We start from the raw sequence: 72,089 nt of genomic DNA, 5'->3' as shown, positions 1-72,089 counted from the left end.
AGTATATATTGATCATTCATTGCGCTACAATTACCATATTGACTCAGTTTGTAAATCTTTGACGTATAAATTATATACCTTACGCAGAATTAAAAAATTTCTCCCATTACACACAAGAAAACTATTCTATAATGCCTACATTCTGCCTTCTTTAAATTATTGTCTAACTATTTGGGGTAATGCGCCAGGTGCTGGCATAGATAGAGTTTTTAAATTGCAAAAAAGGGCAGCCCGGATTATATTAGATGTGGCTTATGATGCCCCTTCACTACCATTATTTGAAAAACTTGGATGGCTTACCATATATGAGTTGATTGATTTTCATAAATATGTATTACTGTACAAAACACTTCATGGTATGGCACCTGATTATTTAAGAGACTCTTTTGAATTTATTTCTTCTAATAATTATGTTTTACGATCTGAAACCAACTATGACCTTCGTCTACCGAAATATCGAACAAATCAATTTAAAAATTCTTTTCATTATTCCGGTGTTCATTTATGGAACAAATTACCTTTGTATATACGTTTTTCACCAACTGTAAACACATTTCGTAAAAATGTGGAAAAATTTATCATAACTTGCCGCAACACTGTTTAAGTAACGTAATTCCATGTCCTAAACTTTAAATTGTACTTGTATTTTTCCATCATGTTGTATTATTTAATTAGTGTACAATGTTTTCATACATGTAATTGTATTATTATTAATATGTTTAGAGGGCCCCGAGGAAGACTAGTGCATTGCACTAATCGGGTTACCCTCTTTAAATAAAGTATTATTATTATTATTATTATTATTATTATTATTATTATTATATGAAAAAATATTTGTTCAAGGCCTTCAATTATAGCAAGTATTTAATCAATAAATCTGTGTTTTAAGGCACAATTTTATCAGTAAATATTGAATTGTTTAATTTTGACTACTTTGTTAAATCAAGGTAACACAGGTAAAATCTACCTGGACCCCTTAGAGGGCCTCTTAATTGAGTGTGATAATTAAGTAGTTGTTTTAATGAGTAGACGTTCAGGGAATAAACCTTCTTGTGTTGTATACCGATACCAGGCGCGTAGCTGCCTATACGCAAATACGCAAGTGCGTACACATCATTTTCAGAAAAAAAAGAAAAAAAGGAACGAAAGAAGAGAGAATTATTCGGAGAAAAAAATCTCAGTACTATCCAGCAAATGTTCGTGTTTCAAATTATTCTGTGTCATACTGTGTGGATTTAAATTTTACATTATCATGACTGTATGATAAAATTTGAAATCTTTTATTTAATAACTGCCAAATCCAAATAAATCATTCATTATTTTGTCATTGTTCTATCATACATTGAAATTTTTTTTTAAAGATATTTGAAAAATTAAATTTTAGCCACATCGTTGAATGCTATGATCTACTAGTGTTCATAATTAAAATTTTGTATACGTGTTTTAAACGTTAAGAAAGATTATATGATACCAATTAATATATCGGTTAAATTTTTAGCCTCAATTATATGTACAATAAGTTTCCATGGAATATTAATTTTCGTTAAAACAATAAATATTACTATGTCTTTTATTTCCTAAACAAAAACTAAATGGCATAATATTTATATTTCAAGAAAATGAATGAAATATTTGGTAAAACTCCGGAGCTTCTGGGCTTTCACCAGCAGGCACGTAGTATCAGGGGAGCCTCCCCCCTCCAACTTATCCCCAAAACCTAACCTTTTACTATTGCAAATGTACTTTGAAAGGGTGAGCCCCCACTGTTTGTTGTACCATTGTTAAATCATGGTAATTTGGTAATGTATTAATAAAAATTTGGTTTGTGAAAGTTGGACACCCCCTTTCAAGAAACACACACACGCAAGAAATAGAACTTCGAAATTTGACAATATTCCTTTTTCGTCCTTGCTTGTCAAAATTATTAAAGTTGAGAATTTTTTTTCCTGGCTGGCAAAAACTATATTACGTGCCTGACCAGAGCCTTTAAACACAGGGGGGGGGGGGGGGCTCAAGACCCCCTACCCAAACCATGTCGTTCTCTGCGTACACATCATTTCAATTCTGGCTACGCGCCTGGATACACAGTATTTTTATCTGAATTAGCGTCAGCGATAAGGTCGCATAAATATTTCTGTTACATGTTTGAATTTATAGTTAATATATATATTTTAATGATTTAAGATTAAAAAAGAAACAACATTGATAAATATAGCTACATTAATTAGAAATTTATGGAAACCAACTCTATATTTTTAAGAATCGCTGTTTGAAAACCGTTCTGGGTGCAATGGTGCTATAGTGAACTGTTTGGATCTCTTAGACTAACCTCATGGCTCATAAAATGCGTAATAGATCAGTATATTATGTAATAGTATCCTCGTAACACTTTCTAGGGCACGATCTAAAATTTTCGTGAGTTTACAATAGCAAAAGCGTATCTCGCTTTGATCTTTAAATGACGTGGCAAAAGTTGAGCGAAGGGGAAAAGGTGTGATTCACTTCGTTTTAAATCTGAACTACTTTGACAGCCTACACAGACCGCATCACTAATCCTTTTACATTAGCCGACTGCCTACAGTGTATTGGTTTCTGCACCAACTACTTCCATTTCCCGCTAGGAGACCTTAGGTCCATTAAGACTGTTATTGAATATGATGCCAAGGGTTTAAATCAGTGTGATTTCAGTGAATTTTAAGAGAATACCATGATAATCATTAAATAATCACGAACAGAGAGAAAACATTTGCACTGTTGGTGTAATTGAGACTCATGTACAGATGATCCATGTGTGGAGGAAAAGGACAATGTCGACAATAGCGAGGAAAGGTACTCATCAGGCATATAAACGACATCATAACTCAACCAAGGGCAATAACCCAAGTTTTTGTTTCAGTAATGGTTTTTCATAATTGTCCATAACGGTTTCTTTTGATTTCCTGGAATTAAGCCTACGTCAGTGCTTTCCTCAATTGTCTCCATATCAGTTGTATTTGTTAGTTGCTATTGATTAAACTTGTTCACAGAAATTTATGTATGGGATTTAATTACACAACATTACATAAAATATGATCATTTTCTTTACTCAGAGGATGGTTTCATTGTAACTGAAAGCTGTCTGACAATACACCACTAGAAGAATTTTGGGTTACTTTAAAACTTTTTTTTAAAATACAAAATGTCTTTTAAAAGTTTTAAGATTTTCTCTTCTGCAACACTGTACGATGTGAACACTAGGTCATTTGGAAGTCAGACTGTCTTTTTATTTTGGCCGAAGTGAGTTTCATGGAAAACATGGTATTGCTCTTTGTATGTTAAATGAATTTATTCTGGATGTATATTTTAACTTCAGTGTTGTTAGTGAAGATCTCATTTCATAGAGCAGGGTCCGATACCAAGAATTCTTTTTTCATTTCAGTTTATTTATTGTTAAAGACGTGAAAAGATATCAACTTAACAATAAAAAATTATTGTCCAGAATCTACTAATGATCTCTATCGTCATCTTTAAAATGATATTCTTTCCCTTTTATAAAAAACAAAACAAATAAGAAACCAATCCAAGATTTTGCATTACTGTTTTTGGTTAAATATCGACAATACATGACATGTTGTTCTATTCCAATAATCCCAATAATTCTGTATTTTCATACAAGTATTATAGAAGAAATAATTAATTGAAACGGAAGTTCATGTGTGTAACATATTAAAATACAAGTACAGTACTAATATGTGATCCTGTTTGACGTGAGCATTTCTGCTTTACTTTCAGGTTTAGCAATTGCAAGATTTGCAGGGTTTTTTTTATATTCATCAATACGAAATTGTCTTATGACTGGAGCTGTCCATAGTCTCTCCCCTAAATTTTTCCAATGGCCATCTCAACCAACAGTTTTATAAATAACCAATAATTTGGTTATGAAATCACTCAGGGTTTTAACCATTGACATTGAAACCAATGGTTTCTATTGAACGATTTTAAAAAGAACTGTGAGTAAAGATAATGGCACTTCAAATTTTAAATTTGAATATTTAAATCTTCGTTAACTTATAGACTTTTCCATATCTTCATAATCAAAAGAACAAACATGTCAGATTAAAAAAAATGATTAAACTGAAATCAACTGAATTCCAAATATCATTAATATTTTAGAGTAAGGAACTTTTGTTTGAAAGGAATAATACACTAAATATGTGGTCCAAATGTTAGGTACACTCTGGTGCCTTACATTGAGAAAGTTAGGAATGGCATTAGACAAAGGTACTTGATTGGAAATTTGTACTATATTCAAATAAGCCATCTTAGTCATAAAGACGTATAGTTTTTATGAATTTTGGCCCAGCTGTACAACCAACTATAGCTGTCTACTTACTAAAAGAAAGAAAAGAAAAAATACTGTATACATTATGAATACATGTACATTAAAGGTGTCAATGCAGATTTTTAGAATTTTTTTTTTGAAAATATTTTATTGAAATATTAGGATCGGAAACAAGATCTAACAAATTACGATTCCTCTTCTTACACATAATACATAGTTGTCATGCAAAATGATTTCAAAAACATATAAAAATGAACTAGATTTTAATATACAGCTATTTAAACCTACAGGATTTCACAATAAATCTGTGAACGGCGGTAAAAACGCATTGTTCAGCTCTAGAGATAGGTTTTTGTTGCCCCAAAGTAGAAGGTGTACATCTATGATATCTAGATTAAATCTATCAAGATACTTGAAAAGAACATTTCTAACCAAGTAACAATAGGTAAAGAGTATTCAAAAGTTGCATGTATATTTATTTAAAAATATGAAAAGTATTTATGATTTACAGAATATAAATATTCGTTTATTTTGTGAAAGAAATCAAATATCAAATAACCACTTTGCATGTTATTTAAAGATCTGCTTTTTTTGTCCAAAAGACAATAGTAAATATTCCCTTAAATTTTTCTTTTGCGAGGAAAATGGAAATAAACTGAATTTATATATTCAATGTGTATCAAAATTTCTCGATAAAAGTCTAGTTCTGATGTCACATAGAATAAGTAATCTTTAAAAAATCTGAGGTTATTATTGCATCAAATATTTAGAGTTTTTGCAATGTACAATATCAGTATTTTTATAAACTTCTTGATTTTCTGGATTAAGGGTGTCATTACAAGTGCTTCGTTTCATTGTGAAATTATTTTTTAAATTGATGGTTATATAAAAATATTCCAAAGTAGTAGCACACTCTGACCCATCAAACGTTTCTACAGCAAAATGATACAACAAAATGCCATAGGCATCACACATAGTTTGATTATCAATGGTTGAGATTAATCAAATAATGTTTATGTACTTGTTACCTTCTGAACTTGGTATTCATGATATGAGCCTGACATGTCTTAAGATGTTTTCCTTTTCCTCAATTATCTCTCTTTCATTCAGCAGTGAGAACACGTAAAAGTTGAATTGTTTATGACGTAATGAAACAATCAACCCATCCAGAAAAGATGCATTCTTTCGTGATGAACGAAAATAAGCAAAAAAGGAGAGTAATTACAATTTATAGGTGAAGGAGTTTTGATACGATTAACTGTAAAACAATTTGCTTTTGCTGAACATTTTGTCGATGGTCTTTTATCTCGATAACTTTGATTTATGCTGAATGGGGTCATACTACATGTTAAGCAACAATGGTATTCTATTTCAGACTATCATTAAATTATTCGTGAAAAAATTTCAATTTTGAAATTGATGTACATGTGTACAAGTTGACATTTTATTAAAATCAATGCTAGTAATACAATTGCACCTATCCAAAAAAAAATATCGAATATTTTAAATCAATAGAATGTAGATTGGGCAAGATTTTTTTTTTCATGAATGCTTAAGACTTGCACAATACCATACTAATTTATCTTGAAAAATGAATTCAACTAAATAATAAAATGCGTTTTCTTACGACATTGCAGAAAACAGACTTAAGACAGGGTTAAGTTTTTCCCTGCAATGTTTGCAACTATTCATCTCCGTAAAATTTTATAGTTTTATTTATATATGTACAAATTAGGGAGGCAATCGAATACAGAATTGCTAATCGGATAACCGCAAGACGTTCTGACCGATTAACCGGTAAATTGTATAAAAATACTTTTTTTCTTAACATACATTTTTTTCAATTAAGCTCTGTTCATATTAGAGACACATGAAGTCTTAAAGTCTAAAATAGATAAAAGTAAAACGCTGGTTATGATTCATCAATACACTGTGTATATTTCATTTTGATTTCAATAGTCAAAAAAAAAAGCGATGAGACGTATAGAATAACAGAGACATTTATAATTTTTCAGCCAGATGTCACACCAATTCATTCTGCATGGTCAATAAAATCAGACCTAAGTATGATCTATATTGATTAATTTACAATTTTGTAATAATATATATAATTTGATAAGTTATGCAAAGTATGGACAGGGTAAGTTACACAATATAATCAGTTCACAGTACTAAACGGTAATTTAATAAATACAGGACAGTATAACTATATGTACATGTACATTGTGTTTAAACAGTAATTAACACAAACAGACCAATTCTTCCTATCGTCTCAATCACTGTAGTCTTAATAACCTGAAAATCAACTTAAGAACAAGTAATACAATCAAAACATATCTATCTATCTATCTATCTATCTATCTATCTATCTATCTATCTATCTATCTATCTATCTATCTATCTATCTATCTATCTATCTATCTATCTATCTATCTATCTATCTATCTATCTATCTATCTATCTATCTATCTATCTATCTATCTATCTATCTATCTATCTATCTATCTATCTATCTATCTATCTATCTATCTATCTATCTATCTATCTATCTATCTATCTATCTATCTATCTATCTATCTATCTATCTATCTATCTATCTATCTATCTATCTATCTATCTATCTATCTATCTATCTATCTATCTATCTATCTATCTATCTATCTATCTATCTATCTATCTATCTATCTATCTATCTATCTATCTATCTATCTATCTATCTATCTATCTATCTATCTATCTATCTATCTATCTATCTATCTATCTATCTATCTATCTATCTATCTATCTATCTATCTATCTATCTATCTATCTATCTATCTATCTATCTATCTATCTATCTATCTATCTATCTATCTATCTATCTATCTATCTATCTATCTATCTATCTATCTATCTATCTATCTATCTATCTATCTATCTATCTATCTATCTATCTATCTATCTATCTATCTATCTATCTATCTATCTATCTATCTATCTATCTATCTATCTATCTATCTATCTATCTATCTATCTACGTCTGGTGTGTTACAAGGAGAAATTTTATCACCATTGTTATTTTCTATGTATTTGAATGACTTTGAACGTCACTCTATTACAAATAATTGTCCATCAATCTAATTGCAGATGATAAATATATTTTTACTGATGTATGCAGATGATACTGTTTTAATATCTGACTCTGCTGATGGCTTACAAAGAATGTTGGATGCATTACATACATACACCACGGAGTGGAATTTAACTGTAAATGTTGAAAAAAAACAAAAATATTAATTTTTCGCAATAATCGTAAAATCCTTGAAAATGAACGTTGGATACACAACGGTTGCATTGTTGAAGTTGTTAATCAATTTAATTATCTAGGAATGTTGTTCAATTATAATGGCAAATTTGCTGAAACACAGAAACATTTTTCATGTCAGGGTAAAAAAGCTATGTATGGTGTAAATAGTAAAACCAGGGATTTGCATTTTAACATAGAAACACAATTAGCAGTATTCGATACCTATATTATATTGAGTTATGGAGCTGAAGTATGGGGATTTCACACGGGTCAAGACATAGAAAATGTTCACCTAACTTATTGTAAAAGAGTTTTAAAAGTCAGACAAAGCACCAGTAATGATGCAGTTTATTGTGAATTAGGTAGATTTACACTTATACTAGAAAGGAAAAACAAAAATTTTGAAATACTGGGTGAAATTAAGAAACAGTGATAATTGTATTTTACAATCATGTTATCAAGATATGGTGGAAAATAATGATGAATGGATTGTAAACATTAAGAAGGAATTTCAAAGGCTTGGTTTAATTGACATGTATAATAGCAATTGTATTGATAATAATTCTTTGAACATCGTATTTCAAAGAATATATGACGGTTATAAACAAGATATTATGGCAAGAATTTGTAATTCTCCTAAATATTTTTTATATCAACATTTAGTGGATAATGTTGTACTACAGACGTATTCAAGAAAACCATTACATTCAAAGTATAGAATACCTATTAGTCGTGTAAGACTATCAGCGCATGACTTAAAGATAGAGAGGGGAAGAAAGAAAAGATAGAAAATGTGAAATATGTATATCAGATGAGGTAGAGGACGAATTTCACTATGTATTAAAATGTCCTCAATACGAAGAACTAAGAATTAAATATATCAAGAGTTATTATTTTAAAAAACCATCAGTATTTAAATTAGTACAGTTACTGAGTTCCACAAATACTAAAGAACTATGTAACCTAGGTAAATTTCTGTATTTCTCTTATCAATTAAGAAATGATGTTTTAAATAATGTACAATAAGAAATGATAATACATTAAATGCTATTGTTTATGTAATTGCCACATGTAATGTATATTGTATAGCATATACTACACTTATCCTGTGCAAAGCTTATGTATAAATATTTATGTACATATTTTGTATACCTATGAGATGTAATGTCTCTGGTTCAAATCTATCTATCTATCTATCTAAAAGAAAACCTCTGCAAAAACATTGATAATTTAGCGTTTTGCGTATCTATTTATTAAGCTGATTTGGAGATAATTAAAGCTCGCCAGATTTGACTGCAGGGTAATTGGTCAATTTGTAAAGTGTTGATTACTGTTTAAACACCATATCGTTACCACGACTGTCCCGTTATCCTTTAATTATATTAATTAAACCACCGTTGAGCGTGTCGGTATAGTCTATCATTTGCAGTTATCTATTAAGTTATATTTAAACAAACATTGTACATTAAGTAATAGTTCAGGCTTAGTTTTAATTATGACGACAAAGCAGAGTGAATTTTTGTGACATCTGCTCTGGGAATTATTAATGTCTGGTTTCTCAGGCATGTTTGTTTTTTAATTTCTTTCTTGTGTATTGAAATAAAATAAAAATTATATATACATATAATACAGTTTTTTATGATTTACATGTCACTACAATTTTTTAAAAAAATTCTTGTGTATTTGAATAGATCAACATGAACAAAAAAAGCATGTCAAGAAAATATGCATTATGATAATTATGATTAACTAGTTAATCAGGCAGAACATCTTGCGGGTAACCGATTAGCACTTCTGTATACCTTTCCATTGATTGCTGTTCTTAAAAAAATGTGTCATTTTTGGGGTTAAATTGAGACTTTGTGCCATTTTGTTTTTTATATTTGCACACAAATTTTACTCTGGATAACATTATTCAGGCTAACTATATGAATATAAATCTATTAGAGTTACATGCATTGCTGATTCTGGGGGAAAAAGTCTGTTTGTGAAATGTGAAGATAACGGGCAGTGATCATTTTCAAAAGACCATATAAACAATAAAAATTATGAACAGAGCCAACACGGACCTCTGAAATCAGAGGTGAGATCAGGTGCCATGGAGGACTAAGCATCCCCTGGCGCACGGTTACACCCGTTCTGTGCTCTTTGTCATGATTGGGTAAACGGAAAAATTGTACGCAATTCAATGTGAAAATAATGGTCTAACAATTTGTATGAAAATTATCAGTCAACAATCGAGCTAACGACAGATTGCACTTCCAAACAGGGTCATTGTATCGACCATGGAATTTGCTTTAATTAACTTTAAATGGGATCGTTAATATCTTTGTATCATCAATATATTTGTCAATAGCCTGTTTTTTAAAGCAATTGTTCTTAAGTAGAACAGGATCTTGCGTATGGAATGAACTGGGAGATATAATCTTCATTTGCATGTGAAAATGGTATATTGCTACTAAAGGGAAGTTGACGATAGAAAAGTTAAGTCATCACGTTATCATTAAGTTTAGTTGCCAGTTTGCCATCGATATCTTTTTTCAAGTAGAACATCCAAATACGAAACAGTTGTATCAGACTTGTAGTCTTTTATTTCGACTTCAATGGGATATATCGAATCAACGTAGGAATGGAAACAAATGTTGTTATTTGTTAAAACGTTGTCACAAGAGACTTCTCACGTAAAAGTTTTGAATAAATTTTGTTTCATATGAATACAAAACCAGATCTACTAATAAGTACATAGTACCCATGGAAATTCCAACGGATTGTTGAAAGACCTCGTCTCAGAAAAACACATTTTCAATGAAAAAATCAAGCATCTTTTATTATCAACCTTGGGGTACTTGTGTGTAGAATAAGATTTTTTAAAACAAAATAAGTATGCATATGACAAATGACAAGGTATGCAAATTTATGAGTTCCATTTTTATTGAGGAAGCAGTTGTCTATGATGTCAAAGGAACTAATCTTTAATTTATTGTCAGGAATGTTCGTATAATGTGTTAAAAAGTCGTGCGTCTTGATGCTATTAATTTGGTAAAATTTGTGCATTCAAATTTTCTAAAATTTCCTTGGAGCTTTTATGTTTCAACATCTAATTAAGGTCTGACGACACGTTCCTCAAATATCTGATTTGTTTCTCTTCGTAAGGTATAAAAAATATTCATAATATTAACATTATCTTGTGATTTATAAACTGTTTTCAAAATGTTCTAGAAAATAAATGCATAAAAATTTTTCATATTGACAATTCAAGTGATTTTGAATAGGATTATAGAATACACCACCCTCTTGTTTCTTGCGCAAATGCCTGGTCTGTACCTAAATTTTTTGGGAGGAAACTTGTTAAAGTAGCAATACTTCAATGACAGATTCTTGGGAAAAAATATATATTATTGTAGAATGTGTCGTCTGACCTTAAAAAAACTTCTTGAATATGTTGTTTACAGTATTCCTGATGTTTCTCCTTCACTGCTGTTATTTTCGTGAGGAGTAAAGAGGCTTGGTAGAACATTTACTAGAATCCGCTATGTATCTCTTTTTGTAAAGATTTTTATGAAGTTTAGGAATTCAGTATCGGTATTGTATCTCAAATTCAATTTGGTTGTTGGAAAATTTAAAAAAAAAAATTAAAACTTACATATAATTTTGAATTTTTTTTCCTTAGAAAGGGAACTATGAGTATAAGTTGGATTACCACTTGTAGAAATAAATCTAAGTTCCTCTGAAATGCAACTGTTATAATAAACTTAACAAACAAAGACTATGTTGTTACCTGCTTTGTCAGCTGGGACCAGTACATATTGACCGTGTAACCTAATTCTTTTTTCACTTCTGAATTATTGAAGACAGAAGGATATACAATTTTCATATACCATGCTCCTTAATCGTTTACCACAATGATTTCAACGTCCATCTTACACTTTTAAGTCATTCTGACTAAAAGTCATGGTCTTCTTTTTCAAATTTGACCAATCATCGGACATAATTTTTGACAGAATTCATAATATTTATGAAATTCCTACATCAGTTAAATGATCGAAGCCCCCTAAATTTTGGCCCTTTTAAAAAAGTGATTTAAGGTCCTCATTATTAACTATATTTACGTCACCAGTAATGACGTGTCCAGCAGGACTATAGTTGTTGGGAGAAGAACATGAAAATGTAGAAGGATTATGTTACAGATGTTTGATAACTAGGCACTGTAGAGCTTTTCATAATTAAAAAGTTTGGAAGTAATGGTTGATGAATATTTTTAGAAATAGTTGAACGTCAACTAGAAATATGACGAAATATAAGACTGGGCCGAATTGTGATTGAGAATATTCTGATATGAACTATAAAAATAGTTTCCTAATCCAATATTCTTTTAGAAAATTGCGTTTAAATTTACACATACATGCATTTTACTTTTTTCCGACCGATTACAAATTGTCCCAACCGATTACCATTGTTCCGACAGAGTAACCAGATAACCGGTTACAAATTGCCATTCCGTATAAATTGTTCATAAAAAGTGGGTGAAGTATGTAAAATATTGTATTATCGATAAATATGTATAATTTCTTTATTTTCAAGCATACTACAGATATTTGGATAAAATATCGTTGGATATTCCTGCTGCAGCCACACCTATGGTGCCAGGGGCCCATTGGATTGGGTATATTTTATTTTATGATGCAGATATATCACGTACATGCATTCATACACAAGCATACACAGTATATAATATTACGAATTGAATAATAGCATACTATTTATATCAAAAATATACTTATGAAATATTCATTAATTATTTATTCGGGTGAATTTGTTCAAATACGTCTTTCTGCCAGTGGGGAACATAACTATACATAATTATATATACCAACTGTTTACGATATTATATTGATGGAAGAGACCTTGAAAGAGTTGACCTTTGACTCTTCTTAAAGAAAGATTCTAGTCAGGTTAAATAAAATATTGAAAGTATATTTGAATAAAAGTCTTTATGTTAAGGACAGGTGATAAGTTCCTCAATAATATATTAATTTTTTCCCAAGATTTTGAATTGAAGCACTCGTACTTTAACATGTTTACTCACAAATAATTGAGGTACCTTACCAGGCATTTGTGCAAGATACCAGAGGATGGTGTTTCCTATATAATCCTTTTGGAAATAACTTAATTTGCCGATATTAATTATTTTAGCGTGTTGATTTTTTAAAAAGACAATTAGAAACCAGTTTAGAAATCACAAGGTAATTATAATTTTGAATATTTTTCATCATTCACGAAGATATACAAAACAGATATTTGAGGACCGTATCGTTTGACCTTAAGATATCAGGAGTTTATAAGATGATATTTTTCTTTCTTTCTAACAATTATACATCTTGACATAGAAATGGCGAAGTTGAGTTTTAAATATATTTTTGGCCGAACAGTAGCGTAGGGGAGATATCACGTTTTGCTTTCAACTTTCTTACAGAATAATGAATTAATGTAACACTTTTACATTATCAAAGTCTTTAAAGGACTTATCGCATGTTTCTAAATTATTTGAAGTTAAAAGCGTAAAACGTTCCTTATGACCACAGTTTATAAATTTTGTGTTTTCATTGCGGATAAACCGCGGTAATAAACCAATTAATAACTCAAATAAAAACCCCTGAATTAAAAATCTAAGTTAATTAGATAGCGATCACGTGACCCTGTGACGTCAAAGGCGACAATGGCTGATCAGCTCTTCACGTAATCTTACTAAAATATACGCGATACAACCTGAATTTTCTGCGTTATGGACGACCAAATCACTGATTTTATCGATATGAAATTTAATATCCAACCTTATATTTTAGAATTGTCAGCAAGGAATAATCTGAAAAATCCGTTAACATTGTAAAAATAGCAGCGACGATAGCGAGGGAGACGCGGCGAAGACGAAGAAACTCGCCATCACAATACAATTTGATTTGTCATTTTATCACATGTATTAACTCATTTGATTCACAAATTTATCATTACACAACTTTGTTATTCTTCGTTTTAACATAATATTAATTTATGCAAGTATGCTTTCGTATGTTTTGTAAAGGATGGCGGTATTGAAAAAATAATTTTCCGATCACGAAACATTGCCGTAATCAGACCTACAGATTCTAAATGTTTGGAATAAAAAACGAAAATATCTCAAAATTCTTATACCTTAGAACTAGTTAATGTTTCTATTGTAATTGAAAATCACGTTAGGAATTAATTTTTTCAGCATTTTTCATAATTAAGCTGCATTTGTCGTTGATAACTTTGTAAATAGTGTGCAACTTCTCATCTCTCTATCACTGAATTGTCGCCTATGACGTCAGAGCAGTATTTCGCCGAAATCCGACTGAAATATGCATATTGCCGTATTTGAATTTCAACTCTCAATATCTCTTAAAATATGCTTTCAACAACGTTTATTGTATTCAGAATTTTAATAAACAAGGTTGTAGAAAATATTTTTCATAAAATTAAGATTTTTGAAAAATCATGCGATAAGTCCTTTAAGGATATTCTAAACTTAATGAACTTATATCTGAAGGTCTTACGTTTTATAATATATAAACTCATTAATCATGATTTTACGCACAAATTGTAAACTTGCTTTTGAAAGCAATCAATCTATAAACAAATTTTAGAGAAAAATCGGTAAGAACTGTTCTTTCTCTTCTTTCTTTCTGTTTTTGTTTTGTTTTGTTTTGTTTTTAACCTCTCAACGACATCTTCGCCATATGCGAAAATAAAAAAAATCAAAAATATGAAGCAGGTATGGAATTCCATATACGACAGCCAACTGCTTACTGCCAACTGCTCACTGCTTACTGCCAACTGCTAACTGCTTACTGCCAACTGCCACACATGTTTGAATAAAATTTCATATTTATATTGATATTTATGTGAATTTTCATTAAACCAGGCGCGGATCCAGGATTTTTTTACAGGAGGGGTCCACCCCAGTAAAAAAAAATCCAACCCAGAAATTTCTTGACAAAAAACAAAACAAAACAAAACAAAAACGTAAACTCCTTTCCTAAACGTAAAAAACCTATTTCGGCGGGGGGAGGGGAGGGGTTGACACCTTATGCTTCATATCTATGACTTTTCATATCAACTTAACACGGATCCAAGTTTTCTAGGAGGGGGGGGGGGGGTTCCAAGGTCACCAAGGCTTTTAGTTGGTTTAGTATATACATTAAATAACTCTACAAATTCCAGGGGGTGGTCTCCGGACACCCACCCACCCCCTCTAGATCCGTGTATGTAAAACATAACTTATTTGGAAAAACAAAGAGATATAGATCTGTAATTTGAGAAAATATTTCACTATAGAAATTAACGGAAAATGGAAATTCCCCCGCGAAACAACAGATCCTTTTTTTCAGTTTTTCTTCATTCCAAAGGTTTTGTTGTCTCACCTGGGGGGGGGGGGGGTGCACGTGTTTTTGAAGATTAAAAACAAGAAAATAGTCATTTTATTACCAATCTCAAATGAGATCACAAATTAGAAAAATGTACTTTATTCACTTTATCAATCTCATATGATAAATTTTACATAAGTTAAAACATACGGCGAGATTTAAGAGTCATTTATCCATTGTCATTTTCATGAGTATTTGAAAATGGTGATGTTTTCAGCCTGATTTCAAAAGATAAAATTTTCTACCCCCTTATGAAAGGAGTTGTAAATAAGAGGAATTAACTTTTTGTCACTAGTTTTTAAAATTAGTACTTAATACTAATGAACTTTTCTTTGCATTCAAAAGAGTTTTTATATCCAAATTGTCATTTATATTGAATTAAATGGATGGAAAATGTAGGCGGGAATCGAGAGTTACATGTAGTGTGCGTAGTTCTTACAATAATAACAAAATTTGGAGGATTTAGGAATTTTTAAACTGTAAAGACGAGGAAGGAGTAAATGGAAGAAGGAGTATTTCCTCTTAAAAACAAAACATTTAATTTCTGCATTTCATTGCAGGCAAATAATTTGATAGTTTTTTTTTGATGCGGGTAAGGGGGGGGGGGGGTGTCACATACGACAAAAGAACAAACTTTTAAAAGGGTCTTGAGTAACAGTTGTTGGTATATGTATTTATAATAGAAATTTTTTACTGAAAGTTATAATAACAAATAACTTTTGCCTGGTTTAAAATATCGAGTTATATCTTTCGGATTTTCTTTTTACCCTAGAAAAAGTACCTATGTATGGGAATTTTTATATGTGTCTTATGTAAATCGTTTTAATGGCTAATGTTCGATCTGTTAGATCTGTAAAAAAACATTGGTGGTGGTGGGGGGGGGGGGGGCGTAACCACTAAATTTCCAACATATACTATATACAGTAGTTCTCCCTTACGGAAGCGTATTAGTACCACGTAATGTTTTTTTAAGTTGGTAATTCCAACTTTAAAGTTGGAAATTCCAACTTTAAAGTTGAAAATTCCAACTTTAAAGTTGGCTTTTCCAACTTTAAAGTTGGTAATTCCAACTTTTATCTTGGCTTTTCCTACTTTAAAGTTGGCTTTTCCAACATTAAAGTTGGTAATTCCAACTTTAATCTTGGCTTTTTCAACTTTAAAGTTGGCTTTTCCAACTTAAAAAAAAAAAAAAAAAAAACATTACGTGGCACTAATACGCTTCCGTAAGGGAGAACTACTGTACATAGTATATGCTGGAAATTTAGTGGTTACCCCCCCCCCCCCCCCCAACCACCACCACGAATGTTTTTTACAGATCTAACAGATCTAACATTAGCCATTAAAACGATTTACATAAGACACATATAAAAATTCCCATACATAGGTACTTTTTCTAGGGTAAAAAGAAAATCCGAAAGATATTACTCGATATTTTAAACTAGGCAAAAGTAATTTGTTATTATAACTTTCAGTAATATTTCTATTATAAATACATATACCAACACTTGTTACTCAAGACCCTTTTAAAAGTTTGTTCTTTTGTCGTATGTGACACCCCCCCCCCCCTTACCCGCATCAAAAAAAAGCTATCAAATTATTTGCCTGCAACGAAATGCAGACATTAAATGTTTTGTTTTTAAGAGGAAACACCCCTTCTTCCGATTTACTCCTCCCTTGTCTTTACAGTTTAAAAATTCCTAAATCCGCCAAATTTTGTTATTATTGTAAGAACTACGCACACTAACTCTCGATTCCCGCCTACATTTTCCATCCATTTAATTCAATATAAATGACAATTTGGATATAAAAACTCTTTTGAATGCAAAGAAAAGTTCATTAGTATTAAGTACTAATTTTAAAAACTAGTGACAAAAAGTTAATTCCTCTTATTTACAACTCCTTTCATAAGGGGGTAGAAAATTTTATCTTTTGAAATCAGGCCTAGGCTGAAAACATCACCATTTTCAAATACTCATGAAAATGAAAATGGATAAATGACTCTTAAATCTCGCCGTTTGTTTTAACTTATGTAAAATTTAACATATGAGATTGATAAAGTGATAAAGTACATTTTTTTTATTTGTGATCTCATTTAAAATTGGTAATAAAATGACTATTTTCATGTTTTTAATCTTTAAACACGTACCCCGTCCCCCCCCCCCCCCCCCCAGGTGAGACAACAAAACCTTTGGAATGAATAAAAACTGAAAAAAGGATCTGTTGTTTCGCGGGGGAAGATTGATTGATTGATTGTATGTTGTTTAACGTCCATCTCGAGAATTTTTCACTCATATGGAGACGCCACCACTTGCCGGTGGAGAGCTGCAAATTTTGTCCTATACTCGGCACTTACGGCCATTGAGCAGTGAGGGGTCTTTTTCGTGCCAGCACCTACTGCGACACGGGGCATCGGTTTATACGGTCTCATCCGAAGGACCGGTCTCCACGTCCCATAGTGGGATTCGAACCCGCGACGTAAGGATCAACTCCTTACTTCGCGACTCTAGAGCAGACGCTCTAACCACTGCGCCACGCGGGCGACTGGCGGGGGAAGATGTTTTGAAAATAAATTTCCATTTTCCTTTAATTTCTATGGTGAAATATTTTTTCAAATTAAAGATTTATATCTCTTTATTTTCCCAAATAACTTATGTTTTACATACATGGATCTAGAGAGGGGGGGGGTCGTCGGGAGGGGGGTCCGGACCACCCCCTGGAATTTGTAGAGATATTTAATATATAGACCTATACTAAACCAACTGAAAGTGACCTTGGACCCCCCCCCCCCCTTAGAAAACGCGGATCCGTGTTAAGTTGATATGAAAAGTCATAGATATGAAGCATAAGATGTTAACCCCCCCCCCACACACACACACACCCACCCACCGAAATAGGTTTTTTTACGTTTAGGAAAGGAGTTTACGTTTTTGTTTTTGTTTGTTTGTTTGTTTGTTTGTTTGTTTGTTTTTTTTTTTTGGTCAAGAAATGTTTGGGTTGGATTTTTTTTTACTGGGGTGGGCCCCTCCTGTAAAAAAAATCCTGGATCCGCGCCTGGTTTTATGAAAATTCACATAAATATCAATATAAATATGAAAATTTATTCAAATACGTGTGGCAGTTGGCAGTAAGCAGTGAGCAGTTGGCAGTAAGCAGTGAGCAGTTGGCAGTAAGCAGTTGGCTGTCGTATATGGAATTCCATAAGCAGGGGAAATTTTTAGGGGAAAAAAATCATTAATTTTTTTTTTTTTTTTAGAAAATCAGAGCAAATTCGGATAAGCCAATATCTTCAAATGGTAGTATTGTCTGATATATCTTATGTTCTATCATCTTTTTACGCAAAAAAGCAAAGCATATTATATTTTATAATAGAAATAGTTATCATATAATTGGCTTCAATAATTCTAATTCCTAAAGGGAAATGAAAGTGACCTGATCTTGCTACTAGATTAAGACGGTCAAATCTTACTAATAACATCACTTAGGGATATTGTCTTCTTGAATGTGTGAAAATTTCATCAATTTTTAATTGCAATTAATATAAAAAGAGTTTATATCCATCCTTAAGAAATCTTTAATACATATGGCTTAAAAAAAAAGATCTAAAACTAGTTTAAGTATCAGTTTTGTTTAGAAACAAAAACCGATTTTCATAAGAAATAACTCCGCCGAAATATGGCTGAAATATAACTCGGCGCTCAGCATTAATCAATCAAACAATCATAAGAAATAACGAAGAAAATATTAAGGGGGGTGTCGAATTTACATTTTAAAACCCTAGAGGGGACAATTAACATAACGTATCCAGGTGCATATTGAAAAATAAAAGAGAAAGAATGGTTTCCTTTGCAACAAAACTAAACCAACATAAAAGCATGTACATTGGCATGTCCCAACTTATTGAGGACAATATTTTTAAAGTGTAATATTTGTTGAAATTTGAATACCCACATTAATTCAGTGTTATGTTTTTTTTTGTTTTTTTGTTTTTTTTTTTTTTGTGATAAAGCATTGAAAGAGGAAAAGTTGTTGATTCCTGTACACACTCCCCATTCATTGAAGATCATAATCTTTTTCCACGTCTGTTTGTCAAAATTGGGGACATATATCTAGTATGCAAGCCTCTCATTGACACGTTGGCCTGGACAATTTGCAGAAAACGATTTCGGAAAGAAAAGAGCTCAATGACTTTGAAGACAACTATCGTAGGACATCCCACCCGATTCCATAAATTAGACGTCAAAAGAGGAATGCACAGCAATGCGTGACGATGAACGGGAGAAATAAACATAAAAGCTCCAGACCGGAAGTTATAAATCTATTTCAACCGCTTATGACCACGATGAATTGTATCTCTTGCCTGGCTTAAAATAACCGTTAAACGAAATGGTATAAATTAACTCGGTATAACTTAAATCGAAAGCTACCAAAGTAATCACTTAAAGTTTAAAACCCAGAGGGAATAACACGATCACAACACAATGGGGTTTTCAGAGGTACGTTTCGCAGGCATGATGGGACATTTTTTTTTCACCCTTTAATCATTCAATCATTTATAATTCCAAAAATTTTCTTTGATTGTATGTGTTATTTAACACTTCTGGCAGAGGTTGAATTTTAGTATAATCTAGGGGTAAGGATTATGAGAGGATAATTTGGTTAATTACAAATGCAATTCAATATCCTAGTATTACTATTTAGGTTTTTAACTAAAGATCTTTATTTTTTCATCTAAGATATCTCAGCAAATGAGGGGAAATATTTGCAATTTATTTTTAATCAAATTTTATTTTTCATAAAAATTAACTTCTGTGACTATTGCCAAAATAAACTGTGTGAAGATATCTAAACCCTGCAATGTTTGATTTTTACATAAAATAATTTTATTCTAAGACTGCATTGTTGTGTGAAATAGAAGGTTATGAACAAAGAACTAAAAAAAAATTAGTGTTAATTGTTCAAGCTGTATCTTTTTGAACTATTTTTTTTAATCCAAAAAGTTCTTTTTTACACCAGTTTACATTTTTGACGGCAGTTTACATATTTGTCGTCTGTTTACATTACATTTTCAATTAGTCTTCGGAGTTACTCTCCTGTGAGCAATATTTACGAAAAAAGACAGTGACATAATATACACACAACAGGTTCGTTACAGACAATGCTAAATATCATTGAATTTATATCGTATCAATAATTATCTTTGATGAAACCAATTCTTTAAGCAGTTAAAATAAGAAGTCCCGAGACAATATTCTGTTCAAATTTGCTCTTTACTTCCAATATCGAATTTATTTTCTGATTGATTGTCTTGTCTTTTCTTTCTCTTTTATTTTCTTTTCAAGCGTCGTTTGGTTTAGTCACTGTTTTAGTCTAAGCATTAAGATTTAACATAATGGAACTCGTGTTTTCATATATATGTAGGATACTCATCCATTATAGAATTCGAAGATATGCATATCTATTCTTCTACCTAAGAGTTGCTTTGTAGAATCATGTACATGTAAGGCAAGCAAAGCCGGAAAGGGGGGGGGGGGGTATAGAGAAAATGAGTGCCTTCCTACAGTTTTGAACTTTAAGGGAATACTGCTTTATGATTATGAGGACTTGTAGATTATATTTTATATGTTCCTTGCCATTTTTTGCGAGCAAAAGTGGCATATGTTGCAATGAGTTATAGAAAAGGATTTGATTGAACTGTTAACAGGGCAGTTGATTTTTGAAAAAAATAAAATAAGAAATTGGAAATTGCGAAAAAGTAAATATCTTGCCAAAATAAAGTATTCTATTTATATTTGGTTTACCATAATAGTGTTTCTATTCAATATTTTCAACAACAAAAAATTCTTTAGTTAACAATAAGTGAATCTCCAAGTTTTTTTTCTGCTTTCTGTAGGAATATCCCTATATACTACTATAATACTTTATTCGTGGGCATTTTTCAGTGGATAATAGTTGTAGAAGTTTATACAGTGTACATACCTGACCTAAATAAAAAGTACTTTTTTCATATGCAATTTTCTGTACTCATCATTCAGTGAGCAAAGATGAGATATGGGTATCCGACAATCACCTGTATTTTTAAAATCAATAGTTTTTACACATACACTGCATTTATGCATTTTTTTTTTGTCTCATCGTCTGAGAAAGATATAGTATTGGGGCCTATAAGAGGCATTCTTTAATTCTTATTTGTCCGTTTTATTTTATTTTACTCATTACATTAACAAGTATTCCTAGTACTCACCCAAAATTTTAATGCTGGTTTTCAAATTATGTGTGTTACATAGTCCCCAATTTTTTTGTTTTGTAAATATGGCTTGTATCATGCTTTTGTTGACAGACAAATTGCTGAAAAGTAAATTATATATTTTTAAACAAAATGAACAGTGAAAACAAGACTAATTCTTATTAACTTGAAAAAAATATTGAAATGAAAGTTTTACCAGTATATAACCCATGTAAACAAATCAAAGAACGAGCCTTTAAAATTACAAAGCCTGTATCTCGCTCGACAAATGACATTGAAATTTTGGTTTTACGCTCAAAATTCCAAGACAAAGCACTGTAAGCATATTGACACTGGAAACGTAAGATTTGAAATTTCTAAGGTCAACTCGTGGCTATGCCTTCTTTAAAGTGTGTACAAATGTAATTATATCACGTGAACACGTATTCTTGGAATTAAGGTGTTTTACCTTATGAATATGTATAAGTAACGCAAATTGATAGGTATATAATTTCCAATATTTGATGTCCATTAGAGAGTTTTACCAACATTATCCGTTGAAGCGCACATCTTAGGATTAACTATCGATCGGATTCTAGAAAAGAACTTTTCGTTGGGGTAGGTATTTCTTGTAACATTTTATACTTTTGCTCTTCAAGGAAACAGGTAAAAAAAAAATTTAAAAAATCAAATACTTAAGACTTCTTTTTATCCCTATGTTTTGCCCTCCATTCATTTGTATTTTGTCTCATTCCTGTGGAAATTCGCATTAAGGGAGAATTTTCAAACTTTGAAAAAGTCCCGCAAAATTGGCTGATGATGTAATTGTCCATTAGTTCGAATAGTTTATTTATATAAAAATCTAATGTAACTGTCAAATTCATTACATCACAACTAGTTAGTTGAATTGTAAATTACACGCATATAGACTAAAATTTCTAATGTTGTTTCAGTCTTGATAAAGTGCACATTCACATTGTGTCAAATAATTTTTGGAATTCAAAATAACCATCTGTTCCTTGTGTTTGGAATAAAATAAATGTTATCACAGTTTATTGACATCTAGAATACTCAATGATTTGCCAATATTATTCATTCTTAAAGAGACACATTTTTCTATACAAATGCATTAATTGTTGCCAACAAGGATTGTTGAACTGATCTGTCTGATAATAGAAAGCAGGGAGTTTAAAATGAACACTAATGATCTTCTCTGGTGATATGTTTTAATGGATAGCTAGAAGAGCAAATGTCTGTTACATGCTAAATACAAGTATGTTATTGGTATTAATACCTCTTTTTAGTTCCAAGAATAACACTAATGCTTTTTTCTTTTCTTTTTGGATAGGAGTGCAGTGATATCAATTAGTATTTAAAAGCAGTTAGACAATTTGTGTTATATATTGCAACTTTACAGCATAATTTTTTAACCAAGATCTGGTTTGATTGGACCACTAAACTGGGTTTCTACTTATTGAGTTGTTGTTTAAATGTGAATTTCCATCTTTTTCTTTTGAAAATTTGGATATAATTCGTTATAACATACATTGTATTGCGTTTTAAATTGAAAAAATGAATTATATAAAGTGACAAGTCTCTTTTTCTTCATACATGTACATGTATAATATACGATGTACAACTCAACGAGTTCTGCATTTTATTTACTTTAAAGTTGTAAATTTTTCTTCATTGTCCAAAGAAAATGGACTAAAAATTTTTCCACATTATATAATTCATATTGTTGATTAATTGGTTTTTTTTAATTATTATGATAAATATCTCAGCTTTGCAAAAAATATTTTATGTCTTGCATTTTATACTTGTCATTGGAATACAAAATGTAGCTAAACATACATTTCCTTCCAGTTTTGAACTATGAACCACAAAGGACGAAGCAGTATTCAATAGAATATATTTGATTTAAAGTAGAGGGTGTCAAGCCATAGTTTGTCATAAAAACCTATTTTTCCTGATTAGAAAGATTAGCAATGATATCATTCTAGATATACATTTATTTTTCAAAGGCGGATCAAGGGTCGGCGCTTCGGGCGTGCCCCCCCCCCCCTTTTGATTTTTTTTTTTTGGAAATGTTGTTTGTATAACAAGCATTTACCTTCGGTTTAGTCCAGTTTAGTACATAAATTGATAAAATGATACTACTGCGCCCCCCGTTGTGAAATTCCTGGATCCTCCAGTTTTTTCTAACATTTTAGCGAATTGACGGATACAAACATCTAAACATTGCTTCTGCAAATAGTCTGTGTCTCGTTAAAATTGAAAAGCCAAGTACATGTGACTTTAAACATGTACAATGCAGTGTGTATTATATTTATCATACGTCCTGAAATAAGTTTCTTCGCAATAACAGTTTTAAAAATTAAGTATGTAGTATTTCAACAAATGCAGGGAGTAAAGAAAAGAAGTGGGTATGGCTTTGGTTTTATTGTGCCCTAAAAATGTATTCAAAAAGTTCTGAAATTTGCTAATTATGAATTGAGTATGTAAGTTTGACAAGGCATGAAAGAATTAGACATTAAGGATGACAGTTAAGGAAATATGACATCATCAATTTGGTGTATTTCCAAGTTTTAAACAGAAAAAGTCTCAAAATGACTCATTTGAGGGTTTATATTCCTTAAAAAAATAGTGTCACAGCCGTCGACCACTTCAATTTTCGGATATGTTGTGTAAAATTCTTTGAAAAATCACATTTCTCATAATCTTTGTGGGGAATGCATTTGGACTATATTATCTTAAAGAAAATTCCACTGAAAATTGATGTCTTCTACAACTTTTTTTAAAGAAAATATGGAAAATGCACAAGTTCATGACGTTACAATTAGCAGTTGGGATGTCAACTGAGAAAAACAAATCATATTATCTTAGTGAATGGAATTTCAACGATACAGAAAGCACAAGTTTGAATTTCTTACATCACTTTCATATTTTAGAAATAAAGGGTCAGATTTGTATTGAAACCGTACCTTGTTCTTTGTTACTGAACCTCTACTTCTTATGTTGTGGCTTAAAATTCCATCATATGTTTGCAAAAGAAATTTATAACATTTTGCAATAATTCAATTGACAAATTTTCCACCTATAATATTGTCCACAAGAGTTCTAGGGGATGGCTAAAACAATCTTAATGGAACTTCACAATAATAATAATCACCTTGTCTAGTTGTGCTTATATTATTTAAAATTTTCAAAATGGCATCATTGCTATGGAAACAGAGGAAATATGAAAATCTAAAATATTTTTTTCAGCAACAGTCATTTTTTTCGAAACATTAAAGGATTATTCCTAGCATCAAGTCAAACTGATTTCTATCCCCAAAAAATGGAATAGCATGGATAAACGTTTTTACTATTACCACGGGAACAAAAAGGAAGAGTCTTCTTTTCATTTTGAATTTTTCCTCCAAAAATATTTTAAACTGCATAATATTGATGTGTAAGTGTCTCTCAAGTTTCTGGGGTTTAAAATTTCAAAAATGCCTCCAATTTCCATGGAAGCAATTTTGGATGAATTTCTGAAATTTAGCAAAAAATTTTAAAAGTTATTGCTTAGTTTATTACAACTAAAATATTGCATCATTTGGAGTCTTTGGGGTGACAAATGCAATAGCAAAGTTTCTATTTTTTTCTTTGATGTCATGATATGAATTCATGTAATATAGGTATCTTCAAACATTTACATTTGCTAATGTTTTGACAACTTTAACATTACAGTAAAAACATTCATAAATGTATCGCATCTCATTTTAACTTTATCTTTGTGTCCTTATTTGGGAAAAGACGATAATATCAAGTTTAACCGAGACCTAGAAGTAGAGTTTAAGTAACTTAGGATAAATACATATATAACCGCTTTAGTGGTGCATGAGGATAATAACCGACCTGAAATATTTCCGATAATGTGTCGGCATTTGTGCTCCTAGTTGGTTAATACCATATTTACACCAACAATAAACAAGCATTGTAAATGAATGAAATTTAATTGATGTAAAGTATAAGTGCCAATATTATACTGTTTTAGCATGCAAAAATTAGTTAAAGAGCATTTGTAGTGTCGGGTAGATACGAGTTTTGAATCGACAGATGCTTGTCAAAAAATAAAGATGTACAATATGTCCACAAGCATATATATTTGCTAATGTCATTCAGACAAGCAATGGAACTATTCTATAAATAAAATTGTAAAATTTAATAGGAAAAAACGGACAAACAAACCTATACATCACATTGATTCTCTTGGTCTTTAAGTTCTGAAACGAGAAATGAGGTCAACTCAGTTAATGGTACATGACTTTTTGTATAATTCATCTTGCTTGTCGACCACGCTTTTGAGATCTGTTTTTAATCGTATTCATATCTAATGAATTTCTGTAATCAGTCTTGTCCTCATGCTTAGAATTATATTGCTTCCATATATGGTTTGGGTGTAAGATGTTGCCAAACTGACTTTCTTTCTTTCTTCCATGAGATGTGAAGTTAAATACATGTACATGTGTATACCAAGTATTTTTCTACATGACGAGTATATCAAAAGATTCTCTAAGTTCCTTTTCAAGCCTTCAAAACTAAAAGAATAATAATTCAAAGGAATAAGCACATCATTTTTTAATGATTATGTGGTTATGAGGTACTTACTGACCTGAGAGTACTTGAGTCATACAAAAATAATCACGTGATTCCAGCTACGTTATCATACAGATAAACATTAAAAAAAAATGATTTAATACATTTTTATATTCTCACTTAAGGATAAATAACACAAACAAACTTTTTTTCAGAAATCAGCAATATTTCTCATAGATTTATTTTCAAATAGGTAACCTGAATAATATTTGCCAGGTAAAATGGGAGAATTTTATAAGTTTTTGTCACCATGTAAAAAATGTGTGCAAAATTTTGTATAGAATTACATAGAACACGAAACAAAGTCGCATATCTAAGCACCGAAGGAAACTTACGATTTCTTTATATTTTAGGGATCTATTATTTATGAAATTTCTACTCAAAATCAGTCAAAAAATATATATCAATCCATGCATCAAATTTTTGTTTGTGTTATGTATCCTTAACAGGCAAAATGTCCTACCCGGTCGCTGTTGTCTAGTGGTAGGGTGCTCGCTTCGTGATCGGGAGATGATTCTCATTCTCGGCGCTGCGTCAAACCTAAAACGTAAACACAGATAGTGACAGTTCCTTCGCAAGGCGCCCGGTACAAGCAGGGAAAATCACGAGTCTTTCGGATGAGACTTTAAGGGTGTCGCGGTAGGCGTTGGCACGATAAAGAACCCTCACTGCTCAAAGGTCCTGAATGTCGAGTAAATTTAAAGCCCATCACCGGTATATAGTGACATTTCTTTATGAGTGAAAAATTCTCGGATGGGACGTAAAACATACAATTAGTCAATCAATCAATCAAAATGTCCTACCTGGACCAGACTTAATATATGAAGCTTTACATATGACGTCATAACTACAATTTATTTCATTACTTCAATTAAGGAGAGAAAGCGTTTAAGGGTAAGAACATTAGATTATACAATGTTGTTTAAGAGTTAACCGCAATTTTCCCTACACGATTTTTAGGGATTCATTTAATAATAGGATAGAGTGTTTATTTTGAACCCCTCTCCAAACTGCTGTAATAATAAAATATTATATGCAAATTTTGTTCACTCTTCACAAACTTTCACTTATGATTTTTCGAACACACGAAGTTGATTTTTTAAAATTCATATTTTACAAAGCTGTAAATTTCCAAACCCTTTACAATTTTCTTGTTGCGTGCGATCGATATCCAACAAATGTCTTCTCATGCATTATACAGATGTAATGCGCTGGCGAAGAACAGATCATGTATTCCCATGGCTAATGTCAGACAAACAAAAACATTTTATACCCCAAACCCTGAATTTTTTGTATTTTTAACCATATGAGAAAGAAAAGTTATTTGTAAAGACATTTTTATCCGTCGTAATTTTGCGCTTTGACAACATCTACGATTCCAAAAAGAGTACTATATTTCGCCGCGAAAATTTCAGTCTTACAACCGCTCACCTATGGTGACACAGTCTACTCCACTGCGTTACGAAGCGAAATCCAACTGGGAATAGGGAGAATAATAAACAGAAAATTCAATGTTTTGTATGAAACATAATAAGGAATTTATTTCACGAATGGGATATGATTTTTTTTTATAGTTTCATGAGAGTGAAATACGAGTTAAAGCATAAAAAAATCTTGTCCCACTCGTTATAAAATAAATATTTATTAAAAATTCCATATACAACTACAAAACATGGAGTATACTGTAAGTACGGCGTATTTCAGTGAGATATACCATAGTACCATTTGTTTTTACTGTTTTGAAAATTTAGCTGATGCATGATAGAAATTAGTAGTTTCTCAAGAAAATTCTGAATGTTTTCGACACCTAAATATCATATTAAACCTAGATATCTTGCATGTCAGAAATCAAATACTTAATAAATATTAATTATCGAAAGAACTCGAATGATTTCAGGTGACACCCATCTGGCGACTACGTAAAACTTACTAAGCGAACACGCTATGCTTCACATAAAACATGTTTTAAATTCTATTCATGCCAGAACTTAGTGTTCATACTCATTTTTTCTAAATGGTATATATTAATAGATTTAGTGGTGGCAAGTGGGCGGGGGAGGGGGGAATTATGCTGGAGGGTGAAATACTTGTAAGGATGATATTATTGATAAACACCCTAATTAGTACAAATCTACGGAAATTATTTAAACATTAAAAGTATATTAGCTTTTATAAAAAGCTTTACCGTCTTGCAGCAATCTTAAACAGTAAACTGACATACATCTATCAGGTCGTATCATTCTTGAGTAGTAAACAGAGATTAGATCCACCATAAGAGACAGTCCAAAGAAAAGAAAAAAGATAAACTCAAATTTTATTAATATTTTAGTGTTTGCATGCAAAATGAGAACAAGTCTGTGTACCACAAAAATAGTTAAACCCCTTTTTAATAGTTGCTTTAAAACATTAAAGTGTTCGTTTTAATTATTGCTATTTTCTTGTGTTCGTTTTGTCGATTTTTTTAAGATTGAAAAAAACTTGAAAAATTGATAAGTCGTACGAAAATTAAATCAGCAGAAAATTATATCCCTTTCCTTGAACAGCATTTCAACTAATGAAAATTTTCATATCATGCTTTTTCTGTCAATTACAAAAGGAAGGAAGTGCACAGGCCGAAGACTAAAATAGTTCAACTATGCATATTGTTTTCCAAGGAAGACGGTTATGATATGGAAGGAAAGGAGAAACGCTAGACATCACAAATTTTATCGCAGACCCTAAAAAGGGTAGCTTTTAAGAATAATCTCCCTGTATCCAGTGGCATACAACCTCCAAAATTATTATTATACCATATACATGGATCATACTCTTATTTTAATCATTTATGTTTTGTAATCTTTCTACCACCCACACTGGTTCCCAGGAAAAGGAATTATAAATAGTTTTAGATAATGTATCTTTTTCCGAATGATTACATATAGATTAAATTCAGAATTCTAATGTTAATGTCTTGAAATGAGATGACAATAACATTATAATGAAATCGTGATGCATAAAGACATAAAAGCTATTACCACCATCAATATGGAGGTCATTAGCATATGAACAATTTGAAGTACGTATATGAATGACACCGGTGCTGAATGAACATCCGATGACGGCCATTACATTACGTTACAGGAAGTTGTCCACGATATCACACGGAGGTGATTTCCATTAAAATGTCAATTTACAGATTTTAATTCCCGAAATCAAAGTCGTACTTCCACTTATTCGAACACAACTTAAGCGCTAATAATCATACAGTACTTTTGTTACTAAATAATATGTACAGCAATTTATATGCCCTTCTAAAAAAATTGACTACAATTTGACAATTAATGAATAATATCATGCACGATTCTGAGCTATCATGTTCATTTATTTATAAAGGTGATGAAACTTGCGGAACTAGTGACTGTTTTCTCCTTTCTCTTCCTCGTTACGTTCTCTATGGGAGATGGTGCTCCACAATGGCGACCACAAGGCAGGTTTGGAAAACGTCTTGATCAGAGATTTCCCTCCTCATGGCAACCAGGCAAGTTTCACACTTAATTGTGATGTGTTAAATAAAAGAACAGTAGGGCACAGCTATTGAATGAATGATTTTTTTTTTAAATTTGATACTTATCATTTTTTTTGGGAGGAAATTTAAATTGAAAAAAAAGTTAGGACAAAACTATAAGGACCAGATCTACGAAATACTGTCCAAAATATCCAAAAGGTGCTTCAATACGAATTTAAGCACCTATTACAATATATATCATTGTTTTATTTATTTTTATTTTTTTGCAAAAACTGAATTATGGCCCTATGTTGCTCCAATTCCTTCACTGTTCTAGTCACCGGCTCCACTCCACTTATGTACAAAATACATGTACTGTGTATCAGCAAGAATTGTACACTAGTTTAATTGTTTAAATTTTCCCCACTTTTTCTATGAACAGTGTCCGGCACAGAAAAAGACATAGATGTTTTTCCTGTTTTACAAGAACAGACAGATGAACAGACAAACAATGTAGATAATCTTATAAATGTATTAAAGAAAGTGTGTGTGGAAAGCAACGTACCCGGCCTATATAAATGTTACAGGTATACTATAAGCTTTGTTTCATATACATGTACATCGTAAGTTGATAGTCTAAGTCCACAAAAAGAAAGTTTAGATTTTCTCAGTGAGAAATGTTTTAAACTAAAATGAATATTATAAGAAAACATTCATGCTTCGTTATGTAATTTTTAATTTTTTTTTCTTTGCTCAATAGAGATGACACTCTTAAAACATTTATACATGTACTTTCTTTTTAATTTTCAGGAGGACGGACTCTAGTTTCCGATCGTCTTCAGGGAATGCTTGAGGTGCTTCTGACCTGAGGGCCTCTGTTTTTAAATGACAATTTGATTTCTCAATAAAGGCCATATAAATTGTCATGAATCATTCTCATTTGAAAATTGAAACCAAATTACTGTTAACTTTTAATGTACCTCCCCCAAAAATGCACAAAGAGCTCGTGACATCAACTTCGAGATGATTGTGAACTGATCAATAATGAACTAGAATTCAATTTCCGGAATTATTGCACTCATTGTAAATAAATGCATGCCTAGTAAAAAAGAATAAAATTTATTCAAAGTAAAATTGCTAGTTTATTCCACGGCACTCTTTTTTTGCACATTTTTACTCTTCGATAAAGATGTGTATTTGTACGTCTATTTTGTTGAAGAAATAAAACCCGTAGGGAAAAAAGTCATTTGTTTGGTTTAAAGCCATTATCTATTTAAATTTTTATTGAAGTGATAAATATTGAGACCATGGAAGAACTGAGTAGTTCTCTTATTTAATGTCGCAAAATATTGCCAACTTATTTTGCAGAATTCGTTGCAATCGTATAGCGGTTTTGATGCAATCACAACCATTAATAAATGTTAAAATCTGTTGGACAGAAAACACAATATATGATTTGGGAACACCAAGACACCAAACAGTCAAAATTATGTTTGCATTGTTTCATAAAGTGTCTTCGAGTAGCTTGAGCGTGTATCAATGACCAAGTTGTTTTTCAAGGATCCTAATTCTTCAAAATGAACATGCTTACTTTTGTTCAAAGATGAAAAATTGTCATAGTTTCTGGAGGAAATTTTGCGAATATTAATTAAACCTAAGCTGTCCATCCGTTTTCTAATGATGCGCAAAATTGGATTGCTAAATTGTGGATTTATACGTAGAGTTTTAAGAGCTTTAAGTATTTAATTTTGTTATCAAACAGTTCATGCGATATCACACAGAGGTCCCCGAGACTGAATAGATTACAATCTAAATCAAAGACTCAGAAAGTGTTCGGACAGAGCATACCTCTGCAAACAATACAATTCAAAGTGCCTTATTTAATCCTCCCGTCATAATTATGACAAAGCATGCTTAAGTTAGCTTTCTTTTATAAATCTTAGTGATTGATCTGCATTTGTAACTAAATCTCATCGATTTGATCTTGCTTCTTAGCTTTTGGAACGTCCCCTCCTCCACCCCCAAAAATATACTAAGTATATCAGAAACGTTCTTAATTAACTTTCTGGGATGTCTTACAGACAATTGTCCAGGGTAAATAAAAAAAGGTGGAAATATATTTTGTATTTAAATCCTTCTCTATCATTGGATTCGCTTGACATCTCCCTGATTTTTCCTTGCAAAAGAACATAATTTCCCTTCTTTTTACTGAAATTCATTGCATAGCTATTTAGAATATCTCGCAGGGAAACAAATGAACAGGTCAAGATAGGCAAAAATGACTTCTTTCTATCTAAAATGGTAATTATGCAGGATCGAACTCGAAATACTAGTGTACAAATATCACTCATGTTGCCATTAAAATTTTGAAATTTCCAAGCATGTGTCAACTTTACTGCAATCCAGTTTTTTGACCATTACAATTTTTATCAAAACTACTATATTGTGGAAAATTATATATAGGGAAAACGTCTTTTTATCGTTATAAGTTTATTTCTCTTAGAAATCAGAGATATATAAACAAGATATGTTCTTATTGACGAAAAAAGTGTACCTTGCTGTGACAAATTCCCACTTATCTGACTTTTACCTCTGAATATTTTTTTGTTACCTGGCTTTACTTTTCATGTCCAAGGTTTACATTATAAACTAGGCAGACAAGCAAATATACATGAACAAAAACGGCTCCTTATCTTTGATTCCAGGAACATTATAGAGTCGTAAATTCATTACACTCAAATTTAAACAGTCATTCTTCATTTGTCAAATACATATACTTTGGAAATTTGACTAAGAAATATCATGTTAACATTGCAAATTACATATACGATTTCCCACAGTCTCTTTTTGGGATAAAGAGTCCAATGAAAGAAAATCCTGTCTAACGAATATAACAATAGAAGTCATTGTACAATTTTTACGTGCAAAATATGAAAATGTGCTAAAACATGGGAACAATGTATTAAGACAATGTATGACGTTGTCTCACGCTTCTGTCCCTATCCAAATTTTGACATCCTCGAATTCAACTAGTCCACATAAACCAAACTTTATGGCAACCTGGAAAAAGGACAGAAATATATCTTCATGTACGAATAAAAAGCATGTGCACATACTTATAAAATTGGATGTAAATACATGTATGCTGACACTTTCTTAAAAAAAAAATTGGACGCAACAATATGCACAAAGTAATGTTCTCACAGAAATAGTAGTAGTATATGGAATCTGAAAACCTATTCTTGTTAGCTATACCAATTTCAAAACAGTACATGTGTTTCTTCAATTAAATCTCTGTATTATACACCCTTAAACATGACGTATTTTTGTCAGTTTCGACAGATTACTTAACAAATTAGAATTCTTTTTTCACAGAGTCATGCCATAACAACGATCTTCATGACAGTAAATGAAAATTGATTTTTTATTTAGAAGTATGCACGCCATTTAACCTCTCATTTTCATAAGTGTGAGAAATCACATAAGTAGGAAAAACATATCTTTTTTTATAAAAGTATCCGAGAATTAGTAACCTACAGCTAAAGATCAATACGACTTTCATGAAATCTTGGTTGAATGTGGTTGTTTGATAAGCATTTGACATATCCATAGCAAAGAAAGTGACTGATAACTGACACAGTAGTCAGTCAATACTATTTTAGTTGACCTAAATACTTGTTATTCACAATATTGGAGAGAAAAAAAATCTTATATCATGAAATTAATCAAATTATTGAACCAGTCCCTGTCGAGAACAAAGAAGGTTTGTTTTCTTCAATTAACATGTGTACGTGTAAATTCCAATAATTAGATACCTTTGCGTGATAATTAATGTCGATGATCTTACATCCGGGGAGTCCGGAGGGTGGTAGAACGGGCACCTGTCCAATGGAGGAGCCACTAACAGTATCCTCTTCATCAGAACCTAATCTTAGATCCCTTTCTGCTACAGTGAAAACCTTTTTCTCTGAAGTCGTTCTCTTAAATCCTCCGTGATGCCCAGTATATATCACTAACTATTAAAGGTGAACAATATGATAATTAAGAATATACAATTTTGATTGTACAAAAAAAATTATATGCATATACATGTAAATTATTTTATTTACGTTCATTGATCTTGTCTAAATGTAATTGTAATACATTAGCCTAAAGTCAAGTTTGAAGAAAAAATGGGTCAAGTCTTCTTTATCATGTTTATGCTAAAATGCATATTCCTTTTAAATTAGTTCTACTTATTTCTTCACAAAACAACAGAAATTTAAACAGCTTCAGCATTGTACTTAGATAAATGCAATACTAGGATTGGCCTGATGTGGTAGACAAATGACAGACATGAAAGGCGTGGTTGGGGAGGGGATATTTTTAAAACATCGTTCAATAAAAGAAAAAGTGGGCAAGCTCACATACCCCACCCTCCCACACTGCTTGACATTTGACAACGCTATGCATAATGACTGGTAATGCATTAAATAAAACAAATAATTAGCCCCCATCCCCACCCCTTCCCTTTTACAGATGTTTGTCACATCAAATCTGTTTGTAATATACAGAGGTGCACTGTCAAAAACTTCCATGATGCACGTGCTAACCCGATTTCACACAAGTTACACATAATATGGTATAGAGCTTTCATTTTCAAAATACCGTCACGGTAGCTCAGTCGGTACAGCGACTGACCTAAGTTGGTAAAAAAAAAAATAGGTAGCAACTGTTTCTTCGCCATGCGCTCGGCAATTGGAAGTGAAAGTTGTGGGTTCTTCGGATGAAACCTTAAAAACCGAGGCCCCATGTTACTGCAGGCGTTGGCACGATAAAGATCCATCACTGCTCAATGGCCCTGAGTGCCGAGTAAAGGTCTAAATTTGAAGCCCTTCACCGGTATATGGTGACGTCTCTATATGAGTGAAAAATTGTCGAATGGAACGTAAAACAACAATCAATCAATCAATCATTCATTTTCAAAAGGGGCATAACTCCAACAAAAAAGAAACAAATCAACATTTCCTGTGAATAGACAGTATGTCCAAATGAACTACAAAGTTTAATGAAATTATGTTGAGCAGTTTCAGAGGAGTTGGGCTAACAAATTGTTAAATAAGTAAAAATAGGTCATAACTCCCAGGAAAAAAATCAGATTCCTGAAAATATGCATATCTACATAGTATGTCCTTATTTACTACAAAGTTTTATGAAATTCTGTCGAGGGGGTTGTGTTGTACCGACAAGAACATGACTGACGAAGGCTAAACCTCTAAGTTCAAAAGGGGTATTACTCCAGAAAAAAGAATCAGAATTTCCTGCAAATATGCATATCTACACAGTGTGTCCCTATTAACTACAAAGTATCGTGAAATTCAGTTCTGAGTTTGAATAGGAGTTGCGCTGGCAAATAATTTCAGTAATATATTAATTTTCGCCAAACGTCTGAATTCCAAAGGGGCATGAATTTCCTGTAAACATACAAATCGTACACGGTATGATGTTCTTACGAACTACGAAGTTTCATGAAATTCTGTCCAGGGGTTAAAGAGGAGTTGGACTGTCTAAGTTAAAGAAAGACACAGGTCCCACAAAAAAATAAGATCAGACTTTCCTGCCAATATGCACATCTACACAATATATCCCTATTAACTACCGAGTTTCACGAAATCCTGTTTAGCAGTTTCAGAGGAGTATCACTGACAAGAACTAACTTGACGGACTGACTGACGGACGGGTCAAAAACATTATACCCTCCGCACTCGATACTCCTTCACAAAAGGCTCCAGGGTAAAAATAGAGAGAAGCTAATTCATTTCAAGTTTCAATTGTATTTCTTCCTTCTTAAAAATTTTGGATGAAAATTGCTTGTTTACTACAGTGCAGTTCCTCCACTACGCAATTTAAATACATTTTTAGAGTTATCTCGCTTTCAACACAGAAATGCTATTCTACCTTATCAAAACGTACGTACCCTTTGAATTGTAATACACATATTTTTCAGAACAGATGAAGTGTTATTCTTGATATTTATGTCGTATTTTATCCTATCCCCAGGAATATAACCAGATTTATCTAATTTTAGCTGAATGTCCACCGATCCACTGCGACAGCAGCAAGACTTCGCAGTACATTCTTTCCTGATGTCTAATGGAACCTGAAAAGAGAAATCGATGTTAAATCTTTCATGTTTATTTGTCAATTTTAAGAGATGTCTGGCCATTACCAATGAGACGGAATGCCTGGTGTCAACGGATTATTGAATTCTCCGGGGAATTGTTAACATCATTCTTATGGAAAAACTTTTTTTTTCAAACACAAAACATCATCATTTGGGATTAGAAGATGATTATAATAATTATACAAGTCACCGTGTTCCCAAGCCGTTCTTAAATGTTGAATATTATATCGTTACACATGACAACCGTGTAATTTACCTAGATCTCTGGGCACCATCTTAGAAAAGAAAGAAAAAACGACCAAACATATATTCAAAAATTCTTAAAAGTAAGATCAATACCACTTTTATTTTATTTGAAGAAGAAAATGATTTGCCAAATTATATTTTTGATCTTATAGTCATAACTCTTTCTGTAAAACGGACCCCTGACCTTTTCGTTAAGCTCCTGCTATCCAAGAATAAAAAAAGTTTATTTATTAAACCTTTATAAATATAAAGAAAATTCAATTTCTTTGCATTAGGTTTTAGTATATTTGATTTTTTTAGCATACCGATTCTTTAAAATTAAACTCTGCATATCACACAATACTCTATAAATACAATGTATGTGAAGACGTAGGGTTTCCCATACAAAAAATATATAAATAATTAAATATACAATACAATTACATGTATGACCGTCGCAAAGCACGGTCAAAATGTACGATCCACTCCCATTCTAATAGGAGAGAGCTTTAAGCGGACTCCGGACCGTGGCTTGAGACGATGTACAATTATAGTAATTTTAAAACCCTTTGGAATATTTACTGCAGATTTACGTTTGCATTTTTCCTACTTGCAGAGGAGAGCATGTTTAAAAAATATTTTCGATATTCGGAGAAGCTTAAAAACATTATAAAGCCTTTTTTACGTAGTAGAGTATCATTTCACGTCAAGCAGAAAAATCTAACTTTTGCATTAATAGATCAGAAATGAATTTGAATTTCTGTGCATAAATAAACACGTATTTGTTATGCATTAATTAATTTGCATTTAAATGAAAGCGGAAATGATATTCACTATTAGTATCATTTGGATAGGGGGATAGGGGGGAAGGGAAGTGGTCAAATGAATGCTCTTAGACTAGACTATCCTCAGCCTGGTCAAAATAAGCCCATCCTTCTTTTTCCTGATGATTAGAGGGTAAAAGGGTTAGAGAAAGGTCTCAATAAGATACATTGTAATACTTCTAGATTTGATTCGGTTTTCCCTTATTTCCTCAAATACTTAAATTGGTAAATCTTACCAGAGCTTCAGGAATAGTCTTTAAACTGAGGGGTCGGAGAACATCAAACCATTTTGTCTTTGCGATGTCAGGGCTATATGCAAAACGCCGTCCAATCTGTACGTGACAGTGATAGATCACGTGACCCATTCCGTTGTGTTCTGAAAATGAAGAAGGCATATTCTCTGGAAAGTCCACTTCAAAAGGGTACGTGTGGTTTCCAGCCTCCAATATCCCCTCGCTGTCTTGGTCCGCTGAAATAACGAAGAATGATGTTTAGGCCTAAATGTGGCAAATACATCGATCCTGTATATACATCTTCTTGTCCATACCTTTTAACCATAAAGAACCTAATATAAACACTGAAATATCCTTATAAAGATTTTTTTTTTTTGGATAAGAACATAATCTGTTGAAGGTAAAATAAGGAGAAATATTCGTTTCTTAATTTTTTGGTGAAAGTTATTAAACATAAGTGTTCTTATGAAATTACTCAATGTTTTTCTTCTTACGTTTTAACTTTGAATTTGCTTTGTCGGCATACTACATGCCTATACTGGCATAATTATTCAGCAGCTGTGTGACAAAAGATTCAAGAAGAGGAGATCCAAGAATTCTTATAAAAATGGAACCCACACTACTAATAAAATAAAATGTCAATGACTATTTATTGGCGACTTTATAACGACTTTATTTTTTAATCGAACTCTCAGAATGTTAGAATACCTTCGTACAGAGTTAGCAGCTCATTGAGGTAGACTTCCTTATCGCCATCATCAGTGTTGTAACCCAGACCATAGCTGTAGTCTGTGGAGTGCACGGCTGTGTGCGTCTGCGCAAGACCATGAAACCGGATCTTAACGTCTGCAATTTCAAAATATGACGTGAGAAATATTATAATATTTCAATGACATCATATGTAGTCTTTTTAAAAGTGTATAGTTTACTGGCGTGAGGGTACTGTTTTTCAAGGTAAAACTTAATATCTGCCAACAGAATATCGCAGTAAAATTGATCATGTCTTATACTCACAATGGACTTCAAGTGAAGTTTGCAAGTTAACTTGTACATGACCCTTGACCGTCATCCCCGGCCTTAGCTCATCATGATCGAATATAATGCCAACTCGAGCCTTATCATACCCTTCAATTTGGCCTACAAGAATACAAAAAAAAAAAAAAATCACAATTAGTACAAAACACTTGTAATGCAAGAGCAATCTGAAGTGTAAATTTAACTTGCTTATACATTTAATTGAATTCTTGGTGTCGTATAATTGTTTGGTCTAAGAATTGGTAATCAAAGCTGACAAATCTAAATTACCTACCTTTGATGTTTATCATTTTGAAGGGTTATTGTAATCAATGTTTCACTCACGATATCTTCTTAGATTGTTAGTTAAAGCTGAAACAATTTTCAACAATGATAAATCTCAATCATGCAGTTCGGTTAGTCTTAAAACCCCACGTTTTCAAATGTACCGTATATTACTTCAAACAACACCCGGGATAGTCCTACATTTCTCTCTGTGTACATTCAATATACAACATTTTGTGTACATCAGCCGTCAGGTTTAGTTCTGAAGATTCTTGAAGTCCACTTCCACAAGATTATAAATGTAATGAAGGAGATTAATTTGTTTATTAACTACAACTTATTAATGGGCAACGTGTACTGTACTACAAAATCATTTAAAAAGTCCATTTGACACTCACAGTGAAGGGTTAAAAATGATATTACTTGGCATGCTTACACTAAAAACAGATTAATGTACGTTAAAAATAGCAATAACAACAATGCATTCCGTACATGTAGAAGCGTTTTAAAGTCGCAATACATTGCCATTTCATACTCGCTGATCATGAATTCATAAAAATGAAATAGATCCGACACATCGATGGAATGACTTACTTCTCAATGTTTTCATGGTAACCAACAAAGCTGTTGCCTTGGCGATTCGAAATGGAAAAAACAAAAATGATTTGGAATCTGGATGCGTCTGCTTCGTTGTACACAAGAGTATTTCCGTGGATCAATATTATGTCGTTACTTGATACACATGGCGTCGACAAGATCGAACAATTTAATTTAAATGCGGTCCTCTACTCCGCCTGCCGAGGCGTGAAAGGCTGGCGCACCGAACAATCTTTAAACGCCCGAAATTGTTCAACTTCGACCCTTTATATTGCTGCATATGATATATTCTTTGAAGTGTTTAAACAGGTCAATCAATCATTACTGAGATAAAGACACAGAACCAAGGGTAACTTTGTATCTATAACCTCAATGAAAACACTAATGCCAATATAATGCTGAATCATTGATGAAGGCAAGACAGACGAAATCATTAAAAACATATAATTAGTGTTGTTCTTCTGTCGTCTTATTACTAGTTTGGGGAAGAATGTTTAACCACCAAAGTATAGATTAAAATACTTTCATGATTTAAAAACATTTTTTTTCATTATAAGCTTTTCATGAAAACAGTATATTAATATTTCATATGTGTTCTTGGCATTTTTTAAATCAATATTAAATTTTGCTTAAACAAGGCACTGCTTGCCATAGGATGCTAAATGCTTTGACGTATATACATGTATATACATTTGTAAGAATAATAGAAATATTTAGGTGATTGTAGCAAGGATAAGAAAAAATGAACCCCCCCCCCCGCCCCAAGAAACATAAAATACCGTAATCTTTAGAAAAAAATTAACACTTGTTTGTGGACAGGGCCACATCCTTCCACTGACTGTGTTCATCCGAACGAATTTCGTTTTTCCCATAAATTATCCTTCTAACAGTGTGTTCAATCTAAAAAAAAAAAAAACTAAAATATATTTGAATCAAGGTTTTATCTTCCAGTATGAAGTTTCATCATATTTGAAATATGTGCGTTTTATTGAAATGTTTATAACTTTTTTAAATTTTGTTTTTTCAACGTTAACGTTTTACGTAGTATCACTATAAAATTAACGCCATTAAGATACATCGAGGTGTCGAATCCCCTAGTCGTATGATAAAATCTGGCTCCAATATTGGGAATCCTGTCTGAGATTCGGTGTCGTAATTCGGACCACTAATTATTTGTCAATACAGTGTATTACACAAAACGAGGGTGAATTCCCTACATAAGTAGTGCATACCTCCATCCACCTTTTTTTTTAAAAAAGTATCGACCTGATATACACATGTACTTGTTAGACACGTTTTAAAATTATAACTCAAGGATTCGTTCAGAAAAATTCGACATCAGTGCCATTTTAAACAATTTTTAAGCGTTTGAAGTGGGTCGATTAGTTAGACCAATTATTACATTTCAGAGTTCGATTCCTTTCCTTAAAAATGATAGTGCATATTGCGTTCAGTAACTAAAGAGGATTAACCCCTGTGGTGAAGGAAAGAAATATAATTATTAAACTGCTCTTTCAGTCAAAGCAGAGATGTACATACTATTACAAAAATACGAATATATATACTTGCCAGTTCCGAATATTTTTTTATTTAAATTTTCTTGAAAACATAGTGAAGGGTTTAAATCTTTCTTACTAGGTAAATACAATAAAAGGATGAATATACTCCCGTGTATTGTATTTGTAACATCTGCATAATATTATTTTCCACAGTAATAACAATTTGAGATTTGATCACGCGCAAGTGCAAGTCATAGAAAACGAAAGTGTGTAAACAAATGCATCTAAATCAAAATTTTCAGTGTGTTATCGATTCAGATTGAGTATGTTATCAATATTTAGGATAATTGTAACAAGTTAAAATATTAAAATAAACAATAACTGGCTTTTAAATGAAATTATAACACCCAAACTAACTACGTAATGTTTTCCTAGTTTCAAATCATAAATATTCGAAGTTCGAAAAAGTCGTTTTACGGGATGCAAAATCCTGAAAAGCTGGCAGAAGTGAAGATATTACCAAAACAAATTACAAGCAAAGATATTCCAAGAAAATTCTGCCTTCCGAGTCAGAGATGGTTGATTTGATTTTATTAAAGCATATTACGAAAGTTTATCATAAAATGCTAGGGACGTTAAACAACAAACAAATTTGTAAATTAAACATAAAATGCTAAATTTTTCATACCCCTTTAGTTTTTTTTTTTTGTTTGGGGGGGGGGGGGGGGGTCATATAACTCGACAAGAAATGTTTCTATACTTTATGTAGAATTTTTTAAAGGCATATTTCATCAATCGATTTAATTTATTGGATCCGCAACAGTAGAGGGCGCTTGATTCAATACTGAATTTGAAAAATGAATTCGAAACTAGGAAAATAAGGGGGGGATTGACATCTCTCTGCATGTACCATTCATATTTTGGGAATTTTGGTAACACTTATTTGAAAAGCATAGAAATGCAAATTGAACAAAAACCTAGAACATTTAAAACTTCGATTATGTAGGTTGAGTGCACGACATAACAACAAACTGATTCGCTACCGATACCGCACCTAAAACGACTGTGTACATGTACGTCCCTGGTCAAAAACAAGTAATTTTTAACAACTGCTTGATACATTCCGAAATTCATCAAAAGCTATTAATGATCTTATATTAAAAACCTCAAAAATATAAAATTGTAGACTTCAGAAATACTAAATTACCAAGGTCTGGCCATAGATGGTCCAGCTAAACATCAAATTTGACCACCATTACTACTTATGATCACGTGATGTTTGACAGACATTACGTAATATTTACGTCTGGTGAGTAAATTTAGATTAAATATATTATAAAAACAAAGAAGATTCGAGTCAATGTGATATTTTGAACATTTAAAGCAAGATCACCTTACCGGTCTGGCATTGAGTTGGTTGCACAAAACAATTAGATCGGGGTCGGAATGTGTTTTCTCATCTAAATATCGAGTCCGATTGTATTTACGTTTTACGAAACATGACATGATAAAAATATTTAGGACACTCAGCCACCGTCTTGTTAACCTAAGACGGATTTCTTTGTTAACAGTGGGAACTGCTGTACTAAGGAAGTTACATATATATGAAAGAATGACATCTGTCACTTTAGAGTCCCTAAATTTTGACAATTTAGCCCTCCGTTCCCTTCCTATTGACCCAGAGAAGGAAAACTTTATACGACAAGTTTCAGGTGCGTGCTTCTCGAAAGTAAAACCAACGCCAGTATCCAACCCACAGTTAGTCGCAGCTTCAGTTCCTGCACTGTCACTCATTGATCTCGACGCAGCACAGATAGAAAGGGAAGACTTTGCAGAATTCTTCAGTGGAAACAAGCTGTTGCCTGGTTGTGACACTGCTGCACACTGCTACTGTGGTCATCAGTTTGGGTATTTCTCTGGACAGCTGGGAGATGGAGCTGCAATGTGAGTGATATATCAAGTGTGTTTATGTTAAAAGCTGGTTAAAAGAGATCAATTTCATTGTTCAATGACAATTTTTAGGTCTGTTCTATATTATTTGGATCAACATGTAACTGTGCATGTACCTTTGCACAATATTGAATATATATGGTACAGAGGTCAAAGATTATGCCTTGCTTTTGCATTCGCATCAATTTTTTTTACTCGTAGGAATTATTTTGGTATATAAGTATACACAATTTAATGTGATTTAAAATAATCCGTTTTGGGCATTTCAGTTGAATAATGTATTGACTGGATACACAATGTAGACATCACTTGAATATACTTTGATATTCACACAAAATATGTAAAGATTTATCTCTCATGGCTTCAGTCAACATGATGAAAAAAAATACATCCTTAAATTTTGATTTTTTTTTTGTCAAAGGTATCTTGGTGAGATTGTCAACAAATCTGGGGAGAGATGGGAGATACAGTTCAAAGGTTCAGGACTGACTCCGTATTCTCGTTCAGCTGATGGCAGGAAGGTTCTCCGTAGTACCATCAGGGAATTCCTGTGTAGTGAGGTAATTCTGTCACTAAAAATCAGATGGGTTAACATTAAAAATTCAGAATTAATATGTGAATGAAATTAATGTGCAAACAGTGTATTTTGAATATTGCAATGTAAGAATCAGGAACTGTCATGCAATGATTGTCTTTTTTGATCATCTTCACCTTTCAAGAGTCCTTGTCAATGTCAGTTGAAGCCTCAAGTTCCAAGTATTTTTAGTGGTAAATTTCAACTTTTACTGTAATACACTGTACCATCAGTTACATACATGTACAAATGTTAAATATATGATACCTTAATCACCATTCATAAATTAATGATGTGCATGATTCATCTTCAGGCCATCCATCACTTGGGAATTCCCACAACAAGAGCAGGAACATGTGTCACATCTGACTCCCGGGTGATCAGGGATGTATTTTACGATGGAAATCCAATACAAGAGAGATGCTCAATAGTGCTCAGAATTGCTCCAACATTTCTCAGGTCTGCATATTTGAATGATGCTTAAACTTAACTTTTGTTGGTCAGGCAGGTTTGATCACTGGTGGCCAGATAGCTCAGTTGATAGAGCACCTGCCAGGAGTTTAGAGGGCCCCAGGGTTCAAATCTTGGTCTGGTCTGTCACATTTTTTTCCTTCCCGGTCTATGTGGAGCAGAGTGGATCAGAAACCCTTGACTTGGGAAGATGCTTGTTACATTCTTAGTGTAGTTGAGTTCCTGAGAATGATTTTTTTTTACATGTCTATATATGTATACATGTAAGATATACATAATTTTGAATTTGATGTTTATTCATCTTATTTCATGATCAAAGTCTTGTTTTTCATTTATGAGAATTTTTTTCCATTAATAGGTTTGGGTCATTTGAGATTTTCAAACCAACAGATTCAGAAACAGGAAGGAAGGGGCCAAGTGTTGGAAGAAATGATATCCTGACCCAGATGTTAGATTATACTGTCCAGACATTTTACCCTGAAGTAAGACTGTAAAAGCCATTACTCTTTATTTTTCCTCTATGGAAGTCGATCTCTACCCATCTAATTGTACTTTCACTAATGAAGGAAAAAAAGTTGATTAAAATAGAAAGCACACTGTATTATAGTAAATAACATGTAAATGACAAGGAAGCACAATATTGTGGTTTTACAGTTGTTATAAAACACCAATCTTTGTTGCTGGTTGAGTCAGACCATGAAATGAGTTGATCTAGAGCTACAAATTTTACAATAGTAAACAACAGGTAGCTGTCAATGATTTTGCAAATTTCAAGAAAACTTTTTTTTTTTGGAGGGGGGACCACAAAAGTTGATCCCCATAAAAATTAATTAAACCATAGTATTTGTAAATACATGTATATAGAGTTTAATATGTGTTCATTAGATATGGAAAGCTCACAGCTCTGACAAAACAACAACTTATGTAGAATTCTTCAAGGAGCTGACAAGAAGAACTGCAAGATTAGTAGCAGACTGGCAGAGTGTAGGCTGGTGCCATGGGTAAGGACATTTGTACAATGTATCAGGCTTATACTGTCATCTTTGTGTTAAACACATCAGTAGATTTGATGTAAGATTTGAAGAACTTTAGAATCAATGTTCGAGAGGATGTAATTTTTAGGTAAGGCAGGGGGGAAAAATGTAAAATGGGAATTTTATGTTTACATGTACTTTTGGATACATATTTAGCATAATTTATTTGTTTTTCTTTTGCTGCAGAGTTCTGAACACAGACAACATGAGTATTGTTGGAGTGACCATTGATTATGGTCCATTTGGTTTTATGGACAAATATGACCCAGACTTTATTTGTAATGCCTCAGGTAATTCAAGTTGACCTACATGTACGAGGGGTGATCAAAAAGTTCGCGAACTATCTCTATATTTACAAAACCACAATTCCGATCAGAATGAAATTTGGCACACATATAGTCATACACATGTTCTATAAATAACATATGTAAAATAATGTTTTGCTCCGTGTTTGTGATGTCACAATGTGAAAATGTAGGTCACTTGTGACAAAAAATGGTTGACTCAGTCGTACTCAAGCAACGACCGGCTGTAAAGTTTAATGTATATCTTGGAAATTCCTTTGCAGTAGAATATGATAATTTGTACAAGGTTTATGAAGACAAAAGACTTACCAGAAGTTCAATCATTAAATGGATTGATTGTTTAAGTAAAGACAGGGAGACGGTTAAAAATGATGTTTGTTCTGTTGCCCAGCGAAAGCAAGCCGGGGAAAAGATGTGTCCTTAGTTGAGTAATTTGTTATGAAACATCGTCAAGTAACAATTAGAAAAATGGTTGTATATCTTAACAATAATATAATTATTAAAGCTCTAAAATATCGTTTACTTTAGACTTTAAACATATGAGATATGATAAAAAGAAGGTGCCCATACTTTATCCACATTGGATAAAACGACTCTCTCGAGACAGAGGACTCGGGTTTTGATGGGTCATCATACTAATTGTGGGAAGGGATATCCTTATCCATCCATCCTATCGCCGAGATTTGGACATTTCTGACAGATGGACTGTTTTTGTTATGAAAAATAACTTGCATGGTAAGAAATATAAGACTCGGAAAAATCTTTTAGCTTCTCTGAACAGACTGCTTCAGAGTATGTCACATGACTGCCTGGATCACGTGATTCGCGCATGGGAAGATCAATGGCAGATGTGCATTAAAATCGGAGAGGACTACTTTAAAAAATAATAAACACTGAAACTTCATTTTATTTTTTTTAAAGAAGTTATTCAATTAGTTCGCGAACTTTTTGATCACCCCTCGTACATGTACTTACTATACTCTCACAATTCAGTTTATACTGTATTTGATGATAAACTTTTTAAAGCATTCATAGATTACACAATATACACGTGATGGCAATTACACATGTATATTGTGTAATCTGTGATTGCTTTAAAAAGTTTTGTCCATGACATTCTGCAAAGTAAACTCTGCTCATCTCAACCATCTAAATGGTTTTACTGCACAGATGATGGTGGAAGGTATACATACATAAAACAACCCCAGATTTGTAAGTGGAACATGAAGAAGTTTGCGGAGGCTATTCAGGGGGTGGTTCCCTTAGCAAGGACAATTCCAGAAACCAAGATATTTGATGAAGAGTATAGTGACTACTACACAAAGAAAATGAGGAAAAAGGTCTAAAAACTGAGCCTTTTCTGAGTATAGTCTAAAATGAATTGTCATTTTAAGTGTGTTTGATTTTTATTGAATGATAATTTCTGCCATCTGTTTATGTATTCTCTTGGTTCATTTTATAAAATATTAATAATACAATACCAAAGTAATCTGTTGAAAACTATAAAGCACAAAGTAACAGGTACTTGTCATTACATGATGTGGATTGTTCACTTGTAGTTTGGTTTGATCAACAAAACAGATGAAGAAGATGGGTAAGATTTTTATTTCAATAGTACATGTATTTAATGTGTGTTCGTGATCCAACTGATTATTTTTATTCATTGGTTAATTTAATTGTCATGGACAGAAAGATGACAGGATCTTTTCTGGACACTATGCAGAAGACTGGAGCTGATTTCACTAACTGCTTTCGCTGTCTGAGTCGCCTCCCTTTGCCTGGCTCTCCTGATTACGAAGATAAATTACAGGAGGTTATTCAGTACATCCTTACCCAGTGTTCAACTGTAGAGGAGCTGAAGAAAGATTATAGACCTAGAATGAATCCAAGGTAAGCACCAGAGGAATTGGGGGGAATATAGAAAAAAATTATAAACTTGTTTGTTAATTGCAATGTATATCATTTTCAGGCAGTTTCAGATGATTCTAATGTTGATGGAAACAAATCCACAGATTGCTTCTTCACTAGGAAGAGGGTTTTCTGCCTTTACCCAAGAAATAGAAAGGCTTGAAAAATACAAAGAATTAGAGGTATACAAAAAATCACTCTTTGAGTCAGTTCCATGTACATAAATACTGATTGTCTGATTCAAAACATAAAATCTTAAAACCCCTGATTTCAAATAGTACAGATTCGTAATAGCAGTATAGCATTGCTTTTTAAGGAAAAAAAAATATGTCTGCTACAAGACAAGTTTATCCATTTAAACAAATAATTCCTCAGAAGTAGATTTTTTTAAGGTTGGCCAACTTTCATTTAAATTTACAGAAAATTACAGAGGAGGACAAGAAGAAAGAGAACACAGAACTATGGACAAGCTGGTTCAGAAGTTATACTGATAGGTTGAAGAAAGAAGTAGAGGGAGTGACTGACTTAGAGGCAGCCAATCAGAAGAGAAAAGAGGTCATGAATGCTACGAACCCAAGGTCAGGTTCTGTGTGTTTTTAAATTTTGTTGAGTAACATTTAAGTAATATTTTCAAACTGATGATAAATACATTGCATTTTTGTTGAGAGTTAAAACATTTAGACAAAACATGCCACCTCCAAGGATGATAATTTATAACTTGGTTTTCAGGTTTATTCTCAGGAACTACATAGCTCAGAATGCAATAGACGCAGCTGAAAAGGGAGATTTCTCTGAGGTGCGTCGAGTGCTGAAGCTATTGGAAACACCATATAGTGATGAAACAAATCTGGAAAGTCTTCTTCAGAAGCCAATTGGTAAGACAATCCTAGCTCTGAAAACTCCTTCAGTTCACCCCATTTAGTAACAATTATACCATATGTCACAAATATTCAGTTTGTCAAGAAACATTTTTCAGATTTATAGGAAGAATATTTAAAATATTACTAGTTTTCCATATTATCTGGAAAATTTGCTGTGCACTTTCAAGTCTGTCAAGAATATTTTTAAATCACAAATACTTTGCCTATTGTGTGGAACTTAAGCGACCTAAAAAAAAGAATGAAATGCCATTTCAGAACTTATAAATTGTTTTCAAATGCATACCGTCAAAGTTACATCTATATAATAACAGTTAAAATGGAGTTGAATTTAATAAAATTGTGGTTTTATTAGTTTGAGAGAAGATCTTACCCCCAAACTGCGGGGATTTTTTTTTCATCGTGTGCCATTGGACTCACTTGGCCAAAAGAGAGTGTATTGCAAACCTATAGGGATGTTTGTTTACTATGTGTCTACAGAAAAGAAAGCTCAGATAAACAATTATCCTTAAAAATTGATTAGAAGTTACATTACATACAAGTATATAAGCTGTGTCCTGATTAGCTGCAATAATGTAGCCCTCTCCGATTTTTTATACCCCCGCTCCGAAGGAGAGGGGGGTATACTGTTTTAACCTTGTCTGTCTGTAACAAATTTTGGTCGCAGTTTTCTCAGCAACTACTCTTCGCAGATGCTTGAAATTTTAGCACACTCTTTGTTTAGGCATGCCATATGGTGGGAATAATTTTTGTATGAATCCAATGTCATTTTCCTGTTTATCTGTGCATCTGTCTGTACCATACATAACAAATTTGGGTGGCAATTTTCTCAGCAACTACTCATCGCAGATGCTTGAAATTTTAACACACTCTTTGTTTAGGCATGCTATATGTTGGGATTCATTTTTGTACAAATCCGATGTCAATTTCCTGATTATTACTGTGTATATCCATAACTGAACTTGTGTATTCACATCAGAGCAGGGGTATTATTAGTGAGCACTGGCTCACAGACTTCTTGTTTTTTATCTGATGTTTTCTGGAGAGGAAAAAAAAATTGAAGAGGGCTACATTATTGCCTCTCCTCCCCCCCCCCCCCCAAAAAAAAAAAATCAGAGAGGGCTACATTATTGCAGCTATATGTCATGGTGTCTTACATTGCAGAATTTTAGGTATATGCTTGCATCCTTTCAATCATCACTGGATACCAGCTTGTTGAATATTTTTCAAACACATGTACTTCAGTTCTTAAATGTACTTTATTTTTGTCAATTACACAACTTATGCCTATAAACGTCAGAAATGAGATCACATAACAAACGATTCTGACTTTCAAATACCACAACAGACTCAGGGTTTGTAAGAAGAGAGTGATATCAGAAACACCTGACAAGTAAAAGAGGTTAGGCATCCTGCTAATTTATCCTTAAAAGGAAAATGCATGTAAATTTAATTTTCAGTGTTTTATGCAATTTTTTATGCCCCCTTGAAAAAGGGGGTATATTGCTTCGCACATATTGGTCAGTAAGTCGGTTGGTCGGTAGACCAAGTGTTGTCCACTCAGTATCCTAGAACCCTTTGCTTGACAGGCATCAAACTTGGTACACTGGTTCCTCCTAGGGAGTAGATGAACCCTGGCAATTTTGTGGTCACAATATCAAGAGTCTAACAACACAGACACTAGACATAGGAAGATATTGTCAGCTCAGTATCTTGAGAACCATTTGCTTTACTGACATTGAATTTGGTACACTGGTACATGTACCCTCTTAGAAGAAAATTATCCCTGAAATTGAGGTCTAATAAAGATCAAACATATTATTATGTTTGCCCCTGACAAATAGTCTGAAATAGATGACCATTGGATTTCACTATCATTACAATGATTCTAAAGGACAAGATTCACTAAGTGCATTATTTGGCCCTGTGAATTTCTGAAAAATCAAAATTGCTGGCTTTTAATGAAAATACATTGAATTTTCCTTGGATCCTTAGTGACTGCATATCTTTTGAAAATGACGTTATTTTCTCACTAGGTCCTGTATTATGACATCATGAATTGCATCATTATCCTCAAATCTAGAAAATTTCTTCAAAAATGGCCAAAGATTTGAGCTCTTTTTTAATATTTTGCATAGTCTCCAACCTCTGGTCTAAAATGTTTAATTATATAATGAAAGTATTGTTATAGAGGGTAATAATCCATGTTTTATTTTTTAGACTGCAGGTTGGGCTCATATTTTAATTCTTCATTGAGGGTGCTCAAATACACAAATTTTCTTAAAAATTCAAGAACATTGCGATTTCACAAAGCTGTTTTTCAATACCTGGACTCTCAAAGGAAACTTTTTTATACAAAATGAAAGCACCATGTCTCTACTTTATATTGGTGTTTGAAATAGGACATTCGGACTTGATCATTTAATTGGTATAGGGCCATTTTATAGGTAAAGTGAACCTAGCTCCTTAAAGTTGTTCCCTTTTTTATATCGCCACAGAAAGGGGGGGGGGGGGGGGGCATATACATGTGTTTCTCACATTTCTTGTTTTTACAAGAGATTTATCTTTTTACAGAAGTTTCCAAAGGGGCAACTAAGGAAGATGATTCCAGTGGTGATCTACCAAGGACATTTGTAGGACAGTATTATGATGATAAGCCACCAATGTGGTCAGCTGACCTGAGGGTCACTTGATCCTCATAAAACCTCACAGACTTTGCCTGTTCCTGAAGACTGGACTCTGATGTCATATTTCATAAAACTGGTTTACTTCAGACGTATATAATAAGTGGTAGTTATAGCGAGATACTGATGATTCAATCTTCAAAATCACTATTTTTAAACAGTAGTGATCAAAATAAGAATTATCTAATAACAATTTATTGATATTCCCCTTTTTAGGGGATTGTTTCTGAATTTCATTTTGATATTATTTCTCTATATTCAATGCAGTCTGCACCTCTGAATGTGATATTTATGAGAACTTAATGAAATTGTATGTGATTTAAGGGCTGTGTAAACATGTCTTCCACAACAGTTAATTGTAATGAGACTTGGCAGCAGTGATTTCAATAATTAGGAACAGGCTGTCACATAGTTCTGTGTGGTATTAACAGAAAGGGATATTATAATATTACATGATTTAAAGAAATGTAACATTTCTTTTTTATGATGGTGTTGAATTCAACCTTATTAGGTATTCAAAACTTGAACTTCAAAATCATGTATAACTGTAGCCAAGAACTACTGATTTTTGATAAAGTTTTTTTTAAATTTTTTTTTTATTTCAACTCTTTTGGTCCTACATAATGGTCAAAATGTGACTGGAACAATATTTATTTTTCAATGAACTGTACAAACTAGATTGGTTTAAAATACATTTTAGAGAAAAAAATTTATCGCTAAATATTTTGAAATGTTAGGCATATCATATTGTATATTATTGGAGTATGGTATTAATTTTTTTTTAAAATATCGTATTTGTTATATTGTTGATGGATCCAATGTAAGATTTTGGAAACAAGTTACTTTGATATTTGTGAGTATCATTGATATTAAAATTTTATATACTGTAAATATTTACAAAATAATGTATTTTGTTACTTAACCTTAAGATGAGATTGTAAAAATGAGGTCCTGTTCGCAGTAAATGCTGGTACAAAAATGATCCCTCACTGCTCAAAGGCTGTCCCTTACTGCTCAATGGCTGTGAGTGCCAAGTACAGGTCTAAATTTGCAATTTTTTCTTTATAGTTAACTCATGTATTATTATAAGCAATGAATATCTGTTGGAGAGTATTTGAAGGATTTGAAGATTAGAAAGGACCGAGTTTAATTTGGGTGGCATACCACCTATCTAAAATCTGTTCCCTCCCAGCTACTCTTTCATTAGAAATGTTATTTCAATGTTTATTTTGTAGCTAGTACACCAAACAATTATTTTTTAATTAAATCCTGATTTTCCAGAGCATACATTTAAATTATAATTGTAATGACATAAAACATCTTTTAAAAACACACAACGAAATTGATGCTTTTAAGCTTTATTCCTAAATTTTATGAACGAACAACTTAACGTTTCTATGTGTACAGTTTACAGTAACTTATAACAAGAATTATATATAATACCGGTACATTGTAACATATATTTGAAATTCAGTTCATAGTACAAACGATTTTTTAGATACATCCGAGTTCCGCGAGACTTTTTCAAAGCCCCTTGCAGTGTCTATGCGAGACGAATATTATAAAACGTCCTTCACTACTGGCAATAATCTCAGCGAGATTCGTCGAGACTAAGAAAAATTAAGAGACGTCAGTACAAATTATATATATTAAATTTTTAGTCTCTACGAATCTCGCTGAGATGACTTGCAATTGTATTAAATAACTGTTCTTATATTGCAAATTTCAAAATTTTCAAAATTATAGAAAATGCGCAGCTGAATAACTCAACACGAATAGGGCATCTATGACGATATGTCAATGTGTACCTTTCTCGAGTTTATTGAGTCAAAAAAATTCTGGAAAAAGATAATCTTAATTAATAGATACCAAAATATCAGAGAAAATTTAGTTATGATTGAGATTTAATTTTCACTTTCTTATTTGCAGAACGATGGACATTTTCACCTATGTTCGTAATAATTACATCCGAATTAATTTTGTGCAGAAAAAGTCCTGTACATAGGTATTCTTTCTCTTTCCCTTAGAATCAAATAAATATCCTTTCCTGGAGGAAAAAAGTTACAATACTATGAAAATTTGGAAAGGGGGATCACTTTCCCTGGAATGAGGAAGTTATAATTCAAACCTATCACGTGCAGTGAGAAGCCTCAGTATGTAGGAGTCAGGAGGCACTATATACATGTAACCATCGGTTCCCGTGGGGGAAGATTCGCCATCATAACATAGTTATCCTTTACCAGTTTACAGGAGGAGTCCTCCTGTGGGAGAAGTCTCACTATGTGATATTATAAAGTAGAACATAACAGAAAAATATTCAAGTTATTCGAAGCTTTGCCTATCTATACATGTATATCCCACCAAACCATTGCCAGAACAAAGACATGGAATTCCTGTTAGGGAACAAATAAATAGTCTGGAGGAGGAATCTCGCACAACTGAGGGTACTCTGACTCGTTGTCTTTGCTGTACCAGGAGAAATTTGTCACTGATAGGGCGATGTGTTCTTCGTCTTCGTTTGTTCCCTCGCCTTCAGCCCAGTTAGTATACTTTAGAGGTGTTCTTGCATCACTGTAGTACCATCTGTTTCCCAGTTGTTCTCCCTGGATGAAGACAAAACCCCCAGAGGTCTTCGTATCTACTGAAATAAGAATAAAAACAACCTTGTGCAAAATTCATGACTGTAAATATTTTATTGCAGATTGGAATGTATATTAAATGTTCTCACATCTCTGGAATCATCATCTGTCTGTCTGAAAGTATGCCTTTGAATAACAAATCTACGGAAGCCGGTTGGTGCCAGGAAGAAAAAATATTTTATCTGGCGGCCGCTAGATAAGTTTCTGGCGGCCGCCACATAAATAACTGGCGGCCGCCAGATAAAAAGATCTGGCGACCGCCAGATAACTTGTCTGGCGGCCGCCATATAATTTCTTGCGGCCGCCAGGTCTTTTTATTTGGCGGCCGCCAGATAAAATATTTTTCTACCTGGTACTTACCGGCTCCGTACAAATCAAATATCTTTTAATTAATCCCATTTGATATTTTGTTTAACTATTTTAATTTTTGCTACATGTTAGTAGTACGTACTAGAACGTAAGTAATCCTCAATTTTCTGCTGTTTGGCCGGGCTGTCGATTCTGGCAAGGTTAGTCTTTCTGTTCACGTTGTGGGATGTCATGGCGCTGCTTGCTCGGCAATTCAGTGTGGCAGCTACATGGTTGAGTTTTCCCGGAAAATATTGGAAACAGAAACAGAGATCCGATGTAAATGAGTACTCCTTGGGGCAGAAAGTTTCGTCTGGACCGCATTCTGATAAAGGCAAAAATAAGACAGATGCTATTGATAAATCTTAAAGACATGAAAAATACAGTAAAACACGCTTATAACGAAGTGCCAGGAACGGGCGATTTTGCTTCGAATTCGTTATAAGCGTAATTCGTTATATCCGTTAAGTAACAAAAAATTTTAAAGTCGGGGGATTGGAAATCACTTCGCTGTAAGCATCAATTCATTATAAGTGTGTTCGCTATGAGCGTGTTTTTTTTTTCACATTAGTCTCCATTTTCGCCAGGCAGTTCAATATATATTTTTTTAAAAATGAGTACGGGTGAGTTAAGGATAATTTACAGATTTGAAATTAATAATGTACAGAAATTGATCATATTTTGGATGTGGATTCTTAGTACTCATTTTTAAGCAACAACCTTGCAATTCTATATTATTACAAGTATTATATTTGGTTTCACGCATTTCAACATAATGTACTCTTTAACTGGTTTTATCAGTTTATCTTTCCGTGGAATACAAACATTTGAATATTAACCTACAGGAATTTGAAGTTCACAGCTGACGAAAAAACTCCTTGTTCATTATCACAATGCAGTATACGTCCATCAGTACAGTATTTTTTTTTAATATATCTTAGCCCAACCCTGGTACCTGAGCCCAATGGGCACAGAGGACACGAATTTCAGTTTTCGTTAAGAGTTAATTCACTGTTCATACATATAAATGTCATACATTGTGTCTGCTAGGTGTCCAAGGGTTAAGAAATGCTTTCAAATACAAAGAACTGTCACGGTAGCTCGATCAGTCGGTGGAGAGCTCGCTCCGTGATTGGAAGGTAGTGTTTTCGAATCACGGCTGCGACTGACCTAAGTCGATAAAAATAGGTAACAACAGTTACTGTTCCTTCGCCAAGCGCTCGGCACTTTGAAGTGAAAGTTGCGGGTCTTTCGGATGAGACCTTAAAAACCGAGCCCCGTGTCACGGTAGGCGTTGGCACGATAACGAACCCTAGACCTCACTGCTCAATGGTCCTAAGGCCAAATAAAAAAATATGTGTGGTTCCGGTTACCCGACCTTCCCTATTTTATACCCCAGCCCTAAACTTTTTTTTGGCAAATTTTCATATTTTTTCCGGAATTTTCCCCGATTTCCATCAATGGTTCCAGTTTAAGTTTTAGTTTCAGCAATGACGGCATCCTTGCAAAACATAGTGCAAGTGTTTAATAGTGTTAAATCCAAAGCAAGCTAGCATGTAGGTGTCCCCTACCAATATTGACTAGTATATTATCACACCACATCTAAATGTTATTTGCAAAGCAGTCATAGGTACTATTTAGAAAAAATTAAGAAAATCATTTTGTTAAAAAAAATCCCTACCTACCTACCCTAATTTTTTTGGAAGTGTAACCGGAACCACACATATTTTTTGTTTGGCCTAAGTGCCGAGTAAAGGTCTAAATTTGAAGCCATTCACCGGTATATGGTGACCTCTCTATATGAGTGAAAAATTAACGAATGGGACGTCAAACAACATACAATTAATCAATCAAATATAATGCATTTCATTAAATAGTTTTCTGAGTATTTATTCCATCTAAAAATGAATGGACTAAGGAGGAGGTCACAATTTTGGGACAGGGTGTATTTTTCATTATCATGATAAATAAACTACATCTTCTAGATTTCCAGGAGTAAAGTACAAGTTTTTAAAGACATGATGCCTTTCAATATATGATCTAACTAGCCAAACCACAGAGTTTAGAACATACTTTATAGAAACACCTTGTCTGCTATTTTTCCAAGAAGCAAAGAAGATTTTTGAAACATATCAAATGAATTTTCGATATGTGACCAAACTGGTTCCTCAATGGGTCTTGAACAACTCAACATCTTGAAAGAGGGCTTATTGTTCATTGTAATTATTTAAGGGTTCGTTTTGTTGCATTTCCATCCCGAACGGACAAAGGTGTGAGAAGCATACATTTAACAATTTTAAAATTGTAACAGCTAGATAAGACGACGCACGAGGGTGGACAAAACAACAATAGATTAGAGTTGTCAACGAGTATTAATAGATTGCCTGAATTAAAAAAAAAATTAGTCTGCCGTGGTACACTGCCAGAAGAGGTTTTTATATAAGCAGACAGGTGAGTAATAAATATCCAGGTACAGCATACGCAAAATCAACACGAGCAATATACCTTTTGTCCGGAGTGGGGCTGTTGCCATTTGTAAATTGGGAGAACGCATAAAATACAAGAAATAATACCCGAAGCGAGCGACAAAAAAGCGGCGGCGTAAATTGAAGATTTTTACAATGCTTGGATCTGTAGAGAGCTACAGTTCTGCAGCTATTGCCAAGTAGGACTAGAGACGATATGTACGCACTTCCAAATTGTATAAAAATGCGCATATTTTCCCGACAGACTGTTCTTCTATTCTAGACCTCTTTGAACATGAATTACTTACCTTTAATTATATGATAGTACACCCAGGGTGTTTTCTTGTCAAAGTCTCGCGACTCTTCTCGCTTTCTCTCGGCAATGTCGGACTTGAAGATTCTACACTCATGCGAGTCTTTATCGTATATCATTGAAATACAACCCTCAACTCTGGAGCAGGATCGGCTACATTCGATAGGACTTCGGGAGCTCTTTCCGGGAAAATAAGGTCGAAGGTCCAAAATATCACTCACTTTGACAGCCTTCTGTTTAAACATAAATGTAGCTATGCTGCCTGTAATTCCATTGTAATGCACGAGAAATAAAAGCCATCCAAAACCTTTCATGATTTTTTTATAATGAATTTCGTCCAATATAGAGATAGAGAAAGACAGAACTGACTTCATATTGCAGAAATGATACAAACTTACAAAAAATGCCAATATTCTGTTTATTTGACTCAACGGAAGACTAATATTTACACTGGAGCTAATTTGAAGATATGTTAATTTTACTTAAACACACCAAACTACATTTAGATGGCAATATTCGTATATGTTATTGATTGTACTGTAACTTTGGAAAGATAATGTAATCAATGTCAACATCCGAATCAAAATCATTCAATCATTCCCAGAAAACAAACACATTTTCTTTCTACACTTCTTTACAAATTAAGAGTAATAGAAGATATATGTTTTATATATAAAGTTTTATAATTATATAATATACAATCTTCAGAGTGTGTGTTTGTACATCATATGCTTAAAGGGTATACATGCTTTGTCGTTTGTGCATCTGTTTTCGTGTTTCATCTTGGTTTTGATTGACATTTTTAGAAGAGAAAGATCACCTGCTGGGTGTCTGACTAACAAATTGGATAGAAAAAAAGACAAAAATCGTGTTTTCCAATTTCAGACAGATCACCTTAATCATTGCCTGGGGGGGGGGGGGGGGGGTCACTTGTTTGTCTCAGCAAACCATACCTGTGTTTATTAGCCATCATTATCATACAAAAGTCAAGGCTACATATACAACTGTACTGTTAAACAGTTTTTTTTTTTTTTTTTAGAAATGAACAAAACAAAAACAAAAAGAACAAGCGTATAATGTGTGCAACTTTGTCAATAAAGCTTAAGTATTGTACATGTTGTACACATGAATAATCCTTTCGATTTTTTTTCAGAAAAAAGCATCAGTATTAAAACACCTTCATTATACAAGCATTCAGTGCAGAAATCTTTATGGTACATTATGGTAAATTGTGCAATTGCTTCAATAGGATCGATGCCTTCTCATTCTATCGCGCGCTGATTTCACAGATGAACTTGAGGTCTCTATAGTCCGAAACATCGTGCCATCTGTAGCCGGAACTGGTCATTTTCAGTGCGATACCCGACTGTCCATCAGGCTGGTCTCGCTCCGTGTTCCAGTTAAAATAAGTCAGCTTTTGGTTGTCGTCATAAACCCAATGGTCGTCCCTGGAGCGATAGCCTGCGATGCGTATCTGGTCGTCAGAATCCAGATTGGAGGACACGGTATCTATTAAAAATGACCACAATAGTCCAAATCTAAGTAGGTGGGATAGTTATCTAGGGTGTAAATTTGGTGAATTAGTTGTGTCATTATGTTTTAATCATTGGAATTACTAATAGATCGAAAACTTTACATCCTGTCAGAAATGTGCAATTTCTTCAAGCACAATTTTTATCTCGAGTCTGTGTCAAATCGTCAAATATAGACGCATGCTATCTTCGAAATAATCATATTATTATAATTATATGTGATTATATAAATTACAATACTTGCAATTATAACCATAGAGCAAAATATTTCAGAAACAGAAAAAGGCAACCCATTCCAGGATAATTTCATGTTTTGTATAAATGAAAATTAATTTCTTTTATTGGAGAATCCCCCCCCCCCCTCCATGAAGCAACAAATGCAATTGTATTCAGAGTGTATCTAAAATGATTTATTATTTTGTTTTTTTTTTTATGAATAAAGGTTATATATATATATATATATATATATATATATATATATATATATATATATATATATATGTGTGTGTGTGTGAGGGTGTGTGTGTGTGTGTGTGTGTGAGGGTGTGTGTGTGTGTGTGAGAGGGTGGGTGTGTGTGTGTGTGTTAATTATTTTGTTCAATTCAATGCATTTGAATTGATTTAAATTTAAATTAAATTTAAATTATATTTCCGGAATTCAGATTTATTTTACTAAAATAAAATTATGATATCACTGTATGTTTTGTATAAATGAAAATTAATTTCTTTTATTGGAGAATCCCCCCCCCCTCCATGAAGCAACAAATGCAATTGTATTCAGAGTGTATCTAAAATGATTTATTATTTTGTTTTTTTTTATGAATAAAGGTTATATATATATATATATATATATATATATATATATATATATATATATATATATATATATATATATATATATATATATATATATATATATATATATATATATATATATGTGTGTGTGTGTGTGTGTGTGTGTGTGTGTATGTGTGTGTGTGTGTGTGTGTGTGTGTGTGTTAATTATTTTGTTCAATTCAATGCATTTGAATTGATTTAAATTTAAATTAAATTTAAATTATATTTCCGGAATTCAGATTTATTTTACTAAAATAAAATTATGATATCACTGTTGTAAATTTTGAATTTACTAGGGAGAAGTAATTGTAAATATTGCATTTACCTCTCCCTAGTAAATTCAAAATTTACAACATAATAAAATGATTAGATCACCCCTTTCCCAATCTCGTGAATATACATGTAACACATGTAGGCATTTGATTCGGTCAGTTAATAAATGTAGATATTTCGAATTCACAGAAATGCATATTGACCTCGCATTTCGGTTATGCTTTTTGTGAAGCTTACATATGGGACGACTTCGTAAAAGGGAGCTCTATATTCGTGTACCATATATGTATATACAATAATATAGTGTAGAAGCTCATGTGATAAAAATATGTTGATTTGTAATCTTTTTTTTTTATTTTGCCCTTACTTGATTTCCTTGTTTCAAAAATAGTCATGCATATTAAAATATAACACCCCCTTCCAAAAAAAAAAGCAATAACAAAATAACAAAAAGTTTCAAATTTAAAAAGAATTTTAAAATGCGCATATATAATGTACTTGGTATATTGGGAATTAGCATCTGCATATACATGTACTAGTATTTATCGATAAACACAGCAAGTTACCATACCTAAGTAACTTTCAACTTCTTTTTGCTTCAGTTTTCTGTCAATTTTCACCAGGTTACCGCCATGAAATGTTTTACATTTTTCCAAAGCTTCCTCGTAATTCTTGTCATCGAAGAAAACTTTGATGCAGAAGTCCAGCAAATATATATACCGGAAGTCAGACTGTTTATCACATTCCGCTTTTGTAATAGATCCATCTGGAACTAATAAATAAAACATACACACATTTTGAGTTAGATAATATCTTTATTACATTTAACGATGAAATACTGGAATTAATCCATGCAATTAAATTAATATTTTTACAGACTTTTTTTGCACTATGAAAATGTTTATTTTCACTGTTTGAAAGAACTAGTAGCCTTATAGGGTCTTAAGGAAATCCGAAGAAATAAAATAAACAGAAAAATTGATGTTTTTTATTGGACTTGGATTTTATTTCATTCATGGGAAAGTTTTTTTGCTTTTTGTTTTTTTTTTTGGGGGGGGGGGGTTTGGGGGGGGGGGTTGGTTGTTGTTTTTTTCACGCGTTCTTCGCACTCGTGAAAATATTTTTTAAAAAAAAAAAATCCTGTCCTATTTGTGAAATTAATTCCATATCGAACTAAAAAAAAACATTGACTCAGAGTATCCTCTATGTATCTTTTTTTTATTTTTTTTATTTATTTATTTATTATTTTTTTTTTAAACAATTCAAGTATTTTCACCTCTTTTTAATGCATTCATCTCTGTTCCTTTATTATGACACTGTAATTGCCAAAAATAGTTTCGAAAAAAAAGTTTTTGCTTTTTTTTTATCTGAATGTATAGAGTATGATTCAAGTAAATTTGAAACTGCTTTTAAAACTTTTAAAACTTTGTGGTCAATGGAGTTGTTCTAACACATTAAGAAAAACGATCGACTGCAGATCTAAATCTAAATAGTATTGTTCAAAACTTGTATCCTTGACACAGTTACATCTTAATGTTTTATCAATATTTCGAGAAAAAGACCGATGATTAGTAGACGGAAGCCAATATCTATCTTTTCAGAACCCATCACCTGAACCCTTTTGGTTCTGTAATCATGCATTCAAAGGCCCATCTCGTCATCCTGAGTCAAAGGTAACATTGGACATCAATAAAAATGTCTTTAGAGAAACTTGGAATCATGACGTAAAAATCATTCTTTTTATTTCAACCTTATTTTTGGACCTGATAAGCGCAGTCAATACCAGCCCAGATCCGATTTGCAATTTAATATCTTTTCAATGCGTTTATTTGATTATGGAGATGTCGTTCCTTAGCTTCCAATAACGACGAACCAGCTGATCCGATTCGTATGTCCACGGCCTTTTGTTTATGTCATTCTGAGCTCGCTTGAAAAATGGATAGAGCCAGCGATATGAAAATTAGAGACTACAGATTAATGAATTGGTATAACACAGCTTTAGCAATGTTTATTCAGAAAATCTTTTTGGATTAAGGAACAGGATATACCTATAAATACTCTGTCCATTTGGGTATTAGAGGGCTGTGTGGAAACATTTTTTCCTCCTAGCGACTTGCCATTTTGAGCTAAATGCATTTTTATTCTTAAGTGAATCACAGCAAGGAGACAAAGGCCTGAGACATTTAGCACAAGATACAATTTGTGTACCCCCAAAAAACAGGAAATACAAACTCCAACTCCTCTGTTTTTCGATTTAAACAAGAAATCGAAAAAAATCCCACAACAGAGGAATTTTAGAAAAATTTCTTCTTAAAATTTGCATGTCTGAGCATCTAAATGAAAATTTCACAAATTCTTTATACAATATCTTAATGGAGTTTGAATCTACATTACTATTGTTATATAAATCTGATAGACCATCCTGATGGAATTCATTTCTTATGTTTGTGATCCATATATCATTTTCTACCATATCCTGTAAACTTGATTCTAGTACACAATTGCATTTAAATGTATTTTGTAATTTTAACCAGTAATTTGAATTTTTCTTTTTTATGCCCTCGTATAGAACATTCGGGGGTATATAGTTCTTGCCCTGTCCGTCCGTCTGTCTGTTTGTCTGTTTGTCCGCAAAAACTTTAACATTGCCCATAACTTTTGATTTGTTAGAGATATGAGTTTCATATTTCACATGTGTATTCCTTTTGACAAGACCTTTCTTTGGGTACCACCATATTTGACTTTTTGACCTTGACCCAGTTTTGCAAAATTTTACCCAACTTTAACCTTGGCCATAACTTTTGTACGGTTGGTGCTAGGGCTTTCATACTTCACATGTGTAATCTTTGTGGCAAGTCCTTCCTTTTGGATACCAACAACTTTGACCTTGACCTTGGAGTTTGACCTACTTTTGAAAAACTTTAACATTGGCCATAACTTTTGTACGGTTAGTGCTAGGGCTTTCATACTTCACATGTGTAATCCTTGTGGCAAGTCCTTCCTTTGGATACCAACAACTTTGACCCTTTGACCTTGACCTTGGAGTTTGACCTACTTTTGAAAAACTTTCACCTTGGCCATAACATTTGAACGGTTGGAGCTAGTGCTTTCATCCTTCACATATGTAATCCTTGTGACAAGACCTTCCCTTGGACACAAACAACTTTGACCCTTTGACCTTGACCTTGGAGTTTGACCTACTTTTGAAAAACTTTAACCTTGGCCATAACTTTTGAACCATTGGTACTAGGGCTCTCATACTTCACATATATAATTCTTGTTACAAGACCTTCCTTCGGATACCAATGACTTTGACCCTTTGACCTTGAACTTGGGGTTTGACCTACTTTTGAAAAACTTTAACATTGGCCATAACTTTTGTACGGTTGGTGCTAGGTCTCATACTTCACATATGTAATCCTTGTCACAAGACCTTCCCTTGGATACCAACAACTTTGACCCTTTGACCTTGGAGTTTGACCTACTTTTGGAAAATTTGAAGTTGGACAGAACTTTTGAACAGTTGGTGCTAGGGCTTTCATATTTAACCTGTCTATTTCTTGTGACAAGTCCTTCCTTTGGATACCAACAATTGCAATCCATTGACCTTGACCTTGGAGTTTGATCTATTTTTGAAAAACTTTAACCTTGGTCATAACTTTTGAAAGATTGGTACTTCGGCCTTCATATTTCACCTGTGTATTTCTTGGGAGAAGGCCTTTCCTTGGGCACCATTAATTTTGACCATTTGACCTTGACCTTGATGTTTGACATACTTATGGAAACTTCAACCTTTTCCGTATCTATTCAATGGTTGCTGCTAGGGCTTTCATATTTCACAGGTATATATTTCTCGAGACAAGACCTTACTTTGGGTACCAACATATTTAATTTGCATTTGAGAAAGTTTAACCTTTGCTATAAGTTGCCATACGGGGGCATTAGTGTTTCACAAACACTTCTTGTTTGTGAGTATATGTTTCTAATTACGTTTGTGCTTACGTGAGACTTTTTTGTGAGTATGTTTCTAATTACGTTTGTGCTTACGTGAGACTTTTTGTAAGTATGTTTCTAATTACGTTTGTGTTAACGTGAGACTTTTTTGTGAGTATGTTTCTAATTACGTTTGTGTTAACGTGAGACTTTTTTGTGAGTATGTTTCTAATTACGTTTGTGCTTACGTGAGACTTTTTTATGAGTATGTTTCAAATTACTTTTGTGCTTACGTGAGTCTTTTTTGTGAGTATGTTTCTAATTACGTTTGTGCTTACGTGAGACATTTTTGTGAGTATGTTTCTAATTACGATTGTGCTTACGTGAAACTTTTTTTGTGAGTATGTTTCTAATTACGTTTGTGCTTACGTGAGACTTTTTGAGAGTATGCTTCAAATTACGTTTGTGCCTACGTGAGACTTTTTTGTGAGTATGCTTCTAATTTGGTTTGTGTTAACGTGAGACTTTTTTGTGAGTATGCATCTAATTACGTTTGTGTTTCGTGAGACTTTTTTGTTAGTATGCTTCTAATTACGTTTGTGCTTTCGTGAGACTTTTTTGTTAGTATGCTTCTAATTACGTTTGTGTTAACGTGAGACTTTTTTGTGAGTATGTTTCTAATTACGTTTGTGTTAACGTGAGACTTTTTTGTTAGTATGCTTCTAATTACGTTTGTGTTAACGTGAGACTTTTTTGTAAGTATGTTTCTAATTACGTTTGTGCTTACGTGGGACTTTTTTGTGAGTATGTTTCTAATTACGTTTGTGTTAACGTGAGACTTTTTTGTGAGTATGTTTCTAATTACGTTTGTGTTTACGTGAGACTTTTTTGTGAGTACGCTTCTAATTACGTTTGTGTTAACGTGAGACTTTTTTTGTGAGTATGCTTCTAATTACGTTTGTGTTAACGTGAGACTTTTTTGTAAGTATGCTTCTAATTACGTTTGTGTTAACGTGAGACTTTTTTGTGAGTATGTTTCTAATTACGTTTGTGTTAACGTGAGACTTTTTTGTGAGTATGTTTCTAATTACGTTTGTGTTAACGTGAGACATTTTTGTAAGTATGTTTCTAATTACGTTTGTGTTTACGTGAGAATTTTTTGTGAGTATGCTTCTAATTACGTTTGTGCTTACGTGAGACTTTTTTGTGAGTATGTTTCTAATTACGTTTGTGTTTACGTGAGACTTTTTTGTGAGTACGCTTCTAATTACGTTTGTGCTTTCGTGAGACTTTTTTGTGAGTATGCTTCTAATTACCTTTGTGTTAACGTGAGACTTTTTTGTAAGTATGCTTCTAATTACGTTTGTGCTTACGTGGGACTTTTTTGTGAGTATGTTTCTAATTACGTTTGTGTTAACGTGAGACTTTTTTGTGAGTATGTTTCTAATTACGTTTGTGTTTACGTGAGACTTTTTTGTGAGTACGCTTCTAATTACGTTTGTGTTAACGTGAGACTTTTTTTGTGAGTATGCTTCTAATTACGTTTGTGTTAACGTGAGACTTTTTTGTAAGTATGCTTCTAATTACGTTTGTGTTAACGTGAGACTTTTTTGTGAGTATGTTTCTAATTACGTTTGTGTTAACGTGAGACTTTTTTGTGAGTATGTTTCTAATTACGTTTGTGTTAACGTGAGACTTTTTGTGAGTATGTTTCTAATTACGTTTGTGTTAACGTGAGACATTTTTGTAAGTATGTTTCTAATTACGTTTGTGTTTACGTGAGAATTTTTTGTGAGTATGCTTCTAATTACGTTTGTGCTTACGTGAGACTTTTTTGTGAGTATGTTTCTAATTACGTTTGTGTTTACGTGAGACTTTTTTGTGAGTACGCTTCTAATTACGTTTGTGCTTTCGTGAGACTTTTTTGTGAGTATGCTTCTAATTACCTTTGTGTTAACGTGAGACTTTTTTGTAAGTATGCTTCTAATTACGTTTGTGCTTACGTGGGACTTTTTTGTGAGTATGTTTCTAATTACGTTTGTGTTAACGTGAGACTTTTTTGTGAGTATGTTTCTAATTACGTTTGTGTTAACGTGAGACTTTTTTGTGAGTACGCTTCTAATTACGTTTGTGTTAACGTGAGACTTTTTTTGTGAGTATGCTTCTAATTACGTTTGTGTTAACGTGAGACTTTTTTGTAAGTATGCTTCTAATTACGTTTGTGTTAACGTGAGACTTTTTTGTGAGTATGTTTCTAATTACGTTTGTGTTAACGTGAGACTTTTTTGTGAGTATGTTTCTAATTACGTTTGTGTTAACGTGAGAATTTTTTGTGAGTATGTTTCTAATTACGTTTGTGTTAACGTGAGACATTTTTGTAAGTATGTTTCTAATTACGTTTGTGTTTACGTGAGAATTTTTTGTGAGTATGCTTCTAATTACGTTTGTGCTTACGTGAGACTTTTTTGTGAGTATGTTTCTAATTACGTTTGTGTTTACGTGAGACTTTTTGTGAGTATGTTTCTAATTACGTTTGTGCTTACGTGAGACTTTTTTGTGAGTATGTTTCTAATTACCTTTGTGTTAACGTGAGACTTTTTTGTGAGTATGTTTCTTTTCCAGAAGAACCAGTCTATTATCAGCAGATATGCTATTATTATAATTGTTATGCTATTTTGTAATCTAAAAATTTTGCCTTACACACATCATTAAACCATTGGCTTGTCCTTTCATTTGTCACCATTATTTTTACTTTGTCTAACTGGATTAACACGTTCAGTAACAATAGGATAATAATAAATCACACAAATTATTGCCAAAAGTATTTACACAATTATTAGCAGCCTTTAAGCTGTCAAACTGGGTATACAGTTAACAATAGAATTAAAATTGTCTAACAGAACAGAATTTACATCTATATACATTACTATTATAATCATCAATCCACTTTACAGACTTTCAAATTGCTCTTACTGTTTACTTGTGACCCTAGGGTGCTCTGTCATTCTTACAAAAACTTGATATTTTCAAAGCAAATGTTACAGGGGAGTGGGCAGGGGAAAAAATCAAACTTGTCAATATTAAAATCTAAAATAGTGCTAAAGTTTTATTCATTAGTTCATTAAAATTAGTACCGTATAAGATTTGCATTTATTTAATAGGTAATATATTGTACTTATACTCATACCATAAAATTTGACACTTCCATTTGGATCATTTATGAGTCTACCATTGACAATGCGTAAACCTGTTGTTCTACATAAGCAATCAACTTTCTTCCAAAATCATTAACAATGATATCAGTGTTAAAAGTATTAAAAAGTATTAAAAGTCTAAACTTGGTCTTTTAGATATGTACCATGCCTTGTCCTTTCACTGACAAAGACTGTGGCCTTTGTGACGTCAGTTACGACAAAAACCACCAATGATACAGAAACAACAATATAACAATGATACAGAAAAAAATGTTACAATGTAAAAGTAATAACGGTGTTAATTTGAGATTATTACATTCTGCGTTGAGATCAACGCAAAATGTAATAAAGCCAAATGTAATAGCACACTTTTTGGATTATTACATTTTGCGTCGAGGACATATTTCCCGATGTTTCAAAAATCTGTTAATATTATACGATATTAAAAACTACAAATATATTCACATTTTGTGTTCCTGACAATGTGTGTTGTAATTTACACAAGTGGTATTAACACCAGTTGAAATAGTTACTTGTCCCTCCAAATTCAGGGAGAAACCAATTTTCGAAGCGCAACAAATTAGAGAATTTACAATAATTGTAATTGAAAAGCTTTAATATATAATCTGTAGGTAAAATAAAATCCTATATATTCGATTTATATAAAAACATTTTTAGGGTATAGGAACAATGATTCAAAGGGGGAAAAAACTTCTAAAGGTTCGAATATGTTAAGGCAACTAACAAGGATTATGACATTTTGTTTTAATAAACTTTTCCTCGAGATCAATGCAAAACGTGTATCAACAGGAAATCTATGAATATTTTGGAGGGGGGGGGGGGCAAATTTATATTTGTTTAAAGAAACTTTATTGGTTGCAATATTTTTCCACTTTCTATGAAAAATGCATTAATTTGTAGAGATAAAAAGCGACCATAACCTTTTATCGATATTACATTCTGCGGCAATTTCGATGCAAAATGTAATGATGGAAAACGTGTGCTATTAAAAAAAGTCAAATTACATGCTGCGTTCTTCTCGACGTAAAATGTAATAACTCAAAATGTTATAATCTTAAAAGTGTTATTCTCGACGCAAAATATAATAACGCCAAATGTAATAGTCTCAGTTTTTAACATTTTGCATTGATATTCCATTTTGCGTTGTAACAAACCAAGAAACAGAAACAGTATCATCAAAATGAGAAGATCAGATAAAATATACAAGGCTTATTAGAACAGTTCGCGGACACATTGATTTACGGAAAATTTATTTAGTACTTAAAAGAATGACGTATGTCTGATTAAATTACTATCTTTTGTTTATTAGTATGTAAAAAATAAAATCAGACACATTTACTAAAATTTTGAAAATATACAATGATTTTTACTGTGCGACCATTAGATTCACGGAGCAATTCACGCGACAACCCGATTCCAAACCTACTAAGCCTTTTTGCATTTCTAAATATCTTTAGGTTTTTTTTTTAGACTTTTTATGCATTTTTCCAAATTAAAAATTGAATATCTCTATCAATACATGCTACTTTTTTTCTAAAATGTCTTTTGTTGTATTTTGGATATAGATCATTGTCTATGCAGTTACGTATAAGAAGTTTGCAAGGATTCCGCGATTTAATTAGTTCTCTCTCTCTCTCTCTCTCTCTCTCTCTCTCTCTCTCTCTCTCTCTCTCTGAATGGATGGTACAGAGAGTCAGTTACAGATATGATTTGTATAGTAATTTATGTACTACGCATACAGAGAAATTTTGGCCCCAGTTTTATTGTTCGCCCCTCTTGTCCCCAAAATTCAAAGGGGGCAAATCCACCAAGTCCATGTAGACCTCTCTTTTAAAATAGCTTTGTTTGAACCAAGTTAAACAGAGCGAAATCGTTTACAAGTGTGAAGTTGTATGCAGTGTATGATCTTGGGGCCAGTTTGGATAAAGCTAGGAGCAGGAACGATCTAAAATACACAGTGAATTCAAAATTGGTGATGACCATGTAAAATATTCTTTGTATATGCTTCAGATAGAGATAATGGCGTATGTGGTCTAGAAAACCACTGAAATTGTAAGTGTTACTAACGAAATGTCAAGATGAAGGAACAGTAGAAAAGCTCAGGACAAACTCGTTGCTATTAAAATCTCCCTTTTAATTCTTTTTTTAAAAAGAAAATTTGAAAATAACTACTTTATGTGTAATTTGGGGTTATACGATAATGAAGTATTCCCTTATTTGTACAGTTACAATCATGTATTTATAATTTATTGTTCAACATTTTCCAAATAAATATTTCCATATAAATATATGAAATCGCTGCATTTTGAATGGTTATCGTAAACTATCATACTTTTCATGCTTAAATCAAAATAGGCAACTTTTAAATATTAAACTAAAAAAGTTAAATTTTTTTCTAAAAAAAAGTATTAAAAAAAATTGCTAATCTTTTTTTTTTTTTTCATTTAATTAATTATTAACACTATATATACACTGTATGCTCTTTAAAAAAATAATAAAGGTCAATCATTAACAAGAGTTTACCTCTAATAATGTAGAAATAATCCAAATTTTCTTCGAATTCGTAAGGGAGGGCATCTTCTTGAGTGAAATCTTGGTCATAAAGTTTACAGATCCGTGTAACACTATTATAGAGTAAAGAGAGACAATTCTCCACCATTGAACACGCATCAACACATTGTATTTTACTTCTTTTTACGGATGCACTAATAGGATGTGATGAAAAAACCCTGTTCTTCATGTTGGAATCTTGAAAGCCTCTTAGAACTCTGGATTCACCTTTAGACTGTGTATAAAGTGTTATAATGATATAAAATAGAATACAGTTACATCCACCCATTTCTAATGATCTCTTATGAATGATATAGTAAAGAAAGAAGAAACAGTCCGAATATTATGGCTGGTTCGATATTTCTTGTTTTCAAATTGATCTTTTTTGGGGTTGCAATCATAACAAATTCATTAATGCCATGTCGGGAACTAATGCGTCGTAATTATATATTTGTCAGGTCAATTACCAGACAGTATGAACGATTTAGTAAACCAATCAGAATTCGTATTCAGGGAGTTTTTTGTTTCAGTTGAAGACATGGGATAACAATCCGCGTCAAACAAGCTTACTACAAATAGTATCAGGAAAATCTATGGATAATCCAAGCTGAGAAACCAAGACAAAAAAGATAAAAAAAAAAAATCAGGTGAAAAGAGTATTCGGCTGGGTAACAAATTGTAAGAGCCCATTTGTAAAACAAAATTCCTCGAAGTGGATGCGATTCAGAATTTATTACATTGCATCAAAGTACTTCAGATTTTACGATATTTTTTATTTTAAAAAAATGCAGAGAAAGAATCTGTCAATAATGCAAACAATCTATAGAAATATTTCTTCTTATTTACATATGTATAGTCATCAAGGTTCAAACAATATTTTAAGAATTGTTAGAAGTGATCAATATCATCACAAATGCAATTTGTCTTCATTCTGTCGATAGTGCTTGAAAAAAGTTCTTCAGATTGTGAAAAATACCACGACTCTCTGTAAGGATAATATTTGTAGACGGACTGGAGTACACAAATCAAAAACTGTATTGCAAGAACATTAACGTTTCTGAAAAAAAAACACGATATAGTGATTAACCCATGATAAGAATGTAAGAAATGTATTTGCAGTCTATTTTTTTTAGATCTTTCTCTTTTTTTTGGGGGGGGGGGGGGGGTGTTCGCAGGCATCATAAAGAACATATCTGTTTACAATGAAAATATAGAATCGCTTTTTAGTAATTACCATAAAATACTAAAGTGTTATTTAGATTTATTTATTGCCATTTTCCTCTGTTCGTTTTATTAATTTTTTTTTTAAGATTCAAAATCTTGAAAAATTGTTAAGTCGTACGAAAATTAGATCATCAGAAAATTATCTCCCTTTATTAAAACAACATTTATTGAAAATTTTCACATCATGCAATTTCTACCAATCACAAAAGAGAGAAAGTGCATCGCCCAAAGACTGTAAAATACTTCAACTCTGTGAAGACGGTAATAATGATACATTAAGTTATCTTTTTCAATGCGCGGATCCAGGATTTTTTCCCAGCTCGAAATTTGTTGACAAGCAAAAGAAAAAAAGACTAAACAACTTCTTCATTCTCGAGAAACCTGTTTCCGGGGGGGGAGGGGGACACAAGCCTCTTTATTATGTATATTTTCTCAGAGAGTTTGCTTTGTGGAGGTGAAAACGACAAGATGACGCAGTAAAGAAGAAAAACAACCGTTTAGTGATAGTAATACAGCTGAATCTCGTATCTCGAACACGGATATCTCAAATACCATTGATACGTCGAAGTGATTTGGAAGTCCCGAACACTACTAGTATTTTCTTATTGTATTTTACCCTCAGTGTCTCGAACTCTCGGATATCTCGAAGTTTTTCTCGGTCCCATCGAGTTCGAAATAACATTGTCTGACTGTATCACATAATATTTCTTTGTCGTTCTAGGCAGCTGTGTGTAATAAAATACCACTGACATTTTTTGCACTCAGAAACAAGATGTGTTTGTGAAACACTGATGTCCCCGTATGGCAACTTATAACAAAGGTTTAACTTTCTCAAATGCAAATCAAATATGTTGGTACCCAAAATAAGGTCTTGTCTCGAGGAATATACCTGTGAAATATGATAGCCGTAGCAGCAACCATTGAATGGATATGGAAAAGGTTAATTTCTTTTTTCAAACATCAAGGTCATGGTCAAATGGTCAAAATTAATGGTGCCCAAGGAAAGGCCTTCTCACAAGAAATATACAGGTGAAATATGAAAGCTGAAGTACCAATCGTTCAAAAGTTATGACCAAGGTTAAAGTGTTTCAAAAGTAGGTCAAACTCCAAGGTCAAGGTCAATGTATTACAATTGTTGGTATCCAAAGGAAGGTCTTGTCACAAGGAAAAAAAAGTTAAATATGAAAGCCCTAGCAACAACTTTTCAAGAGTTGTGTCCAAGGTTAAAGTTTTCGAAAAGTAGGTCAAAGTCCAAGGTCAAGGTCAAAGGGTCAAAGTTGTTGGTATCCAAAGAAAGGTCTTGTCACAAGGATTACATATGTGAAGTATGAAAGCCCTAGAATCAGCAATTCAAAAGTTATGGCCAAGGTTTAAGTTTTTCAAAAGTAGGTCAAATTCCAAGGTCAAGGTCAAAGGGTCCAAGTTGTTGGAATCCAAAGGATGGTCTTGTCACAAGGATTACATATGTGAAGTATGAAAGCCCTAGCACCAGCCGTTCAAAAGTTATGGCCAATGTTAACGTTTTACAAAAGTAGGTCAAACTCCAAGGTCAAGGTCAAAGGGTCAAAGTTGTTGGTATCCAAAGGAAGGTCTTGTCACAAGGATTACATATGCTACATGTAAGTATGAAAGCCTTAGCACTAACTATTCAAAAGTTATGGCCAATATTAAAGTTTTTCAAAAGTAGGTCAAACTACAAGGTCAAGGTCAAAAGGTCAAATATGATGGTACACAAAGAAAGGTCTTGTCACAAGGAATACACATGTGAAGTATGAAAGCCCTAGCACCAATTGTTCAAAAGTTATGGCCAAGGTTAAAGTTAGAAAAAATGTTGCAAAACTAGGTCAAGGTCAAAAGGTCAAATATGGTGGAACCCAAAAAAAGGTCTTGTCACAAGGAATACACATGTGAAATATGAAAGCCATAGCTCCAACCAATCAAAAGTTATGAGCAATTTTAAAGATTTTGCGGACAAACAGACAGACAGGCGGACGGACAGGGCAAAAACTATATACTCCCGAATTTTCGATACGGGGGCATAAAAATGAATAGCATACCCGCTTATTTTCCTTCAATGAAGGGTTTTCATATTGAATATTTTTTATATTGTTACGAAAAACAACAATGTTCCACCAAGAATGATACGACCAGATCAAAGTGAAAATCTAATTTACTTGCTTGATGTCGCATAAGATTTGGAACTACGGGTTTGAATTATGTCCCAAACCTAATTTAACAGCTTTTCACTGATCTAAAATTAGATACTAGTAGTACAAAGAAAAGGAGCAATCAAAATTATTTGAAATCTAAATAATAATTATAATGAAACATGAATAATAATTTTTTTTCTAAAATGTTTTTCTTTACATATATTGATCGATTGTTTTCTACTTACATACAATTATATGTACCTGCATAAATATATTGTCTCCAATAAAACAAAAATATTCACAGTTATTGTGTTTATGTAAAAGTTTTATGTGTATCTTTGTGTATTCAAGTATGAGAGGGGTGGGGTGGGGTTGGGGGTTTGCTTGTGAACCTTTACCCTCTCTTTCATCAGCAAACCAGAAGAAGGTGAGAGAGAAAGCATGTCTACCAACCCTAAGAATTTTTTTTACCATAACTAAAGTAGTGCAGATTGAGTACATCATTTTCTTTTTCTTTTTTCATTTCAACAGGTACATTGAAGGGAAATCATTTATGAGCGCTGCTACAA

At 32.7% G+C, this 72,089-nt stretch overlaps 5 protein-coding genes across 8 annotated transcripts; 2 read left to right on the top strand and 3 right to left on the bottom strand.

Moving 5' to 3' along the window:
- The first annotated feature begins 19,480 nt into the window (after positions 1-19,480).
- Positions 19,481-30,531, top strand: LOC133201333 (uncharacterized). Of its 2 annotated transcripts, none has more exons than XM_061337177.1 (4): positions 19,481-19,542; positions 29,286-29,430; positions 29,840-29,984; positions 30,208-30,531. In XM_061337177.1, exons 1-4 carry the CDS (start codon positions 19,528-19,530, stop codon positions 30,248-30,250), a joined length of 348 nt encoding a protein of 115 aa, XP_061193161.1. In that variant the 5' UTR covers positions 19,481-19,527; the 3' UTR covers positions 30,251-30,531. The 2 variants fall into 2 exon arrangements, with proteins under 2 accessions (XP_061193161.1, XP_061193221.1); XM_061337237.1 differs by lacking the exon at positions 19,481-19,542 and adding an exon at positions 21,808-21,890.
- Positions 30,532-31,978: 1,447 nt separating this feature from the next.
- Positions 31,979-41,466, bottom strand: LOC133187440 (arrestin domain-containing protein 17-like). 2 transcript variants are annotated; one of them, XM_061322827.1, is made up of 8 exons: positions 41,445-41,466; positions 38,152-38,228; positions 37,857-37,979; positions 37,551-37,688; positions 36,846-37,078; positions 35,354-35,536; positions 33,213-33,413; positions 31,979-32,457 (listed from the first exon to the last, which is right to left on the bottom strand). In XM_061322827.1, exons 2-8 carry the CDS (start codon positions 38,165-38,167, stop codon positions 32,383-32,385), a joined length of 969 nt encoding a protein of 322 aa, XP_061178811.1. In that variant the 5' UTR covers positions 38,168-38,228; positions 41,445-41,466; the 3' UTR covers positions 31,979-32,382. The 2 variants fall into 2 exon arrangements, with proteins under 2 accessions (XP_061178811.1, XP_061178802.1); XM_061322818.1 differs by lacking the exon at positions 41,445-41,466 and adding an exon at positions 38,736-39,042.
- Positions 41,467-41,711: 245 nt separating this feature from the next.
- Positions 41,712-50,793, top strand: LOC133187360 (protein adenylyltransferase SelO, mitochondrial-like). The gene is made up of 13 exons (XM_061322707.1): positions 41,712-42,181; positions 42,609-42,747; positions 43,075-43,220; positions 43,591-43,714; positions 44,118-44,233; positions 44,453-44,556; positions 45,742-45,911; positions 46,131-46,165; positions 46,261-46,461; positions 46,541-46,661; positions 46,900-47,057; positions 47,209-47,354; positions 49,932-50,793. Exons 1-13 carry the CDS (start codon positions 41,742-41,744, stop codon positions 50,048-50,050), a joined length of 2,019 nt encoding a protein of 672 aa, XP_061178691.1. The 5' UTR covers positions 41,712-41,741; the 3' UTR covers positions 50,051-50,793.
- A 620-nt stretch (positions 50,794-51,413) lies between these two features.
- On the bottom strand, positions 51,414-56,147 carry LOC133201174 (uncharacterized). 2 transcript variants are annotated; one of them, XM_061337001.1, is made up of 3 exons: positions 55,802-56,147; positions 53,132-53,353; positions 51,414-52,682 (listed from the first exon to the last, which is right to left on the bottom strand). In XM_061337001.1, the coding sequence occupies exons 1-3, from the start codon at positions 56,118-56,120 to the stop codon at positions 52,438-52,440; spliced, it is 786 nt and encodes a 261-aa protein (XP_061192985.1). In that variant the 5' UTR covers positions 56,121-56,147; the 3' UTR covers positions 51,414-52,437. The 2 variants fall into 2 exon arrangements, with proteins under 2 accessions (XP_061192985.1, XP_061193051.1); XM_061337067.1 differs by having other exon boundaries at positions 51,414-52,679.
- An 852-nt stretch (positions 56,148-56,999) lies between these two features.
- On the bottom strand, positions 57,000-70,052 carry LOC133195856 (uncharacterized). Its single transcript, XM_061331826.1, has 4 exons — positions 69,987-70,052; positions 68,120-68,447; positions 59,020-59,220; positions 57,000-57,315 (listed from the first exon to the last, which is right to left on the bottom strand). The coding sequence occupies exons 1-4, from the start codon at positions 70,050-70,052 to the stop codon at positions 57,074-57,076; spliced, it is 837 nt and encodes a 278-aa protein (XP_061187810.1). The 3' UTR covers positions 57,000-57,073.
- Between the last annotated feature and the right edge of the window lie 2,037 nt (positions 70,053-72,089).

This window comes from Saccostrea echinata, unplaced genomic scaffold (genome assembly GCF_033153115.1).
Source record: "Saccostrea echinata isolate AGI-Se365-2 ecotype Australia unplaced genomic scaffold, CSIRO_AGI_Sech_v1 ptg000001l, whole genome shotgun sequence".
NCBI classification, from domain to species: Eukaryota; Metazoa; Mollusca; class Bivalvia; order Ostreida; family Ostreidae; genus Saccostrea; species Saccostrea echinata.
The sequence above is the reverse complement of the archived record's forward strand: the minus strand, read 5'-3'. Positions and strand labels throughout refer to the sequence as shown.

Coding starts and splice junctions, on each gene's coding strand:
- LOC133201174 (XM_061337001.1), bottom strand. CDS start 56,120: ATGAAAGGTTTTGGATGGCTTTTATTTCTCGTGCATTACAATGGAATT. Junction 53,354..55,801: donor GTACTATCATATAATTAAAG/GTAAGTAATTCA, acceptor TGCCTTTATCAG/AATGCGGTCCAGACGAAACT. Junction 52,683..53,131: donor TGAGGATTACTTACGTTCTA/GTACGTACTACT, acceptor TTCTTATTTCAG/TAGATACGAAGACCTCTGGG.
- LOC133187440 (XM_061322827.1), bottom strand. Junction 37,079..37,550: donor GCTGCTAACTCTGTACGAAG/GTATTCTAACAT, acceptor TCGTTATTTCAG/CGGACCAAGACAGCGAGGGG. Junction 35,537..36,845: donor AGACTATTCCTGAAGCTCTG/GTAAGATTTACC, acceptor TTCTCTTTTCAG/GTTCCATTAGACATCAGGAA.
- LOC133201333 (XM_061337177.1), top strand. Junction 29,431..29,839: donor TCCCTCCTCATGGCAACCAG/GCAAGTTTCACA, acceptor TTCTATGAACAG/TGTCCGGCACAGAAAAAGAC. Junction 29,985..30,207: donor GGCCTATATAAATGTTACAG/GTATACTATAAG, acceptor TTTAATTTTCAG/GAGGACGGACTCTAGTTTCC.
- LOC133187360 (XM_061322707.1), top strand. CDS start 41,742: ATGATAAAAATATTTAGGACACTCAGCCACCGTCTTGTTAACCTAAGA. Junction 43,221..43,590: donor ATTGCTCCAACATTTCTCAG/GTCTGCATATTT, acceptor TTCCATTAATAG/GTTTGGGTCATTTGAGATTT. Junction 47,355..49,931: donor TCTTCTTCAGAAGCCAATTG/GTAAGACAATCC, acceptor ATCTTTTTACAG/AAGTTTCCAAAGGGGCAACT.
- LOC133195856 (XM_061331826.1), bottom strand. CDS start 70,052: ATGTTATTTCGAACTCGATGGGACCGAGAAAAACTTCGAGATATCCGA. Junction 59,221..68,119: donor TTATTTCTACATTATTAGAG/GTAAACTCTTGT, acceptor TTTATTTATTAG/TTCCAGATGGATCTATTACA. Junction 57,316..59,019: donor AGAAGTTGAAAGTTACTTAG/GTATGGTAACTT, acceptor CATTTTTAATAG/ATACCGTGTCCTCCAATCTG.